Source organism: Garra rufa, chromosome 2 (assembly GCF_049309525.1).
Source record: "Garra rufa chromosome 2, GarRuf1.0, whole genome shotgun sequence".
In the NCBI taxonomy this organism is placed as follows: domain Eukaryota; kingdom Metazoa; phylum Chordata; class Actinopteri; order Cypriniformes; family Cyprinidae; genus Garra; species Garra rufa.
The window spans coordinates 49153979-49226067 of NC_133362.1; positions in this window are offsets into that span (position 1 = coordinate 49153979).

Consider the following 72089-nt stretch of genomic DNA (forward strand, 5'->3'; position numbering starts at 1 on the left):
GTAAAACAAGTTCCTTGACCACTGCTGATGAGTTCTGCAAGCACTTAAATTTCTTAAGTTTCACTTGTTTAACAGAGTTCAGAAATTAGTTTTCAGAAATGACACCAATTCTGTTCACATCTCTGTAGATCACGTAATGTGTATTTTGTTTTATGAAGATTTTAATACTGTGTTGTAAATAAAATACAACTAATCTAAAACTCCATTGTTTGACTCTTTTCACATTTTCTTACCTGACATTTTCAATAATGGGACATTAGAGAGGGCTCTTTGTCTCTCAGGTATGAATTGCTAAATATTCATGGGTCATTGCCACTCCTTCGAATATTCCCTTTCGATCACAAAACATGTTTTAGAAAATTTACATCAATATATTGTTTTCTCTGAACGATTGAATGAGATGATTTTCACATCATTTGGTTGAAAAATCCTAGCCTAGCCTACAAAAACACAAACATGTACATTCATGTTGCTTGCATATTATTGTAGCCCAATGTATTGATTACAATGTAATTAGACTTTAGTCATTAATACGTTTTTAAGATACTGAAAAAAACACAAATGTCAGGGCATGTCAAAACTTCTTCAGGGCCCCAAAACATCCTCAGACCCCAGAGGGTTAAGGCCAGACAAAAGATAATTAGTGAATTCTTTGTCTGGATGGAGTCAGTTCGGTGGTCAGGTGGGAAATATTCACAATAGTCGATAAATAATTTAAATTTTTATTCACAGCTTTGCGAACTGGGCAGACAATGCAGGCATGGGCTCCGCCACAAAAGCTACAGATGTGGAAGTAGCGGCAGCGTTGTCTGAAGCATCCCCCTGATTAACGGAGTTGCACGGCTGCCTGCTATCATCTGCAGATGGCGCCGTTGTGCAATTGGAGTTTGTGGAGGTTGCAGATCTCGGGACATAGCTGGTTGTTTTCATGAAGGATGGCTCTGGGCATGGGGGAATAGAGGGAAGGATTTGAGGGCAGGTCATGGTGGAGTGGGCGACTGACCGACAAACTGCGCATGAAATGCTCTTGCAGCCCAAGAACACTGCTGTGGAGATCCGAATCGAGAGTGCCCCAGTAGGGGTTCACTGGGCTCCACTGGGCTATTCGAACAGTGCATTTTGCCAAGAAAAGTTTGTGGTAAGTATAGAAGTGCATCCTGCCATAGGACAACGCTCGGCTATGATTGACAAGTTGTCATTGAGCTCGCGTCACCCATGGGGGAAGACAGAGCAGATGATCTCAGTGTAGCGGCTGAAAGCAATGGAGAACTCTGAGAAAGAAAGCAGACGTGATGACAGGGGGTTAGGGTTTTTTAAAGTGACTGAGAAGTCCCTACAGTCTATCTGGTGGTTTGTGTCAGTATTAGGCGGAAGGGAAAGCAGAGAGGAGAGATCAACATCTGCACCTGCTAAAACCTGTGCTCAGATGCTGTGGGCAACTTGAGGAGGTTCCATAGCGATGGCATTTGAAGGACGGGCATCGGAACGGCGGTGAAGAGCGAGTTTGGTGACTTTGATTGGGGGAAAGAGTTTGAGGGAACTGGGGCCGGAGCTGTATTTGACAGCGAGTGCGGCTACACGTTTGCTTGGGCTATGCGCCCCGTCGTTGCTGCAGGAGGAGCCGCGGTGAAAAGCTGTGTTGCTGCTGACGTTGCGTGAGGCAATGCGCCGACAGGATCTGGGACACGACCCAGGCTTGCTGATGGCCTGTCGCTGTGGCTTGATGGTCGTGGAGAGCCGTCAGCTGTATTTATACCTGGCGTAGATTAACTTGAGTGCTTTCCTCTTGTGTTAATATGGCTAAGTATCTGACGTGCTCCTCCCAAACTTTGTTAATAAAACATCATTAAAAAAATAATAATAAAATAAAATAGTGTTTTAACAACACAACGTTACTATTTTGTACTATGTATTTAAAGGTCACATACTGTAAACATTTCTGGCGGTTTATTTTAGCTGTTGATGTCCTTAAGAATATATATTTGTGGTATAAGTGCCAAAATCCATCTCAATATATTTTTACAGCTTCTTTCTTAGGAGCTCTGTCAAGAGCAGGTCGATTTTGGCCCGTCTAATTAATATTCATGAGCCTCTCTTCTGATTGGCCTGTTGTTTTCTGAGTGACACACGGTCAGGCCAACCACAGGTAACTAGGATCATGTATGCTATTGTAGCCTGCTATGGCTTGGTGATACTCAACAGGATGTTTCAAAATGGTAATTCATGTTTTTTTTTTCAAACACCGAATGCAGTAAGCTACATACAGTAACTGTTGCTTTAGTAAAGCCCCTTTTACACTGCACGCTGATTACGGATAATTTCAGGAACGAGCACTGTGTGAACAAAAGCCAGAACCAAATGCCATAAAAGCGGTGGTGTAGTGATGATGCTCGTTATCGTGCGACTCCTCACAATGAAAAAATAATATGTGGGTCTGGGAGCTCCTCACTATCAGCGCTGAAGCACAGATCGTTCGCCAGTTTAGTTTAGTGAAACGTACGCATCGCATTACACCTCACGTCCAAATGTTACATGTCTTTACGGGATCGTTACTAGTTGTGTGTAAAGCATGCACAGATTCCGGAAAATCACTGTGTGAATGAACCAAATCAAACAATTCCGGAACAAATCATGCGACACATTATCCATGTATTTTCCGGAATCGCTGTGTGAAAGAGGCTGAAGTTGACGTGCCACTGGTCTCTTATGTTAATGTTGTTCGGAAGCCTGTGCAATGATGTAGTTTCCTGGGGTTTTGTAAAAGGAGGGTGGGACGGTGGTTTGTGCTCGGGGTGGTGACTTAAGGTGGTGAGTAGATCGGACGTCACATTTTTCCTCAGTAAGAATACACATTGTTGTTGAAATCATTTGTTTAATGAGTAAAACAAGATTGTTTTTTTTGTTGTTTACCTGCAATTAAATTTTTTTTTTTTATTTCAGACAAAAATAAAAACAAGATTAGCCAGTTATATGTAAAGATTTCTTAATAAAGAGAGAAAAAAAAAAAAACATTTTATGGGGTTTCCTAAATTTTCACATGAGTGTAGATCCTTAGCACCAGACAAAAGATTATAGGGCATATAAGCAAAATAATGTCAATGTATGAATGACACACAGGCATCCTATGCACTTAGATTGTCACAAAAGCACCACAACAAAAGTTTATGGGGCATATAAGCACAGTATTTCAATGAAAGACTGTCACCCTTATTACAATACAGTTTATCGTTTACATATTACTAGATTATATAAACAAAAATGACTTCTATGACAGCTCATGGCATTACTACACATTATGACAGAGTTCGCGTGTATGTTGTTTTTTTGTGTGTTTAAAAATTTGGGAGGGTTGTGACAGGTCTCCCCTCACAGCTGACCACATTACTTCAGAGTAAGAATGGAAAGAAAACTTACTCGTGATGAGATTTTGGACATTCTTTTTGACTCGGACGCTGAATCCGGCAGCGACAGTGACAGACAGCTGTCAGACAGTGACGAGGAAGCCCATCTCCCGGGAAAACCTTGCGGGCTGTGATCGTTCCGAAGCACTGGCGATCCCTGACAATGCCGGCCCTGCCAGTGAGGGCGCTGTTGTGAAGGACTTTCTTCCAACCTGGACAACCAATCCATTCTCTTCACCAGACATGGACTTTGACAACACTACCACATGTGTTCAAGGTAGTCTGACAAATCCTTCTGAGGCAGAATGTTTCAGATTGTTTATGAATGAGCAACTTGTGGAGCAAGTGGTGGAGGAGACCAACAGGTATGCTCATCAGTTGAAAGAGTCAGCTACTATCCCTGGGAAGCTGGCAAAGTGGTCTGGAATAACTGTAAATTAAATTTACACATTTACACACAGCAGTCATTCTTATGAGCCTGGTAAGAAAAAGGTCCTTAAAAGATTACTGGACCACCGATCCAGTAATACAGACCCCATTTTTCTTCACTCTCTTCTCTCTGGATCACTTTCAACTGCTACTGAGGGCCCTCCACTTTGCTAATAATGCCACAGCAAACCTCAGAGCTCCTCTGAATAAAATTAGAAGTGTTTGCTCTCTGATGGGTGCTTTTGGACAGGTGTTCGTTCCTCACAGGGACATGTGCATCGACAAGTCACTGCTGCTGTAGAAAGGTCAGCTTAGATTTTGGCAGTACATTCCATCAAAGAGGAAGAGTTTCGGGATCAAGCTCTTCATGCTGTGCGATGGTCTGATTGGGCGCAGTCGTGTTGACACTACTGAAGACATATCTGGGGAGAGGGCATACACTGTACGTGGACAACTGGTACACAAGTCCTTTTCTCCTCCATCACCTGCTGAGAGCCAAAACTGGGGCTAGTTGAACGGTGAGGGCAAACAGAAAGGGCATGCCATACTTCCGAGACAAGATGTCCAGTGGGGAGACAGACTTCAAAAGTTGTGAAGAATTGCTGGCAGTGAAGTGTCATGACAAACGAGATGTCCACATGCTGACAATGTCCACATGCTCCACATGCTGCAACATCCCACTCACCCTAAAAAAAAAAAAAAGGCCGCACCACTGGAGATGAGAAAATAAAACCCCAATGCGTGCTGGACTACAATAAAAAAAAATGGGTGCTGTGGATAAGTTCGATATGATGGACAGTTTTGTTGGCTGTATTCACAAGATCCTAAAATGGTACAAGAAATGGTACATTTTCAGAATGAGCTTTATTGCCAGGTATGTTAACACATGCTAGGAATTTTTTGTAGTGACTAGCTCCACAGTGCTACAGAATGACAGTGACAAGACAACACAGATTATAAAAAGAACGATATACAAGTATACAAGACAGACAATGTGCAATAATAACAAAGACACAATATACAACATATTCAAAATACTCAATTTACTACGTAAGACACAATATTTTTGTGGACCTTGCAGTATAAAATTCATTTATTGTTGTGGAAGAACGTCACACTCCCCTGGAAGCCATCTGCTGGTGGACGCCCTCGTGCTAACAACCCACTTTGTCTCACTTTCCGGCATTTTCCCTCTGAGATCCCTGCAATTGTTCAACAGGGGAAGAACACCCGGTTATTTAATAATGTCATGGCTATTTAATAATCATGACAGGCCTAGGCTGACATACCAAAAGTTCAGTCAAAATCTTGTTCGCCAACTTGTGGAAGAACACCACACTCCCTGGGAAGCCATCTGCTGGTGGACACCCTCCTACTTACAACCCACTTCGTCTCACTGCCTGGCATTTTCCCTCTGAGATCCCTGCAACTGTCCAACAGGGGAAGAGCAAACACAGGCACTGCAAAGTCTGCCTGACCACCAAAAAGTGCCCACAGAAAGGACAGAAGATGAGGTTCATGTGCACATTTAAAAGCCTGTGTTGGATTTCGTTGTGGAACATCGCTGGGGCTGGCGGATGTACCGTGAGAGCTGGATGGACTAAGGAGCATCGCATGAGGACGCAGTTGTTTCTTCATTCACGGACTGCACATGCAGCGGAATATCAAGGTATGAGATGTGACATTTTTAAAGCTCGAGCTACCATCAACTGAAGAGCCGCTCTTGTTGCTTATGCAGAATCTTTAAAAAAGAGACATGATACTGAGGAGTAAGTGGAAAAATTGAGGAACGAAAGGAACAAATGGAGCTTGATGCTGAAATAGCAGCCTCCACTGCAAAGTTATCAGTCCTCAAAATGTTTGAGCAACACCCCACTGAAAGTTTGGCTTCATTCAACGGCTTCATTTCACAGTTCTGATAAACCACCAGTGGCTATAACAAGCACCTATGATGACTTACCTTTACCACCAACCTTCCAGAGCACACAGCAGCAACCTGTACCAGTGCGCAGAATAGCTGCAACATAAAGTACACAGCCCAGTGGACCCAACTTAGGAGCTCAGCTTTCTTCAAATGCTGGGGAACAGTCTCATTCAGTGTTAAATGTACTTCAAAAACCGCAGCAAATAACAGGTATATAATACAGGCTAGCCATCTTCCTCCACGTGAAATTCCAATATTCGAAGGAGACCCTTTGCAATTCAACTCATTTATGAAAGATTTTCAGTATTGTGTTGAAGACAAGACAAACAACAAAGGAGATTGCTTGTATTTTTTTTAGAAAGATATACCATGGGTCGTCCAAAGGAAAATGTTTGTAGCTGCATGAACATGAGACCGGAAAGAGGATATGTATCAGCTAAAGTTATGCTTAAGTAGCATTTTGGAAATGATCATGTGGTATCTGTTAGCTACATGGAGAAAGTGCTTCAGTGGCCAATGATTAATAGAGAAGGCGTGACCGCTCTTCAAGATTATGCAGTCTTTCTGCGAGGTTGCTGTAATGCGATGTCGGAGGTACAGTACTTGAAAGAACTGGATATGCCAGCCAATATGAGAACAGTAGTTTCAAAACTTCCATTTAAACTAAGAGAGAAATGGAGAACTGTAGCATGTGATCTTAAGGATCAGAGCTGCCTTTGATGATCTTATCATCTTTATTAAATGTCAAGTTAAAATCTCTGATCCAATATTTGGGTACATCCAGTATGTGGATGTGGACAAACGGAACCCACAGTTCCTATCAAAGTCTAAATTTATAGGTAACAGCTTTGCTACTTGGTTACTGATGTTAACAGACACACAGATAGGGAAATTAAGGTAAAGACTGAAGATTCACCTCACCAAGTAAAGAGCAGACTGAGTAACCCTGAGTAACCATCACTTGTCTGTTTTGTTCTCAAAATCACTGTCTAGAACAATGTAAGCAGTTTGAGAAGACAAAGCACAGGGAAAAGGTTAACTTTTTTAAGGGAAATGCTGTTTGCTTTGGCTGCTTGCACACTGGACATTGGAGCAAGGATTGCGCAAGGCATTTAACTTGCAAAACCTGCCACCAAAGCATCCTAGTGTTATGCACATACACTTCAAACAGAAAGTTAATACAGCTGTTAACACTGATGGTTGTCATAATGTAGAAACAACTGCACCAACCGTAAACAACACACTTGTGTCTGCACAGGCATGTAATCATACAGCAGTGGAATTCTTCCTATTCTTCCAGTACAAGTTAAGTCTCCATTAGGCAACAAGGTCATCCAGACTTATGCCTTTTTGGATACAGGCAGTACTTCTACATTTTGCTCAGAGAGTTTAATGCTAAGGTTGAATCTAAGGACGAAAGACAAAAATCTCACTGCTCACAATGAGTCCAAATCAAGAGACACAAAATATGTTGTTAATAATTTGGAGATTTCAAGCCTCACTGGCAAACACTTTTATAGGCTACCAGGAGTTTACACACAAAGCAAGATGCCTGTGAGCTCAGCTAACATTGTCAAGAAAGAGGACTTGGCAGAGTGGCCATACCTTGATGCTGTTCACGTTCCACACATTCAAACGGACGTAGAGATGTTGATTGGTACCAACGCCTCAAAGTTACTTGAGCCCTGGGAAGTTGTGAACATTCATGGAGATGGGCTGTATGCCATTTGAACCCTACTGGGGTGGGTTATAAATGGTTCCATTGGCAGCAGTCAAAGTAAATGTACTGCTACAGTGAACAGAATTGATGCCAAAACATTGGAATATCAACATGATTTCAATGAGAATATGTTCAAAGACAAAGAGAAATATGTCTAGAGAAGATGCTAAATTCATGGAGATTTTAAGAGTCTGTAAATCTCAAAGAAGGACACTACAGTTTGAAGCTTCTATTCAAGGTTAAGGATGTTACTATGCATAACAATCAGAGCCTCCTTTGAATAAGGAAAAAAATCTAAAAGAACAAGAAATTACGGCAGGAATACACAGACTTCATCAATAACATGGTAGACCAGGGGCCTCATTTATAAAGACTTGCATAGAAACCATCCTTGATTTTATCTAAGAACTTTTCTGATTTGATCGTAAGAGCGATTCAGAGAAAACGAACGTACCACGAAATCCATGCGTATGCCAGTCATTCGGTTATAAATCACAAATGATCGTGGAATTGTGTGTAGCTGAATGTTCCGCCGTCGAAACGCCCCTGCTTAATTAATTAACATATAAAATGAGCTCATTCCTAAAGCAAAAACTCTGACAATGGCAAGTAAAAAGGAGCGCAAGAAATCAAATTATAGTGAGGCTGAACTATCTGCAATACCAGGCATTACCACAAGGAAACGGTCGTACGCCAAGCTGGAATCTGACGTGGAGATAAGTACTTTTCCACGTCAAAGACGGTTTTTATAAATCTGTACTTTGACGTGGATTTGATCGTACGAACACTCTAAGATCAAATCAGTGCGTAAGAAAGTTTTATAAATGAGGCCCCTGGGCTATGCTGAAGAAGTGCAAAAACTAGAGCTTGAGCGGCATGATGGTAAGGTTTGGTACATTCCGCACCATGGAGTGTACCACCCCCATAAAGGCAAGGTTGTTTTTGACTGTGGAGCAGAATTAAAGGGAACTTCTTTAAACAGTCAGTTATTGCAAAACTCACTAGCTCATTGATTGGAGTTCTTTTAAGGTTTAGGCAGGAACACAGGACATCATTGAACTTCAAATAACTGTTCATTTGTTTGGATCAGTTGTGGATTAGAGTGGATTACTTCGGTCCGATTGAAGTAAGGGAACCTAGGTGGTTCGTGGTACTTTTTCAATTCAAATAAGTTGCCATTGGACGCATAGTCGGTACGTGGGCTCACATGCACTTTGTGGATGCCACGAGCAGCTTATTTGGATGGCGAGTGGGATGCTTGCCCAAAATTCGGGTTAGGACGCCTAAACAGCCATAGGCTGTGTATGGACACCTCCAGGGGCGCCAACGCACTGCGTGGCCACGAAGAGCCTATTTTGACCCCTAACCACCTAAACTTGACCATAGTCTTCCTCAGTGCCACGGAACGCCTATTTTGACCCCTAACCACCTAAACTTGACCATAGTCTTCCTCAGTGTCACGGAATGCTTATTTTGACCCTAAATGCCTATGGTCCTCCTCGTAAACTCTGAAATGTCTCTCCTGACAGCGTCCACCCAGAATTCACAGGGACCTCAAGTTTGGGGCCCCTCAGACCCCCTTGACTTCAAAACGCCCGTGAAGTCTCCATTGCATAAGTTGCAAGTGGGATGCTGGGTATACAGGGGTCAACAGGTCACAGGACCTCACAATTTGGTACAGCGGTAGCCTAGGGGCCCCTGACTTGGGGGCCAAAGTTTCAGAATTGTAGATCCCTTCTAAGCATGTGTTTCTGCAGCGGAACAGAAAGGTCCGATCGCCCCGAAATCGGCACACGGGTCACGCCGAAGTTCTGTATGTTTTGCATAATAAAATAATTAAAAACTTAAATACTGGCCTATTAATGTCCACGGAAAGCCTGTGGATGTCCCATCAAATAAGTTACACATAGGAGTTCACCATATGTGGTTAAATTACCGAAATTCCACCATCAGAAATTGACAGCTGTAACTTATTCGATGGGGCCTCCGCAGGCTTTCCGTGGACAGACCTTTTGTAAATAGGAATAATGATGAGTTGTAATGTATATGAACTTGTCATATGTTGTTTCCTGAGTGAAGTACTGTATGTTTTGCATAATAAAATCATTGCAAACTTAAATACTTGCCTATTAATGCATTGTCCACGGAAAGCCTGTGGAGGTCCAGTCAAATAAGTTACGTGTGGGCAACTGACAGCTGTAACTTATTCGACGGGGCCTCTGCAGGAATGACAGACAAGAAGTTTGTGTTGAAAACAAAAACAAATTTACTGAAAATTTAGCAAAATGTCACACAAGAACACAAACAATATTAAAGATTGTGGAAAATACTTCCCTCACCCCAGACACAAAAAACACAATATACTACTATGTACTATATACAACTATAACACTACATACAACACTATATACAACTATATACATATAGTCTATTTTCCTTTGCGGCGCCTCTCCATAGCTTTTTTAACAATGCGACTGGCCTTCTTTTGATGGTAGATCCCCATCAGAGTGGTCGAGCGCGGCGAAAACACTGATTTTTTTGAGTTTCAGAGGGGAGACGGTCAGGTGGTGACACCTTCAGCTGGCCCCTTCTTTTTGGGTACTTCTTGCGAGGGGTGGATGGCTTGCTCAGTTTCTCTGCTCCTCCTTCCACCCCACCTTCTGCTCCTCCTTCTTTCGCTCCTTCCACCTCACTGCTTTTTTCAGTCTCTTCTGCTTCAAGCTGTCAAAAGACAGAAAAAATACATGGTGAGGAATCGAGCACGCAAATCTAACACGGCATCCTCAATCTGGTTACAGGATGTCAATTTACCTCGACGGACTCGGGACTGGACGTCTCAGACTCCTGATAAACGACCTGCGTCTCCTCCGGAGTGGTGCTGCCCGAAGTCATTTGCGGGGATGACAGGGGACGCTTTTTGGGGCCTTCGGAGGGACCCTTTTCTGCAGGTCGCTTACATTTCTGAGGCGTTTGCTTCTCCGGTGGGCTCCTCTCAGGACCCTCCAAGGTGGACTCGAACAGCCTCCATTGCCTGCTGGGCGCACAAGTTGGTAACATAAAACTTGTCGGCCGTTCTGATGTCGTGGCACATGAATTTAGAAATTTTAAGGCTGTCCTCGCTGGAGTGCGTGAACTTGGCCCGGAAAGACAGGGAAAGAGAGTATATTCAATATTCATAATTGGCTTAAAAAAAGGTCTGTCCATGGAAAGCCTGTGGATGTCTTGTCAAATAAGTTACGAGTAGTCGAGTGACAGCTGTAACTTATTTGATGGGGCCTACACAGGCTTTCCGTGGACAGACCTTTTTTAAGGGGAATGTGAATATTGAGAAGTGGTAATGTCTATGAACTTGTCAGACGGTGTTTCCTGAGTCAAGTACTGAGTGTTTTGCAAAATGAAATAATTCTCAACTTAAATTATGACTTACTAATGCATCGTCCATTGGGCAATGTGTGACCGTAATGATTTTATCACTGGTTACTACTTACGTGGCTGGCGATGGAGGTGCGGATGTCGGTGAAAGTGGGGCAGCCGGGCAGGTCCATGGCCTTCCAGGCCTCCTGAAAATAGTAATTCAGGTTTTTGCAGGGGTTCGGCTTTGATGTGAAGAATAGAAATGTGGCGTTGGCCCCGCCTGGCAGCCTGTCCTTCATTCGAAGGAATCTTTGGATCCAACCGTACTCCTCCGTCAGCACGATCTGGGCTGGCCCAAAAGCCTGATTGGTTTTATGGCTGGTCACCTACGGACACAACCGGAAAAAAAAAACACAAGCCACTGAGAAAAGACGACAAAGTAATCAAGCAGAGGTATGACAAGCAAGTCAGATGCTCCCATTAATGAGATTTGCCTTTTGAGCGGTGGACCTCTGGGCTGTCAGGACCTCTTGAATCGTCATATTTTGATACACGCCCCCCCTGTGGCCATAGATCGATGACAGCAGAGCCGCAAAGTGGCCGTAAAACTGCCACAGCACCTTCTGTGAGGGGTCGTTTTCCAGGGAGGCTGCAGACAGGAAAGAGCGCAATGTCAAGGTTCCTGTCTACAGTCTACAGGAGGTTAGTACGCTGAGTCAAAGCAAAGGTATGACTACTCACTCAACAGCCCCGGGATGGCCTTCACCGCCTGGCTCCTGCACTTCAGGAGGGTGGCCTTGGAGATGACGCAGACCTCCTTCTCGGCCCTCATCGAAGTCCGGTGTAGGGCCACACCCCGCTTCAGTGACCTGCGCAGGCTCAGCATCTCACGGCGTAGGCCAATGAGGGCATTCTTTGTCAGCCGGCATGACGTCGGAGGGGCTTCTACGGTGCCCGCCAGGGGACACCTTCGGTTCACTTATGTTTGTCGTGGCCACGACATAATATGACGTTCCCACGAGTTAATATGACGTTCCCACGAATTAATATATCGTGGCCACAACATAATATCACGTTCCCACGAGTTTATATGTCGTGGCCACGACAAACATAAGTGAACCGAAGGTGTCCCCTGGCGGGCACCGTAGGCTTCAGCGATGTAGGTGAAAAAGCTTCCCACATTCATGACATAGTGCTGAAGTGTGGTCACCGTCATGCGGGCCTTTCTTAGGGTGCTGACCCAGCTGAAAGGAGACAAACGATAATTGCAAACGAGCAATTCCACGCAAATGTCAACCTTACCATTAAAAAAAAAAAAAGTTTATGCAAAAAGAACAAAACCCTGTTTACACCGCGTTCCAAATTATTATGCAAATGATATCTTTCTCTGGTTTTCATAATTAGTCAATGCAAATGACAGTCAGTATAATTTTTAAGTCATCAACCATTAGGGTATAATTTGAATTTTATTGAACAAACCTCCTAATGATAACAGTATTTATTTCAAAAATAAAAAACTGAAAATGCACTGTTCCACATTATTATGCACAACAGAGTTAAAACATTTTATAGGTTGTAAAGAACTGAAAATGGGCATTTGCTGAATTTGCAGCATTAGGTGGTCATATTTACTGAAATCAAAAGCTATTTCAATCAAAAACATCCTAACTGGGCAAGTTACATCTTACCATAGGACCCCTTCTTTGATATCGCTATCACAATTCTTGCATCCATTGAATTTGTGAGTTTTTGGAGAGTTTCTGATTGAATTTGTTTGCAGGATGCCAGAATAGCCTCCCAGAGCTGCTGTTTTGATGTGAACTGCCTCCCACCCTCATAGATCTTTTGTTTGAGGATGCCCCAAAGGTTCTCAATCTGGTTGAGGTCAGGGGAGGATGGTGGCCACACCATGAGTTTCTCATCTTTTATGCAGATAGCAGCCAATGACACAGAGGTATTATTTGCAGCATGAGATGGTGCATTGTCATGCATGAAGATGATTTTGCTACGGAAGGCACAGTTCTTCTTTTTGTACCATGAAAGAAAGTGGTCAGTCAAAAACTCTACATACTTTGCCGAGGTCATTTTCATACCTTTAGGGACCCTAAAGGGGCCAACCAGCTCTCTCCCTATGATTCCGGCCAAAAACGCCACCTCCTTGTGGTCGCAGCCTTGTTGGGACATGTTGGTTCCATCCACTACTCCATCCATCTGGACCATCCAAAGATGCACAACACTCATCAGTAAACAAGACTGTTTGAAAATGAGTCTTCATGTATGTCTGGGCCCACTGCAACCGTTTCTGCTTGTGAGCATTGGTTAGGAGTGGCCAAATAGTAGGTTTATGCACAACTGCAAGCCTCTGGAGGATCCTACACCTTGATGTTCGCAGGACTCCAGAGGCACCAGCAGCTTCAAAAACCTGTTTGCTACTTTGTAATGGCATTTTAGTAGCTGCTCTCTTAATCTGATGAATTTGTCTGGCAGAAACCTTCCTCATTCTGCCTTTACCTGCACGAACCTGTCTGTGCTCTGAATCAGCCTCAAATCTCTTCACAGTACAATGATCACGCTTACGTTTTCGTGAAATATCTAATGTTTTCATACCTTGTCCAAAGCATTGCACTATTTGACGCTTTTCGGCAGCAGAGAGACCTTTTTCTTTCCCATATTGCTTGAAACCTGTGGCCTGCTTAATAATGTGGAACATCCTTCTTAAGTACTTTTCTTTTAATTGGGCTCATTTGGCAAACTATTTATCACAGGTGTCTGAGATGCATTTCAGTGATCCAAAGAGCCATGAGACACAATACCATCCATGAGTTTAATTGAAAAACAAAAAACTGTGTTTATGACACTTACATCCAATTTGCATAATAATTTGGAACGCGGTGTAGTTGTGCATTTAGGTCTGTATTTAGCTGCATCAACGTGCTTTAAAAGAAATTTGAAGGAAATCACTATGTTTTTCCATCACATATGAGGGGTGCACCTATTGCAAAATTACATTTTCATTTGACAGTATTTCATGGTTTCAAATGAGAGATTAAAGACTGCCTATTTTTTTTATTTTACGTCAACAGTAAGTATTTTGTTGAAAGGTGGAGGCCTGTATGAAAAGTAAATTAACTCACTTTGTCTAAAGAGCAATGATTTTTGGATTTATAGGGGCTAGATTTAGGACGTCAGGACACTTCAGCGCTGTGTCACATCCGTAATGTTTTAAAGATGAAGTTTATTTCATTTAGTAATTACTAATGCAATTAGCTTGAAACTTTCTGTACAAAGTCAACTTATGGCCAATCTTATTATGAGCAACAGCCCATCTCAATTCTTTGCTCTTATCAGCCATAATAATGCGTTACGGACGTTTCATATTAATTCATATGCATACTGGCACACAAGTTGATGACCGATAGCCTGTGTATTTCTGCTGAGTGAACAAGAGATGTGCTGAGGATTTGTATTAATATTCTTTTCGTCATTACAAATCTTGTTTGGTTTTATTTTGTATCATTGCATGTTAAAAATAATTCACTATGCTGGATTGCGAAATAAGATTAGGCTATCGCATTTTATAAATATTTGTACAAAATATATTCAGCATATTTAACAACATTTATTATTTAATGCATAAGCAATTTATTAAAAAATATTACATTTATGCTGCGACATCTGCGCAATCTAGATCAACAGCAACTAATGACCAACGAATTGGAGCGGCATCGGCCCGTTAGATCATTTTAAAACGTCAAATCTATCCTTCAATTTGCAGGTTATAACTGCGTTTGTCTCGGATGTAGACTGGTGAAGATTTATTGTAATGCGGATCCCACACATCTAGCATTAATCTAATTTAAATAATGCTATTTTAGATATTCAAGTGTTTGTGCGGAAAACTAATGCGCATGCATGACAGAGAGATGTCTGCACGATCACTTTTTTCTGATAAAGCATTTTTTTCTGATAATGAAACAACTTAATAAAAAAAAATAAACCACTTAAATTGTGGTGCATCTGCCTCATATACATGAGAAAAGAAAGTAAAGTTTAATTATTAAAAACATAAATGAAAATTTAATTAAAATTGCTTTTTTATGCTTTGTGAATGGCCAACTCTTCTCTCTTCGGCAGATGTGGTCGTTTGCGCATCTATTGATTCATATCGGCGTGTAAGTTTACTTTGTTGCTGATGACTGATCTGCTATTACTAGTTTCAGGCTTACCATACAACATTTTAGAAATAAATTAATTCTAATAACATTTTAAAAATTACATTCTCAGCGAGAACTTTGCGGAGTGTAACTATTTATTTACTTTTTTAAGTCACTTTATTAACTTTTGTGTGTTTCAAATAACTCGTCGCTATCTAGGCAGCATTTATGCTGAGGCTACTAGATTTTGATTTTGCGTGCTGTGCAAGCATGCTGCTTTATTTATTAGTTTTTCACAACACATTTTGTTTGGATTAATTTCGTATCATTGCATATGAAATATTTTTTGTTATTTGCAGATGCAAAATGTGAATCTCATGTAAAGAACGAAATTTCGCATCTAGCAGGACCACGGTACATAAATAAACATATATAAACAATAATAGACGTAAGAGCAAATTTTAAACCTGTACTACTAACTTGCTTATGCATTAACACTTTTAGTAAGTCATTAAAACATTTTTTGAGCGGCATCCGTTTAATCCTGATCAGCAATGATCAATGAATCCGAGCAGCATTGTTCTGTTAGATCATTTTAAAATGTCAAATAGTCTTCAATTTATGGGTTATAACTTTCTTGGATGTAGACTGGTTATGATTTATTTTAATGCAGATTTCAAACTCTATATACGCACATGTAGCCTACGTTTTTTTCCTAATAATGAAACAACTTAAAATCAGTTTGAACCTGATTTAACGTAAATTCATAATAAAAAGCGTGCTTTTTATTTATTTATTTATTTTTTTTTAGAAATAGCCTATAAAGAAAGACAGGATGCGCTTTCTGCCATCTCTGTCTGTCTCTGGCTGGAACTCAGCGTGTGTCTCACATAGGCTACAAGAGATATGTCTATAGAAAGCTTAAAATGTCTACTTTTAAACAAACCAATTAAAAACAAAATTAAATACTACCCGTTTATGTAATATGAAGGCTTTATTTCTCTCTAAAGCCACATCCAGCATAGGTCTGTGGAGATGCGAAGAAAACATTAGCCTAGTTTATTAATAAAAAAAAATAAAACATTAAAATGTCTTTGTATACATTAATTAGTTAAATAATGGCCTAAACGAATGTTTTTACTATTAGTTACAGTTAGACGTCTCTGTTCAAGGTTTTAAAGCATTTTATACGCATTTCCAGAGTCGGATAAATTCCGCTTTCAGAACGGTCACGTCCGTAAGGCTTGTAGAGAATTTTGGTTAGCTCAAAGAATTTAAGATGATCAATATATGTGTGTATATGCATGAGACTGTTCCTCTCATCACATATACACTGCAAACTCCACCAGGTCTTACGACCAATGAATAGGATGAAATGAGTTATTTAAAACATACATTTCAGTCAGGGAAAGTAGTTTAACTCACAGGAAATCGTGTATAATAATCGTCATTAAATATACGCAATTTCCAGTTTCTGATCAGTAACAGTAATAACGATATCGACTGGTTTCTTTGTCCAGCAAATTATTCAGCGATACCCATTACTCTGACGTTGGCCCGTCGTCACGGCAACGCGTTTTTACTAACCAGAACGGAGTTAAAACAATTGAACAGAATAGGGCTTAAGGTAGCAATATGAGATCGAAACAGTTTAAGTGACTTTGTAATGTAAGCATTCAGCACCGAGAATCATTATATGTGAATATATGGTTGTTTATTAAACTATTCTACTTACAAACGATCGCACATAGACAAACGTACATAAAACACAAATAGACAGAGAACGCGTGAGAGAGAGAGAGTAAGAGAGAGAGAGAGAGAGAGAGAGAGAGAGTAAGAGAGAGAGAGAGAGACAGACAGTGAGTTTGCAAAGGGACAGGAGTGAAACGGTTCTGAACATCCTGAAACCGTTTCTTTTATAAAACGCCTTAAACGCAGCTATCTACGTTTGTAGAAAGGACGGATACTTGCAAGCTTGTTGTTGTTGTGCATTGTTCCGTTTGTGTTCAGTTCAGAAAGTCCCTTCCAGTTCCTTGAGAGTATCGCAGGCCTCATCATCTCCTCCGCTAGGTGAGACCCCCCCCCCCCCATGGATCTGGGGGGAGGTGCGGGTGACGTGTCTTTGTGTCCCGAAGGCAAGAGCAAGCAAGTGAGAGAGATGAGGGAAGGTTTATAAACCTGTAGGTCGTTCACGCCCACAGTTGGACCTTGACCAATCCGGTTGATCTGAGTTTTGGAGGGAAGATTGAAAGTCTTTGTCTCTCACAATGGGGTTTCGCATGTGGAAGCTGATTGGTTGTTTGGCCACAAAACTTTCAAAAGTTCAATAATACATATAAAGCAATGAGTTATTAAGATGCCACAAACATTAACATTTAGGGAATAATAAATGCTGCTCATAGACACCAAACATGATCTATGTATCTTCTCGTTTGACTGAGTGATTCTAAGTGTGAGAGTCTTAGCATGCACAATAATTCACCTATTGCGGATTAATGTTTGAGGCCGACATACATAACAGAAACAACAATATAAGAAAAGGTAACACATTGATACGTGTACATTTCTATATAACTGTATGTGGGACTGCATGTCTGAATAAGGAAAGTCTATCTTTCCCTGCATTTCTGGTAGGAGTCTTATCTTGATGGTGGGGGGATGAGCTGGATAGTGAACAAAGGACTGGCTCATAGCACATAGGTGTTAATCATGGGGGAGAAGTCATTTAAGGAATATAACTAGTTATTTCATGTCTGATTGGCTCCATGCACTACAGGCTGATTAATCAGCTGAGACATAAAAGGTAAAATTTAAACAAAATTGATATTTTAGGTTTTGTAAATAGCCAGCCCTTGTCAATTCGGCAGATATTGTTACTTCTGCTTTGTGCACTGTAAATCGCAGAAATTTATCAAAAGATGTGTCCCAAAAACTCCTGTCTTTTTTTGTCACGTCCGTAACGCATGTGTATTTCCCACATTTAAAATATAAAACAGGGTTTTAGACTGAAACTTTTCTGATGTCTGGACTCTATTTTTAGGGGTTTCGAAAAATATAAAGAGATGGTTCAATATATTGGTAAAGAATAAAATTTATGAGAATTTATATTTCAGGTTTTGACCTTGAATGTCACGTCTGTAACGCTGGAATTGCTCAATTTACAAAAATCTTTGATAACACCGAGCTAAAAACAGGGAATGCTACTCACGCGTGTATTTTCGCCGTGTCATTTAGGAAGCAGAGGTCCGAAAGCTTGCCCTTCCCCTCCGACATGTAGGCGATAAATTTTTTAATCCGGTAAATTTGACCGACCTACATTTTCCCTCAGCTTGGGGGTGGGATCCGGGCCCAACAGGTACCGCCTGTATCCCTCCATTAATTCGTCTGCACGCAAAAGGCAAAAGAGCAAAGGCACAGTTAGCACAGTAATAAAAAAATAGTAATAACATAGTAGTTACATAGTAATGACAAGAACAAGAGAAGCGTCAGACTCACTTAGAACCGTCACGTGGTCAGGATACTGCGGAGGGCTTTTTTCCCGCGCGGTGCTGGGCTTGTCTGCGCTGACCGAGGGCTCCTCGCATGGGGTTTCTCTGGGCTGCTCACTGGCGGAGGGCTCACCAGGACCGGAGGCCTGTTCCGGAGGCTGCGCGGCCTCTTCTCCGGGGGCGATGTCCTCTTCTTCGTGCCCAAAAGAAGAGAGGAGTTTCCGTACCACCTGACCGACACGGATAGCGCCCGACGGGGTCGACTTCCTTGACAGGGTGCGGTAGCGCCTGGTGACATTCTTCAAACTGTCAGTCAGAATGTCGACCTGTTTGTTCAGGTCTGCCACCTGGGATCTGAGAAACTCTTTTTGTTTCTTACACCCCACGTTGCCGCACTCCTCTTCCTCCTGATCTTCATGGTCAGATGGCACGTCAGCCTCCTCTGACTGCTGGCACTCCTCCAGGTCCAGGGTGGACACCATCGGTATGTCTGGGTTGGAGGCCCTCAAGGCGGTCAAGTTGTTGATTACCACCCTCCTTTTGCATTAGAGGATTGCGTCTTCCTGCTCCACCACCGATATTTCGCTGTGTGTTCGAATATGGCGGTTGGAAGACTTGCCGCATCCAGGAATCGTGCAGTTGCCCGCCCGGGCGTTGATGTGGCCTGACTCGATGGCCAGCAGAAGTTTCCTCTCCTCCTTGTTGTGCACATTGTGCGTAATGAGGAGGTGCTGGCTGGGACGGCCATACATTCTAAAACAGAGTGGACACGTTTCCACGGGCATCTTGTCAATGCAAAACGCAGCACAGGAAAGTAGATGTGAATACTTCGTGGATTGGCGTTGAATGAATAGGCTCTCAGGCTTTAGAAAGAACTTTATTCCACATTTAACCAGGAAACTGATTGAACTTTAAAGCAATTGACTCCACACTTAATCTGAAAATAGACTGAGTTTTAAAGCAATTAACTACACACAGAATTATTGCAAACTTAAATAATGGCCTAATAATGCATTGTCCATAGAAAGCCTGCAGGTCCCCGAAATTCCAACATCAGAAAGTGACAGCTGTAACTTCTTCGACGGGGTCTCCACAGGCTTTCCGTGGACAGACCTTTTTCAAGCTAAATAGGAATATTGATGAGTTGTAATGTATATGAACTTGTCATACGTTGTTTCCAGAGTGAAGTACTGTATGTTTTGCATAATAAAATCATTGCAAACTTAAATACTTGCCTATTAATGCATTGTCCACGGAAAGTCTGCAGGCTTTTCGTGGTCATATAGGTGGTTATGGGGACGAATAGGCTTTTCGTGGTCACATAGGTGGTTAGGGGGATGAATAGGCTTTTCGTGGTCACATAGGTGGTTAGGGGGAAGAATAGGTTTTTCGTGGACACATAGGTGGTTAGGGGGATGAATAGGCTTTTCGTGGTCACATAGGTGGTTAGGGGGGCGAATAGGCTTTTCGTGGTCATAACTCTGCCATCCTGTGGACTAGGGCCAGATTACACCTAAAGCCATTGAAACTTTGTCAACGTTCCGTGGGGTCCCCGGGGGCCCCAGGTCCGAGGCGTCAGTTTTGACGCGGCCTGGCAGGCCTCACCTCAACGCCCGGGTGGTTTTCGGGGCCGGGAAAAATCATCTAGGGGGTGCTGCGCAGTGTCCCACGAACAGCCTGGACACGAGCAACCTATTAAGCGCTCCGTGGATTTTGATGCCCTAACCCCTTAAAGGGAATTGGAGTATATTAATATATTCAGTTTTTTTTTAATTCGCACTGTGCTCGTGGAGTTGAGTTGCGGACCCAGGTTTCAGTTCGATATCACTTCGAGAAGCCGAGATATGGAGCGTCCCATGTGCAATCTATGCCATTATAAAAAAAGCCAGTCAAGTAAGTTACGAGTGGGCAAGTGACAGCTGTAACTTATTCGACGGGGCCTCCACAGGCTTTCCGTGGACAGTGCCTTTTTATGCAAATTAAGGTGTTTTACGAGCCGTAAGCTGCACGAAACCGCCGGACGCCGTTTCCTGAGCATCGTACCGTAGGTTTTACACCCCTAGGACCCCCGGAGGCCGAACGGGGGCCGCTGACGCGCGCAACTTATACCATTGTTTTCGTAGGCGTTTCGCGGACAGCGGGACAGGAAGGTCCGATCGCCCCAAAATGGGCATGCGGGTCACGCCGCAGCCTCCAGGTACGGCGTCCGGAGTTCTGTGTCCGTGTCTGCCTCATTGGCCGAAACCCACGCCCCCCGACCACGAACCGCCTGTGAAATTTCCGTTGAATAAGTTGCAAGTGGGACGTTGGCTATACAGGGGTCAAAAGGTCACAGGACCTCAAAATTTGGTACGGTGGTAGCCTAGGGGCCCCTGACTAGGGGACCAGAGTTTCATAATTCTAGATCCATTCTAAGCATGTGTTTCTACATTTAAGCGGAACAGAAAGGTCAGATCGGCCCAAAATCAACACGTACGACGCGTTGCGGAACCCCGAGAGGGCTCCTGGTGTTCCGCATCCGTATCTGCCCGGTCGGCCGAAAAAAAACCCCTTGACCGCGAACCGCCTGTGAAATTTCCATTGTATAAGTTGCAAGTGGGACGTTGGGTATACAGGGGTCAAAAGGTCACAGGACCTCACAATTTGCAACGGTGGTAGCCTAGGGGCCCCTGACTTGGGGGCCAGAGTTTCAGGATTGTAGATCCCTTCTAAGCATGTGTATCTGTAGTTCAGCAGAACAGAACGGTCCGATCGGCCTGAAATCGACACGTACGTCGCGTCACAGACCCCCGAGAGGGCTCCCGGCGTTCCGTGTCCGTATATGCCCGGTCGGCTGTAATAGTCCCACTTGACCGCGAACCGCCTGTAAAATATCCATTGTATAAGTTGCGAGTGGGACGGGAGGGGTGAAAAGGTCACGATATATGCAACGTCCCACGTGCAATCTAAAAAAAGCCAGTCATATAAGTTACATGTGGGCAAGTGACAGCTGTAACTTATTTGACAGGGCCTCCGCAGGCTTTCCGTGGACAGTGCATTTGTATGCAAATTAAGCCTTTTTAGGTGCTGTAATGTACATACAACTGTTGGGTAGTGTTCCCTGAGCACTGTACTGTAGAAATGTGTCCATAAAACCACTGTAGTCATGAAATATGACTTATTACAGTATCGTCCACGGAACGCCTATGGAGGCCCAGTCAAATAAGTTACAGATGGGACTTTCCCACCTGTGCGGTCCGTTTTTGAGGTCAGACATCAAATAATCCACTAAGAAAGCTATCAGGTGGCTCCTAGCCTCCTCCTGAAGCAACCGGAGGTGTTAAATCCTCAGAATTCTACTGACCACGAACAGCCTGTTTTTTATAATGGGTTAGATTGTACGTGGGATGTCCAGATCTCAGCTTCTGGACGTGCTATCAAGCTGAAACCTGCGTTCCTGCGCTGGCCTGGACATGCCCTGATGACGGTGAGAATTTGAAGAAGATCTGAGAAACTTGAAAATGTTGCTAAAAAAAACTTCTTGAAATTCACCACAGGAGCTGGGAATGTCCAGACTAGCGCAGGAACGCAGGTTTGAGCTTGATAGCACGTCTAGAAGCTGAGATCTGGACGTCCCACGTACAATCTATCCCATTATAAAAAAAGGCTGTTCGTGGTCAGTGGAATTCTGAGGGTTTAACACCTCAGGGTCCTTCAGGAGGATGCGGGGAGCCACCTCAATAAGTTCTTTGGTATATTAATTGATGTTTGACCACAGAAGTGGACCACACAAGAGGGAACGTCCCACCTGTAACTTATTTAACAGGGCCTCCACAGGCTTTCCGTGGACAGTGCATTTTTCTGCATATTAAGCCATTTTATGTGATCTAATGTACATAGAACTGCTGGGTAGTCTTCTCTGAGCCATGCACTGTAGATATTTGTCCATAAAACCACTGTAGTTATGAAATATGACTTATTACAGTATCGTCCACAGAACGCCTATGGAGGCCCAGTCAAATAAGTTACAGGTGGTCAAGTGACACCCGTAACTTATTTGACGGGGCCTCTGCAGGCTTTCTGTGGACATTCCTTTTTCAAGGTAAATAGGAATAGTGATGAGTTTTAATGTATATGAACTTGTCATACGTTGTTTCCGGAGTGAAGTACATTGCATTGTCCACTGAAAGCCTGCGGAGGTCCCGTCAAACAAGTTACGTGTGGGCAAATGACAGCTGTAACTTATTCGACGGGGCCTCCGCAGGCTTTCTGTGGACATTCCTTTTTCAAGGTAAATAGGAATAGTGATGAGTTTTAATGTATATGAACTTGTCATACGTTGTTTCCGGAGTGAAGTACATTGCATTGTCCACTGAAAGCCTGCGGAGGTCCCGTCAAACAAGTTACGTGTGGGCAAATGACAACTGTAACTTATTCGACGGGGCCTCCGCAGGCTTTCCGTAGACAGACCTTTTTCAAGGTAAATAGAAATATTGATGAGTTGAAATGTATATGAACTTGTCAGATCGTGTTTCCTGATTTAAGTTCTGTACGTTTTGGGATTACTACTGTTGGTATTGCACAATAAAACCATCACATTTATGAATAATAACCTATTAATGCATTGTCCACAGAAAGCCTGCAGAGGTCCGGTCAAATAAGTTACAGATGGGCGTGCACCATATGTGGTGAAATTACAGAAATTCCAACATCAGAAAGTGACAGCTGCAACTTATTCGACGGGCCTCCACTGGCTTTCCATGGATAGACCTTTTTCAAGGTAAATAGAAATATTGATGAGTTGAAATGTATATGAACTTGTCAGATTGTGTTTCCTGAGTTAAGTTCTGTACATTTTGGTACTACTACTGTTAGTATTGCGCAATAAAACCATCACATTTATGAATAATAACCTTTTAACGCACTGTCCACTGAAAACCTGTGGAGGTCCCATTGAATAAATTACCGGTGTCAAGTAAATATGAACATTTATGTTTATTTATATTTCTATATTTATGAGTTGTAATGCATATGACCTTGGCCCCAGAGTTGGGCTTTTCATGTTTTAAAGGGGATTGAATTGGCTTTTTGTGGTCACATAGATGGTTAGGGGGACGAATAGGCTTTTTGTGGTCACATAGGTGGTTGGGGGACGAATAGGCTTTTCGTGGACACATGCATTAGATTGCTGGTGGACAAATAGGGTTTTCGTGGTCACATAGGTGGTTAGTGGGATGAATAGGCTTTTCGTGGCCACATAGGCGGTTAGGGGGACGAATAGGCTTTTCGTGGACACATCCATTAGATTGCCGGTGGACAAATAGGCTTTTCGTGGTCACATAGGTGGTTAGAGGGACGAATAGGCTTTTCGTGGACACATCCATTAGATTGCTGGTGTACAAATAGGCTTTTCGTGGTCACATAGGTGTTTAGGGGGACGAATAGGCTTTTCGTGGACACGTTCATTAAATTGCCGGTGGACAAGAAGGCTGTTTGTGGTCACATAAATGGATAGTGGGATTAATAGGCTTTTCGTGGTCACATAGGTGGTTAGTGGGATGAATAGGCTTTTCGTGGTCACATAGGCGGTTAGGGGGACGAATAGGCTTTTCGTGGACACGTTCATTAGATTGCCGGTGGACAAGTAGGCTGTTTGTGGTCACATAAGTGGATAGTGGGATGAATAGGCTTTTCTTGAACACATAGGTGGTTAGTGGGATGAATAGGCTTTTCGTGGTCACATAGGCAGTTAGGGGGATGAATAGGCTGCCCGTGGTCGGTGGGCGGGGCCCGTGATCGGCCAATCGGGAGCCGACGGCCACGTAGGCTCCCTGTGGGACCTTTAGGCTGTCCGTGGATGCCCCCCCCCCGTAGGCATTCTGTGGCCAGTAGTCTGCCACCCGGTGGCCAACCTCTCCCTCCTTTAGTGGACTTTGCTATCCTAGGTACTACCAAAAGTCCAGAGTTTTGCGACCTTAGGGAGCGTGATGGATTGTAGCGTGGTAGGAGACTGGTTATATATGCAGGAACTAAACCATAAAGGGCCTTATAGGTAAGAAGTAATATTTTGTAAATGATACGGAACCTAATAGGTAGCCAGTGCAGAGACTGTAAAATTGGTGTAATATGATCATATTTTCTTGACCTGGCAAGGACTCTAGCAGCTGCATTTTGGACTACCTGTGGCTTGTTTGTTGAAAATGCAGGACAGCCACCTAGTAGTGCATTACAGTAGTCCAGTCTAGACCTCATGAATGCATGAACTAACTTTTCTGCATCAGAAACAGGTAACATGTTCCGTAGCTTGGCAATGTTTCTAAGATGGAAGAATGCTGTTTTTGTAACATGAGAAATATGATTTTCAAAAGACAGGTTGCTGTCTAATATAACACCCAGATTTTTGACTGTAGAGGAAATAACAGTACATCCGTCTAGTTGCAAATTGCAGTTTAATTGATTCTGTGTACTGTTTTTTGGTCCAATAAGTAATATCTCTGTCTTATTTAAATTTAATAGTAGAAAATTATTGGTCATCCAGTCTTTCACATTTTTAACACACTGTGTTAACTTTGCTAAGTTAGAAGTTTCATCTGGTCTTGTTGAAATATATATTTGAGTATCATCAGCATAACAATGGAAAATAATCCCATATTTCCTAATAATATTACCAAGGGGTAACATGTAAATTGAAAATAGCAGAGGACCAAGGACAGATCCTTGTGGCACTCCCCATTTAAATAAACAAAGTGGTAGCGATCGGACAGGTATGATCTGAACCATCTTAAAGCCTGCCCTTGAATACCTGTATAGCTTCGTAATCGATCTATGAGTATGTCATGATCTATAGTGTCACAGCACTAAGATCACGTAAAACTAGCAATGAGACGCAGCCTTGATCTGACACAAGTAGCAAGTCATTTGTGATTTTTACAATTACAGTTTCTGTGCTGTGGTGGGGCCTGAAATTCTTGCAAGAAGGAGCACAATTGGGCAGACACAACTTTTTCTAAAATTTTAGACATAAATAGAAGATTAGAAATGGGTCTGTAATTTGCCAATTCACTAGGGTCTAGCTGTGGTTTCTTAATAAGAGGCTTAATCGCCAGTTTGAATGGTTTTGGGGCATGACCTAAAGATAACAATGAGTTAACAATATAAAGAAGCGGTACTTCTGCTACAGGTAACAACTCTTTTAGCAATTTAGTGGGTACAGGATCTAATAGGCATGTTGTTGGTTTATATGCGGTGATAAGTTTATTTAATTCTTCCTGTTCTATAGTTGTAAAGCACTGCAGTTTTTCTTCGGGTGCAATGATTAATGCTGAATTATCAGTTGCTGTAGTATCTATATTTGTTATTGTATTTCTGATGTTGTCTATTTTATCAGTAAAGAAATTCATAAAGTCATTACTATTAAACTGTGCAGGAATATTTAGGTCAGTTGCCATTTGGTTATTTGTTAATCTAGCCACTGTGCTAAATAAAAACCTTGGATTGTTTTTGTTTTTTGGGGTATTACCATGGCACAGTACGTTTTTCTCTAACCTTTTTTAGCTTGATGGAGACAACAGCTTCTAATGTATTAGAGAAGATAGTGCCCATGTTACTAGTCATTTTTTCTAGTTCATGTGTATTCATAGGTACACAGAGTAGTTGAGATAAATCAGGCAGGTTATTTGTGAACCTATCTTTGGTAGCAGGTACAATAGTTCTGTCCAGACAATAGCGTGGAGCTATATACTTAATATCAGTAATATGCAGCATGCACGCTAAATGCTTTATCAAAATTAACCAATAGGTCCGAAAGGAAATCTGCAAATTCTATTAAGAAATCTGTATACGGCCCTGGCGGTCTACACACAGTAGCCAGAGCAAGAGATAGGAGAGATTTCTTTTGCATATCTGACAGAGTAACATTAAGTAGAAGTACTTCAAATTAATTAAACCTGTAACCTGTTTTCTGAGTGACATTGAAAATATCACTATATATCGTTATATAGTAGTTTGGTGGAGTAGACTTTTGCAGATGGACGAATAGGCTTTTCAGGGTCACATGGGTGGTTAGGCGGATAAATAGGCTTTTCATGGTCACATTCTTTAGATTGCTGGTGGACGAATAAGCTTTTCAAGGTCACATGGGTGGTTAGGGGAACAAATAAGCTTTTCATAGTCACATTCTTTAGATTGCAGGTGGATGAATAGGCTTTTCGTGGTCACATGGGTGGTTAGACGGATAAATAGGCTTTTCTTGGTCACATTTTTTAGATTGCTGGTGGATGAATAGGCTTTTCTTGGTCACATGAGTGGTGTGGGGGATGAATAGGCTTTTCGTGGTCACATGGGTGGTTAGGGGGGCGAATAGGCTTTTCGTGGTGTCATTCTTTAGATTGCAGGTGGATGAATAGGCTTTTCGAGGTCACATGAGTGGTGTGGGGGATGAATAGGCTTTTCGTGGTCACATGGGTGGTTGGGGGGGTGAATAGGCTTTTTCATGGTCACATTCTTTCGATTGCCGGTGGACGAATAGGCTTTTCGTGGTCACATGGGTGGTTAGGGGGGCGAATAGGCTTTTCGTGGTGTCATTCTTTAGATTGCAGATGGATGAATAGGCTTTTCGTGGTCACATGGGTGGTTAGGGGGGCGAATAGGCTTTTCGTGGTGTCATTCTTTAGATTGCAGATGGATGAATAGGCTTTTCGTGGTCACATGGGTGGTTAGAGGGAAGAACAGGCTTTTCGTGGTCACATGGGTGGTTTGGGGAACGAATAGGCTTTTTCATGGTCACATTCTTTCGATTGTCGGTGGACAAATAGGCTTTTCGTGGTGTCATTCTTTAGATTGCAGGTGGATGAATAGGCTTTTCGTGGTCAAATTCTTTTGATTGCCGGTGAAAGAATAGAATTTTCGTGGTCACATGGGTGGTTAAGGGGACGAATAGGCTTTTTGTGGTCACATGGGTGGTTAAAGGGACGCATAGGCTTTTCATGGTCACATTCTTTTGATTGCTGGTGGAAGAATAGACTTTCCGTGGTGACATGGGTGGTTAGGCGGATAAATAGGCTTTTCGTGGTGACATGGGTGGTTAAGGGGACGAATAGGCTTTTCGTGGTCACATTCTTTTGATTGCCGGTGAAAGAATAGAATTTTCGTGGTCACATGGGTGGTTAAGGGGACGAATAGGCTTTTTGTGGTCACATGGGTGGTTAAAGGGACGCATAGGCTTTTCATGGTCACATTCTTTTGATTGCTGGTGGAAGAATAGACTTTTCGTGGTGACGGGTGGTTAGGCGGATAAATAGGCTTTTCGTGGTCACGTTTTTTAGATTGCTGGTGGATGAATAGGTTTTTCGTGGTCACATGAGTGGTGTGGGGGATGAATAGGCTTTTCGTGGTCACATGGTTGGTTAGGGGGACAAATAGGCTTTTCATGGTCACATGAGTGGTGTGGGGGACGAATAGGCTTTTCGTGGTCACATTCTTGACATTGCTGGTGGACGAATAGGCTTTTTGCGGTCACATGGGTGTTTAGGGGGACAAATAGGCTTTTCGTGGTCACATTCTTTACATTGCCGGTGGACGAATAGGCTTTTCGTGGTCACATTCTTTACATTGCCGGTGGACGAATAGGCTTTTCGTGGTCACTTTCCTTACATTGCCGGTAAACGTATAGGCTTTTCGTGGTCACATGGGTGGTTAGACGACCGAATAGGCTTTTCGTGGTCACATGGGTGGTTAGACGACCGAATAGGCTTTTCGTGGTCACATGGGTGGTTAGAGGAACGAATAGGCTTTTCGTGGTCACATTCTTTAGATTGACGGTGGAAAAATAGACTTTTTGTGATGACATGGGTGGTTAAGGGGACGAATAGGCTTGCCGGTGGATGAATATGCTTATCGTGGTGACATGGGTAGTTAAGGGGACGAATAGGCTTTTCGTGGTCACATGAGTGGTGTGGGGGAGGAATAGGCTTTTCGTGGTCACATGGGTGGTTAGGGGGACAAATAGGCTTTTCGTGGTGTCATTCTTTAAATTGCATTTGGATGAATAGGCTTTTTGTGGTCACATGGGTGGTTAGAGGGACAAACAGGCTTTTCGTGGTCACATTCTTTTGATTGCCGGTGGACGAATATGCTTTTCATGGTCACATGGGTGGTTAGGGGGACGAATAAGCTTTTCGTGGTCACATAGGCGGTTAAGGGGATGAAAAGGCTTTTCATGGTCACATGGGTGGTTAGAGGAACAAATAGGCTTTTCGTGTTCACATTCTTTAGATTGCCGGTGGAAGAATAGAGTTTTCGTGGTGACATGGGTGGTTAAGAGGACGAATAGACTTTTCGCGTTCACATGGTTGGTTAATTGGACTAATAAGGTTTTTGTGGCCACATGGGTGGTTAGAGGAACGAATAGGCTTTTCGTGGTCACATGGGTGGTTAGGGGGGCGAATAGGCTTTTCGTGGTGTCATTCTTTAGATTGCAGGTGGATGAATAGGCTTTTCATGGTCACATGGGTGGTTAGAGGGAAGAACAGGCTTTTCGTGGTCACATGGGTGGTTAGGGGAACGAATAGGCTTTTTCATGGTCACATTCTTTCGATTGTCGGTGGACGAATAGGCTTTTCGTGGTGTCATTCTTTAGACTGCCGGTGGAAGAATAGGCTTTTCGTGGTCACATGGGTGGTTAGAGGGACAAATAGGCTTTTCGTGGTCACATGAGTGGTGTGGGGGACAAATAGGCTTTTCGTGGTCACATGAGTGGTGTGGGGGACGAATAGGCTTTTCGTGGTCACATGGTTGGTTAGGGGGACAAATAGGCTTTTCATGGTCACATGAGTGGTGTGGGGGACGAATAGGCTTTTTGTGGTCACATGAGTGGTGTGGGGGACGAATAGGCTTTTTGTGGTCACATGAGTGGTGTGGGGGACAAATAGGCTTTTGATGGTCACATTCTTGACATTTTTGTGGTCACATGGGTGGTTAGACGGACGAATAGGCTTTTCTTGGTCACATGAGTGGTGTGGGGGACAAATAGGCTTTTCGTGGTCACATAGGTGGTTAGTGGGATGAATAGGCTTTTCGTGGTCACATAGGCGGTTAGGGGGACGAATAGGCTTTTCATGGTCACATGAGTGGTGTGGGGGACGAATAGGCTTTTTGTGGTCACATGAGTGGTGTGGGGGATGAATAGGCTTTTCGTGGTCACATTATTTACATTGCCAGTGGACGAATTGGCTTTTTGTGGTCACATGGGTGGTTAGAGGGACGAATAGGCTTTTCGTGGTCACATTCTTTTGATTGCCGGTGGACGAATAGACTTTTCGTGGTCACATTCTTTTGTTTGCCGGTGGACGAATATGCTTTTCATGGTGTCATTCTTTACATTGCTGTTGAACGAATAGGCTTTTCGTGGTCACATGGGTGGTTAGGGGAACGAATAGGCTTTTTCATGGTCACATTATTTCGATTGTCGGTGGACGAATAGGCTTTTCGTGGTGTCATTCTTTAGATTGCAGGTGGATGAATAGGCTTTTCATGGTCACATGGGTGGTTAGGGGGGCGAATAGGCTTTTCGTGGTGTCATTCTTTAGATTGCCCGTGGACGAATAGGCTTTTCGTGGTCACATGGGTGGTTAGAGGGACAAATAGGCTTTTCGTGGTCACATGAGTGGTGTGGGGGACAAATAGGCTTTTCGTGGTCACATGAGTGGTGTGGGGGACGAATAGGCTTTTCATGGTCACATGAGTGGTGTGGGGGATGAATAGGCTTTTCGTGGTCACATGGTTGGTTAGGGGGACAAATAGGCTTTTCATGGTCACATGAGTGGTGTGGGGGACGAATAGGCTTTTCGTGGTCACATTCTTGACATTGCTGGTGGACGAATAGGCTTTTTGCGGTCACATGGGTGGTTAGGGGGACAAATAGGCTTTTCGTGGTCACATGGGTGGTTAAGGGGACGAATAGGCTTTTCGTGGTCACATGGGTGGTTAGAGGAACGAATAGGCTTTTCGTGGTCACATTCTTTAGATTGCCGGTGGAAAAATAGACTTTTTGTGATGACATGGGTGGTTAAGGGGACGAATAGGCTTGCCGGTGGACGAATATGCTTATCGTGGTAACATGGGTAGTTAAGGGGACGAATAGGCTTTTCGTGGTCACATGAGTGGTGTGGGGGAGGAATAGGCTTTTCGTGGTCACATGGGTGGTTAGGGGGACGAATAGACTTTTCGTGGTCACATTCTTTTGTTTGCCGGTGGACGAATATGCTTTTCATGGTGTCATTCTTTACATTGCTGTTGAACGAATAGGCTTTTCGTGGTCACATGGGTGGTTAGGGGAACGAATAGGCTTTTTCATGGTCACATTATTTCGATTGTCGGTGGACGAATAGGCTTTTCGTGGTGTCATTCTTTAGATTGCAGGTGGATGAATAGGCTTTTCATGGTCACATGGGTGGTTAGATGGACGAATAGGCTTTTCGTGGTGTCATTCTTTAGATTGCCCGTGGACGAATAGGCTTTTCGTGGTCACATGGGTGGTTAGAGGGACAAATAGGCTTTTCGTGGTCACATGAGTGGTGTGGGGGACAAATAGGCTTTTCGTGGTCACATGAGTGGTGTGGGGGACGAATAGGCTTTTCATGGTCACATGAGTGGTGTGGGGGATGAATAGGCTTTTCGTGGTCACATGGTTGGTTAGGGGGACAAATAGGCTTTTCATGGTCACATGAGTGGTGTGGGGGACGAATAGGCTTTTCGTGGTCACATTCTTGACATTGCTGGTGGACGAATAGGCTTTTTGCGGTCACATGGGTGGTTAGGGGGACAAATAGGCTTTTCGTGGTCACATGGGTGGTTAAGGGGACGAATAGGCTTTTCGTGGTCACATGGGTGGTTAGAGGAACGAATAGGCTTTTCGTGGTCACATTCTTTAGATTGCCGGTGGAAAAATAGACTTTTTGTGATGACATGGGTGGTTAAGGGGACGAATAGGCTTGCCGGTGGACGAATATGCTTATCGTGGTAACATGGGTAGTTAAGGGGACGAATAGGCTTTTCGTGGTCACATGAGTGGTGTGGGGGAGGAATAGGCTTTTCGTGGTCACATGGGTGGTTAGGGGGACAAATAGGCTTTTCGTGGTGTCATTCTTTAAATTGCAGTTGGATGAATAGGCTTTTTGTGGTCACATGGGTGGTTAGAGGGACAAACAGGCTTTTCGTGGTCACATTCTTTTGATTGCCGGTGGACGAATATGCTTTTCATGGTCACATGGGTGGTTAGGGGGACGAATAAGCTTTTCGTGGTCACATAGGCGGTTAAGGGGATGAAAAGGCTTTTCATGGTCACATGGGTGGTTAGAGGAACAAATAGGCTTTTCGTGGTCACATTCTTTAGATTGCCGGTGGAAGAATAGAGTTTTCGTGGTGACATGGGTGGTTAAGAGGACGAATAGACTTTTCGTGTTCACATGGTTGGTTAATTGAACTAATAAGCTTTTTGTGGCCACATGGGTGGTTAGAAGAACGAATAGGCTTTTCGTGGTCACATGGGTGGTTAGGGGGGCGAATAGGCTTTTCGTGGTGTCATTCTTTAGATTGCAGGTGGATGAATAGGCTTTTCATGGTCACATGGGTGGTTAGAGGGAAGAACAGGCTTTTCGTGGTCACATGGGTGGTTAGGGGAACGAATAGGCTTTTTCATGGTCACATTCTTTCGATTGTCGGTGGACGAATAGGCTTTTCGTGGTGTCATTCTTTAGACTGCCGGTGGAAGAATAGGCTTTTCGTGGTCACATGGGTGGTTAGAGGGACAAATAGGCTTTTCGTGGTCACATGAGTGGTGTGGGGACAAATAGGCTTTTCGTGGTCACATGAGTGGTGTGGGGGATGAATAGGCTTTTCGTGGGCACATGAGTGGTGTGGGGGACGAATAGGCTTTTCGTGGTCACATGAGTGGTTAGAGGGACAAATAGGCTTTTCGTGGTCACATTCTTTAGATTGCAGGTGGATGAATAGGCTTTTCATGGTCACATGGGTGGTTAGAGGGACAAATAGGCTTTTCGTGGTCACATGAGTGGTGTGGGGAACAAATAGGCTTTTCGTGGTCACATGAGTGGTGTGGGGGACGAATAGGCTTTTCGTGGTCACTCGGTTGGTTAGGAGGACAAATAGGCTTTTCATGGTCACATGAGTGGTGTGGGGGACGAATAGGCTTTTTGTGGTCACATGAGTGGTGTGGGGGACGAATAGGCTTTTCGTGGTCACATTCTTGACATTTTTGCGGTCACATGGGTGGTTAGACGGACGAATAGGCTTTTCGTGGTCACATGAGTGGTGTGGGGGACAAATAGGCTTTTCGTGGTCACATGAGTGGTGTGGGGGACGAATAGGCTTTTCGTGGTCACATGGTTGGTTAGGGGGACAAATAGGCTTTTCATGGTCACATGAGTGGTGTGGGGGACGAATAGGCTTTTTGTGGTCACATGAGTGGTGTGGGGGATGAATAGGCTTTTCGTGGTCACATTATTTACATTGCCAGTGGACGAATAGGCTTTTCGTGGTCACATGGGTGGTTAGAGGGACGAATAGGCTTTTCGTGGTCACATTCTTTTGATTGCCGGTGGACGAATAGACTTTTCGTGGTCACATTCTTTTGTTTGCCGGTGGACGAATATGCTTTTCATGGTGTCATTCTTTAGATTGCAGGTGGATGAATAGGCTTTTCGTGGTCACATTCTTTACATTGCTGTTGGACGAATAGGCTTTTCGTGGTCACATGGGTGGTTAGGGGGACGAATAGGCTTTTCGTGGTCACATGGGTGGTTAGAGGGACGAATAGGCTTTTTGTGGTCACATGAGTGGTGTGGGGGACGAATAGGCTTTTCGTGGTCACATGGGTGGTTAGAGGGACGAATAGGCTTTTCGTGGTCACATTCTTGACATTGCCGGTGGACGAATAGGCTTTTTGCGGTCACATGGGTGGTTAGACAGACGAATAGGCTTTTCGTGGTGTCATTCTTTAGATTGCCGGTGGACGAATAGGCTTTTCGTGGTCACATGGGTGGTTAGAGGGATGAATAGGCTTTTCGTGGTCACATTATTTACATTGCCGGTGGACGAATAGGCTTTTCGTGGTCACATAGGTGGTTAGAGGGACGAATAGGCTTTTCGTGGCCACATAGGCGGTTAGGGGGACGAATAGGCTTTTCGTGGTCACATTATTTACATTGCCGGTGGACGAATAGGCTTTTCGTGGTCACATAGGTGGTTAGAGGGACGAATAGGCTTTTCGTGGCCACATAGGCGGTTAGGGGGACGAATAGGCTTTTCGTGGACACATCCATTAGATTGCCGGTGGACAAATAGGCTTTTCGTGGTCACATAGGTGTTTACGGGGACGAATAGGCTTTTCGTGGACACGTTCATTAAATTGCCGGTGGACAAGAAGGCTGTTTGTGGTCACATAAATGGATAGTGGGATTAATAGGCTTTTCGTGGTCACATAGTTGGTTAGTGGGATGAATAGGCTTTTCGTGGTCACATAGGCAGTTAGGGGGACGAATAGGCTTTTCGTGGTCACATAGGCAGTTAGGGGGATGAATAGGCTGCCCGTGGTCGGTGGGCGGGGCCCGTGATCGGCCAATCGGGAGCCGACGGCCACGTAGGCTCCCTGTGGGACCTTTAGGCTGTCCGTGGATGCCCCCCCCCCCCCGTAGGCATTCTGTGGCCAGTAGTCTGCCACCCGGTGGCCAACCTCGAGATTGGAACAAAAGGCGTGAAAAAGGGGGGCCGTCCCGAGGGGCCCCTGGGAGTCCCAGGCCCCGGCTGACGCCTCAGACGGACCCGCAAAAATCCTCTAGGGGGTGCCGTGCAGCGTCCACGAACAGCCTGCCACGGAGCGCCTATTAAGCGCTACGTGGACCCCACTCCTCTGGCCATGGCCTTAGGCAAGTAACTGAAGTACAACGTTATGAGATACTTTATGTGAATGCTTGGCTAAAGAGATGAGTCTTTAATCTAGATTTAAACATAGATAGTGTGTCTGAACCCCGAACGTTATCAGGGTGGCTATTCCAGAGTTTGGCAGCCAAATGTGAAATGGCTCTCCCTCCTTTAGTGGACTTTGCTATCCTAGGTACTACCAAAAGTCCAGAGTTTTGCGACCTTAGGGAGCGTGATGGATTGTAGCGTGGTAGGAGACTTGTTATATATGCAGGAACTAAACCATAAAGGGCCTTATAGGTAAGAAGTAATATTTTGTAAATGATACGGAACCTAATAGGTAGCCAGTGCAGAGACTGTAAAATTGGTGTAATATGATCATATTTTCTTGACCTGGCAAGGACTCTAGCAGCTGCATTTTGGACTACCTGTGGCTTGTTTGTTGAAAATGCAGGACAGCCACCTAGTAGTGCATTACAGTAGTCCAGTCTAGACCTCATGAATGCATGAACTAACTTTTCTGCATCAGAAACAGGTAACATGTTCCGTAGCTTGGCAATGTTTCTAAGATGGAAGAATGCTGTTTTTGTAACATGAGAAATATGATTTTCAAAAGACAGGTTGCTGTCTAATATAACACCCAGATTTTTGACTGTAGAGGAAATAACAGTACATCCGTCTAGTTGCAAATTGCAGTTTAAGAGATTCTGTGTACTGTTTTTTGGTCCAATAAGTAATATCTCTGTCTTATTTAAATTTAATAGTAGAAAATTATTGGTCATCCAGTCTTTCACATTTTTAACACACTGTGTTAACTTTGCTAAGTTAGAAGTTTCATCTGGTCTTATTGAAATATATATTTGAGTATCATCAGCATAACAATGGAAAATAATCCCATATTTCCTAATAATATTACCAAGGGGTAACATGTAAATTGAAAATAGCAGAGGACCAAGGACAGATCCTTGTGGCACTCCCCATTTAAATAAACAAAGTGGTAGCGATCGGACAGGTATGATCTGAACCATCTTAAAGCCTGCCCTTGAATACCTGTATAGCTTCGTAATCGATCTATGAGTATGTCATGATCTATAGTGTCACAGCACTAAGATCACGTAAAACTAGCAATGAGACGCAGCCTTGATCTGACACAAGTAGCAAGTCATTTGTGATTTTTACAATTACAGTTTCTGTGCTGTGGTGGGGCCTGAAATTCTTGCAAGAAGGAGCACAATTGGGCAGACACAACTTTTTCTAAAATTTTAGACATAAATAGAAGATTAGAAATGGGTCTGTAATTTGCCAATTCACTAGGGTCTAGCTGTGGTTTCTTAATAAGAGGCTTAATCGCCAGTTTGAATGGTTTTGGGGCATGACCTAAAGATAACAATGAGTTAACAATATAAAGAAGCGGTACTTCTGCTACAGGTAACAACTCTTTTAGCAATTTAGTGGGTACAGGATCTAATAGGCATGTTGTTGGTTTATATGCGGTGATAAGTTTATTTAATTCTTCCTGTTCTATAGTTGTAAAGCACTGCAGTTTTTCTTCGGGTGCAATGATTAATGCTGAATTATCAGTTGCTGTAGTATCTATATTTGTTATTGTATTTCTGATGTTGTCTATTTTATCAGTAAAGAAATTCATAAAGTCATTACTATTAAACTGTGCAGGAATATTTTGGTCAGTTGCCATTTGGTTATTTGTTAATCTAGCCACTGTGCTAAATAAAAACCTTGGATTGTTTTTGTTTTTTGGGGTATTACCATGGCACAGTACGTTTTTCTCTAACCTTTTTTAGCTTGATGGAGACAACAGCTTCTAATGTATTAGAGAAGATAGTGCCCATGTGTTACGAACCCCGTTACAAAAGTGCTCGTTAAAAGGGGTAAGCAACATAAAGACACGCGATAACAAGATAACACTTTGAAATAATTTATTATGGGATCAAAACTCACGTATCAGTAGGCAACTGATAGAGGACAGAGATAGACAGACATAGACCAACGTGACATAGAAACAAACATTCAAACACAGCTGAACAGCGGATGGCGGAAACCTCATGACGCCCACAGGACTCCTCGTCAATCCTCTCAAGCCCTTCTCCCTCAGTGGACGTCAAGCTCTTCACAGAGCTTAAAAATAGTGATCGCTACGATCACGCCGCTGTGGGAAACAAACGTATCCCTTACGTTCCGCCCTCTTCTCTCTTTACTCTGATGTTATATAGGCTATCCAGCCTAAATACTAGACCAGCTGCAGGTGTACAGGGGCGGAGCCTATTATGAAAGAGAGAACCGGATCAATGAAAGAGATATACACAAATAACATAACTCTGGCCGTAACACTTCCCCCCCTGAAAGCAGAAACAGTTTTTTCGTTCTCCCCTCTTCTCATACTGAGAAAATAAAGTGAAAAACTGATTCTGAAAATCAGAGAAAAGTATATAGACCTAAACCCTCGAAAAATGCATCGGCCACTACATTCGCAGATCCTTTCTTATAACGGATCTCTAAGTTATATGGTTGCACAATTAATGCCCATCGCATCAGACGTTGATTGTGATTATACATCTTACTCAAGAAAATTAACGGATTGTGGTCCATATAAACAATCACAGGAAACATACTGGCCCCCACATAAACGTCAAAATGCTGTAGTGCCAGCAACAAAGCTAACGTTTCCTTCTCTATTGTAGAGTAATTAAACTGATGACGGTTGAACTTAGCAGAGAAGTAGGACACAGGATGAGGTATTCCGTCAGCACCCTCCTGTAGAAGAACAGCTCCTGCTCCCACAGCACTGGCATCTACCTCCATCTGAAACGGAGAGAAAACGTCCGGGGCAGACAACACTGGAGCACTGCAAAGAAGAGACTTGGCCGACAAAAATGCCTGTTGGCACTCATTAGTCCAAACAAAATCAACTTTCGGACTACATAATCGAGTTAAGGGAGCTACAACACTCGAAAAATTTCTACAAAAACACCGGTAGTACCCTACCATTCCGAGAAATCTACGCAGCTCTCGCCTTGTAGAAGGTACTGGATATTCTAGTACGACAGACACTTTCCCCTCTAATGGCCAAACATGACCATTTCCTACCTGCTTTCCCAGGTATATAACAGAGGCCTTAGCGAATTCACATTTCCTCAAAATCAATGTTAAAGACGCAGCAGCTAAACGACAGAACACATCATATAGCGTTGACAGATGTTCAGCCCATGTAGATGAGTAAATAACTACATCATCCAAATAGACGTTACAATTAGAAACATCACCTAAAACCATGGACATCAATCTCTGAAACGTCGCTGGGGCGTTTCGGAGGCCAAACGCCATACGTGTATACTGAAGAAAAGAATCAGGAGTTACAAATGCAGAAATCTCAGAGGCGCGTTCGGTTAAAGGCACCTGCCAGTAACCCTTCAGCAGATCCAACTTCGTAATGTATTTCGCTGCCCCAAGAGTGTCAATACAGTCATCGATACGCGGGAGAGGAAAAGCGTCGGGTACAGTAATGGAATTAACTTTCCTAAAATCAGTACAAAAACGAGAAGATCCATCTGCCTTTGGCACTAAAATGCACGGTGAGCTCCATGGGCTAGCACTCGGAACAGCAAATCGGTTTTTCAGTAGATACTCTACTTCAAGTTTCATTGCCTCTCTTCTACTCACCGGGCAGCGATATGCATGCTGCTTTATGGGCCGCGCATTACCGACATCAATGTCATGTCGAATGACAGAAGTACCAGGAGGGACATCGCTGAAAAGACTCGGGAAACTGTCTAACATTTTCCTTATATCCTTCAGCTGTTCACTAGACAAATATGACAGTTGAGAGGAAAGAGTTGACAACACCTCAGAGTTCTTCAAACAACCGCCATTCAAGACCTCCATAGATACTTTTAACCCATCATCCACATCGATAGGAAAATCGGTAGGTAAAGTATACGTAAGCAATGAAACTCGCTCTTCCACCGGCACCACTGTTTCAGGAACGCTAACGATCTCGTCTATATGATCACGACCCAAATATGACTTTAACATATTTACGTGACATAAACGAGTTTTTCGCCTCCGTTCCGGAGTATGTATGATGTAGTCCGTGTCACTCACCTTATTTTTGACTAAATAAGGACCTGAAAAACGTGCAGACAGAGCAGATCCAGGGTTAGGAATCAATACTAAAACCTTTTCCCCAGGTAAAAAATTACGCATAACTGCCTTCTTATCAAAACAGCGTTTCATTTTATCCTGTGAAAGAGAAAGAGCTTCTCTTGCTACTGCGCAAGCATTCTGTAAACGTTCACGAGAGCGAGAAATGAAATCAAGAGTGTTGGTCTTCTCAGAAGGACCTGAATCAAGAAATTCCTCCTTCAGCATTTTTAAAGGTCCTCGAACATTGTGACCAAACACCAACTCTGAAGGGCTAAAACCAAGCGACTCCTGTCGCGCCTCACGCAACGCGAATAAAACTAGAGGAACTCCTTCATCCCACTCGTTCGCAGTCTCAACACAGTACTTGCGCAGTGAAGATTTTAAAGTCTGGTGCCAGCGTTCCAATGCTCCTTGAGACTGTGGATGAAAAGCACTTGACACTACATGTGAAACTTTAAGAGCCTTCAATGAATTACGAAATACCCGAGATAAAAAATTTGATCCCTGATCTGTTTGGACCGTTTTTGGTAATCCGAAAGTCGTAAAAAATTTCGTAAGCGCTTTTGTCACAGTTTTAGCAGTTATATTCCTTACTGGAATAGCTTCTGGATATCGAGTAGCTACGCACATTATCGTCAGTAAATACTGACAACCAGATTTTGTGCGAGGAAGTGGACCCACACAATCCACGAGTACACGTTCAAATGGTTCACCTACCGCAGGTATCGGGCAAAGCGGAGCAGGCGGCACAAGCTGGTTAGGTTTTCCACCCACCTGACAGAGGTGGCATGTTTTACAGTACCTAGAGACATCAGTTTTTAACCCTGGCCAGAAAAAATGCTGGAGTACCCGGTCATAAGTCTTATTTATCCCAAGGTGTCCAGACCAAGAATGGTCATGGGCTAAACTCAAAACATGTTGTCGGAATTTTAAAGGCACCACTATCTGCTGCACCACATTCCAATCATCTGCCTGCTCAACATTTATAGTTCTACTCCACCTGCGCATCAAAACATTGTCATTCCAGTAAAACTGTTGATTACGCAAAGACGGCAAACCATTCTTAGCACTCACACGACATTTTCCTAGCGTCTGGTCATTCTTCTGAGCGTCAATTAAAGTCTCCCGTGAAATGAATACATCTGAAACGAGATCAAAACAAACAGGTGAACTTGCAGTCCTTTCAGTATCATTCAAAGACTCTGAAAGCACATTGTCTCTCAAGATCTCTGAAAAAACAGAATCACTGAGGTTATTCTCTTGCATATCACGTTTTTCTTGTGCTCGTGTAGTAATAGCACTAGCTGAAAACACATTTGGAAAACTTTTAATTAGTACATCAGAATGCGGCTCAATCTGCGGATCATTGGTCACGTGCACAACCGGCATTACCTTACCACCAGCAATATCGTTTCCCATTATAAAATCAATACCCATCACTGGTAGAGAAGGACGAACTGCTACTTCAAAACACCCAGATGCCAGATCAGACGCAACCCATACGTGATGAAGAGGAACGGTTAAAAACCCCATCTCAATACCTTGTACAATCGTACTAGTGCTACTCGCAGAATCAGCGCAAAAGTCTAAAGTGTCTGACAAAATAAAGGACTGAGATCCTCCAGTGTCACGCAAAATTCGTACTGGTTTGCGATTTTCAATACCTTCATTCAAAGACACAAATCCGTCAAAAACGAACGGTTGGAAACATACATCAGGTGCTGCAGAAGAAATAGAAAGTGGCGAAGACAAAGTTTTAACCAAAACAGTCCCTCGAGGCTGAATAGAAGACTCCTGTCGCTCTTTCTTTCGTTTAATTATACGACACTCAGTCACTATATGCCCCAATTTATGACAATAACTACATTCCTTGCGAGTTTTTGAGCTAAAAGAAACCCATTGGTTCTTAACATCAGAGATATTCTCATTATCTTTCCATACGGGACCTCCAAGATCACTGGAAGGTTTAACAAACACTGTTTTGTGCATCAAAGCATACTCGTCTGCTAATACCGCAGCCTGCTGCACTGCACTGACTTTTTGTTCGTTTAAATACAGAGCAGTACGCTCAGGAACACAATTCTTAAACTCCTCAATCAACATAAGCTCACGCAAAGAATTATAATCTGTCACTTTACACGCTTTAATCCATCGATCAAACAGTATGCCTTTCTCACGAGCAAACTCGACATAGGTTTGAGACGCAGGTTTTTTCGTAGTACGAAACCGCTGTCTGTAATGCTCAGGGACTAATTCATACGCTCGAAGAATCGCAATTTTCACAGCATCATACTGTACACTTTCTTCCAACGAAAGCGATGCACACACTTCTTGCGCCTTGCCGACTAATTTACACTGCAACATTAATGCCCAAACTTCAGTTGGCCATCTTAAAGCACTCGCGATTCGTTCAAATGCTTGAAAATATGCCTCTACTTCTCTTTCACGAAAAGGTGGAACTATCGCAATATTTTTAGCCATGTCAAAATGTATAGATGACGACACAGCTACAGACTCAGATTCAGCACCAGCTGAACCAGGACTAGCAGACACAGTACTCGAATTTAACAACCCAGGAGCTGTCTGAGAACCATCATCCGAACTAATTGCTGTTTGAACAATCGTTCGTGAATCTGAAACGGCCTGCAACTCCAACTCCCGTAGTCGTACTTTTGTATCAGCATCAATTCGATACATTTCTAACTCGCGTGTTAAATCATTCTGTCTTGCCTGAGCACGATCTTGAGTCTCCAACTGTAAACGAGCGAGCCGAATCTTTAACCGTACATCAGAACGAAAATCGGGTGATGCTTCAGTAGACAGTGAAATCGGTTCAAATTTAGGAATTGAAAAAGGTGGTCCTACCTCAGCAGTAACTATGCCTGGAGTAGCCTGCAAACCAACCGGCCCTCGTGACGGAGAACTTCCTGCAGCACCTGTCGTCACTGGATCAGGTCCTTGTCGAGAAACAAAAGGAAATACCCCCTGATCAGTCAAATGAGACAATACACAACGTTTTATTTCCTCTTTGCGCTGCGTTTTAGAGACTGAAATCTCGTAGTGCTGAGCTATCAAAAACAAGTCATTTTTTCGACATGCATCTAATCCCTCAACACTCGGTTGATCTATAAAACTGTCCAAATCAAAAGTTGCCATTCTACAATTTTGCTTTTATTTAAGCGGAGTAATTTAAGAAAAATCCATACGCAAAACCCGGACCTCCCTACCTAACCAGAAAACTAGCTACAACCTAGCTAGTCTTCAGAGGGTACCGATTAAGAGACTTCTCTCTCCCCCGGAGTACCTCCAAAAACAACAAACTAACATAAAAAAACAAAAAACAAACAGTAAACCGTAGCCAGAACTGGCGCTAAGCACAGCCCTGTTGGCTTACTCTAACTAACCGGAAAATGCGTAGGATAAACCTGATCCACACAAAGCAAATCAAGTTAATTACTCACAGCTCAATTCTCAGAATAAAGTAGTCTATTTACAGCTATCAACGATCCCGGACGAGCCCCCATTTATGTTACGAACCCCGTTACAAAAGTGCTCGTTAAAAGGGGTAAGCAACATAAAGACATGCGATAACAAGATAACACTTTGAAATAATTTATTATGGGATCAAAACTCACGTATCAGTAGGCAACTGATAGAGGACAGAGATAGACAGACATAGACCAACGTGACATAGAAACAAACATTCAAACACAGCTGAACAGCGGATGGCGGAAACCTCATGACGCCCACAGGACTCCTCGTCAATCCTCTCAAGCCCTTCTCCCTCAGTGGACGTCAAGCTCTTCACAGAGCTTAAAAATAGTGATCGCTACGATCACGCCGCTGTGGGAAACAAACGTATCCCTTACGTTCCGCCCTCTTCTCTCTTTACTCTGATGTTATATAGGCTATCCAGCCTAAATACTAGACCAGCTGCAGGTGTACAGGGGCGGAGCCTATTATGAAAGAGAGAACCGGATCAATGAAAGAGATATACACAAATAACATAACTCTGGCCGTAACACATGTTACTAGTCATTTTTTCTAGTTCATGTGTATTCATAGGTACACAGAGTAGTTGAGATAAATCAGGCAGGTTATTTGTGAACCTATCTTTGGTAGCAGGTACAATAGTTCTGTCCAGACAATAGCGTGGAGCTATATACTTAATATCAGTAATATGCAGCATGCACGCTAAATGCTTTATCAAAATTAACCAATAGGTCCGAAAGGAAATCTGCAAGTTCTATTAAGAAATCTGTATACGGCCCTGGCGGTCTACACACAGTAGCCAGAGCAAGAGATAGGAGAGATTTCTTTTGCATATCTGACAGAGTAACATTAAGTAGAAGTACTTCAAATTAATTAAACCTGTAACCTGTTTTCTGAGTAACATTGAAAATATCACTATATATCGTTATATAGTAGTTTGGTGGAGTAGACTTTTGCAGATGGACGAATAGGCTTTTCAGGGTCACATGGGTGGTTAGGCGGATAAATAGGCTTTTCATGGTCACATTCTTTAGATTGCTGGTGGACGAATAAGCTTTTCAAGGTCACATGGGTGGTTAGGGGAACAAATAAGCTTTTCATAGTCACATTCTTTAGATTGCAGGTGGATGAATAGGCTTTTCGTGGTCACATGGGTGGTTAGACGGATAAATAGGCTTTTCTTGGTCACATTTTTTAGATTGCTGGTGGATGAATAGGCTTTTCTTGGTCACATGAGTGGTGTGGGGGATGAATAGGCTTTTCGTGGTCACATGGGTGGTTAGGGGGGCGAATAGGCTTTTCGTGGTGTCATTCTTTAGATTGCAGGTGGATGAATAGGCTTTTCGTGGTCACATGAGTGGTGTGGGGGATGAATAGGCTTTTCGTGGTCACATGGGTGGTTTGGGGAACGAATAGGCTTTTTCATGGTCACATTCTTTCGATTGTCGGTGGACAAATAGGCTTTTCGTGGTGTCATTCTTTAGATTGCAGGTGGATGAATAGGCTTTTCGTGGTCAAATTCTTTTGATTGCCGGTGAAAGAATAGAATTTTCGTGGTCACATGGGTGGTTAAGGGGACGAATAGGCTTTTTGTGGTCACATGGGTGGTTAAAGGGACGCATAGGCTTTTCATGGTCACATTCTTTTGATTGCTGGTGGAAGAATAGACTTTTCGTGGTGACATGGGTGGTTAGGCGGATAAATAGGCTTTTCGTGGTCACATGGGTGGTTAAGAGGACGAATAGGCTTTTCGTGGTCACATTCTTTTGATTGCCGGTGAAAGAATAGAATTTTCGTGGTCACATGGGTGGTTAAGGGGACGAATAGGCTTTTTGTGGTCACATGGGTGGTTAAAGGGACGCATAGGCTTTTCATGGTCACATTCTTTTGATTGCTGGTGGAAGAATAGACTTTTCGTGGTGACATGGGTGGTTAGGCGGATAAATAGGCTTTTCGTGGTCACTTTTTTTAGATTGCTGGTGGATGAATAGGCTTTTCATGGTCACATGAGTGGTGTGGGGGACGAATAGGCTTTTCGTGGTCACATTCTTGACATTGCTGGTGGACGAATAGGCTTTTTGCGGTCACATGGGTGTTGAGGGGGACAAATAGGCTTTTCGTGGTCACATTCTTTACATTGCCGGTGGACGAATAGGCTTTTCGTGGTCACATTCTTTACATTGCCGGTGGACGAATAGGCTTTTCGTGGACACTTTCCTTACATTGCTGGTAAACGTATAGGCTTTTCGTGGTCACATGGGTGGTTAGACGACCGAATAGGCTTTTCGTGGTCACATGGGTGGTTAGACGACCGAATAGGCTTTTCGTGGTCACATGGGTGGTTAGAGGAACGAATAGGCTTTTCGTGGTCACATTCTTTAGATTGCCGGTGGAAAAATAGACTTTTTGTGATGACATGGGTGGTTAAGGGGACGAATAGGCTTGCCGGTGGACGAATATGCTTATCGTGGTGACATGGGTAGTTAAGGGGACGAATAGGCTTTTCGTGGTCACATGAGTGGTGTGGGGGAGGAATAGGCTTTTCGTGGTCACATGGGTGGTTAGGGGGACAAATAGGCTTTTCGTGGTGTCATTCTTTAAATTGCATTTGGATGAATAGGCTTTTTGTGGTCACATGGGTGGTTAGAGGGACAAACAGGCTTTTCGTGGTCACATTCTTTTGATTGCCGGTGGACGAATATGCTTTTCATGGTCACATGGGTGGTTAGGGGGATGAAAAGGCTTTTCATGGTCACATGGGTGGTTAGAGGAACAAATAGGCTTTTCGTGGTCACATTCTTTAGATTGCCGGTGGAAGAATAGAGTTTTCGTGGTGACATGGGTGGTTAAGAGGACGAATAGACTTTTCGAGTTCACATGGTTGGTTAATTGGACTAATAAGCTTTTTGTGGCCACATGGGTGGTTAGAGGAACGAATAGGCTTTTCGTGGTCACATGGGTGGTTAGGGGGGCGAATAGGCTTTTCGTGGTGTCATTCTTTAGATTGCAGGTGGATGAATAGGCTTTTCATGGTCACATGGGTGGTTAGAGGGAAGAACAGGCTTTTCGTGGTCACATGGGTGGTTAGGGGAACGAATAGGCTTTTTCATGGTCACATTCTTTCGATTGTCGGTGGACGAATAGGCTTTTCGTGGTGTCATTCTTTAGACTGCCGGTGGAAGAATAGGCTTTTCGTGGTCACATGGGTGGTTAGAGGGACAAATAGGCTTTTCGTGGTCACATGAGTGTTGTGGGGGACAAATAGGCTTTTCGTGGTCACATGAGTGGTGTGGGGGACGAATAGGCTTTTCGTGGTCACATGGTTGGTTAGGGGGACAAATAGGCTTTTCATGGTCACATGAGTGGTGTGGGGGACGAATAGGCTTTTTGTGGTCACATGAGTGGTGTGGGGGACAAATAGGCTTTTCGTGGTCACATTCTTGACATTTTTGCGGTCACATGGGTGGTTAGACGGACGAATAGGCTTTTCGTGGTCACATGAGTGGTGTGGGGGACAAATAGGCTTTTCGTGGTCACATGAGTGGTGTGGGGGACGAATAGGCTTTTCGTGGTCACATGGTTGGTTAGGGGGACAAATAGGCTTTTCATGGTCACATGAGTGGTGTGGGGGACGAATAGGCTTTTTGTGGTCACATGAGTGGTGTGGGGGATGAATAGGCTTTTCGTGGTCACATTATTTACATTGCCAGTGGACGAATTGGCTTTTCGTGGTCACATGGGTGGTTAGAGGGACGAATAGGCTTTTCGTGGTCACATTCTTTTGATTGCCGGTGGACGAATAGACTTTTCGTGGTCACATTCTTTTGTTTGCCGGTGGACGAATATGCTTTTCATGGTGTCATTCTTTAGATTGCAGGTGGATGAATAGGCTTTTCGTGGTCACATTCTTTACATTGCTGTTGGACGAATAGGCTTTTCGTGGTCACATGGGTGGTTAGGGGAACGAATAGGCTTTTTCATGGTCACATTATTTCGATTGTCGGTGGACGAATAGGCTTTTCGTGGTGTCATTCTTTAGATTGCAGGTGGATGAATAGGCTTTTCATGGTCACATGGGTGGTTAGATGGACGAATAGGCTTTTCGTGGTGTCATTCTTTAGATTGCCCGTGGACGAATAGGCTTTTCGTGGTCACATGGGTGGTTAGAGGGACAAATAGGCTTTTCGTGGTCACATGAGTGGTGTGGGGGACAAATAGGCTTTTCGTGGTCACATGAGTGGTGTGGGGGACGAATAGGCTTTTCATGGTCACATGAGTGGTGTGGGGGATGAATAGGCTTTTCGTGGTCACATGGTTGGTTAGGGGGACAAATAGGCTTTTCATGGTCACATGAGTGGTGTGGGGGACGAATAGGCTTTTCGTGGTCACATTCTTGACATTGCTGGTGGACGAATAGGCTTTTTGCGGTCACATGGGTGGTTAGGGGGACAAATAGGCTTTTCGTGGTCACATTCTTTACATTGCCAGTGGACAAATAGGCTTTTCGTGGTCACATGGGTGGTTAAGGGGACGAATAGGCTTTTCGTGGTCACATGGGTGGTTAGAGGAACGAATAGGCTTTTCGTGGTCACATTCTTTAGATTGCCGGTGGAAAAATAGACTTTTTGTGATGACATGGGTGGTTAAGGGGACGAATAGGCTTGCCGGTGGACGAATATGCTTATCGTGGTAACATGGGTAGTTAAGGGGACGAATAGGCTTTTCGTGGTCACATGAGTGGTGTGGGGGAGGAATAGGCTTTTCGTGGTCACATGGGTGGTTAGGGGGACAAATAGGCTTTTCGTGGTGTCATTCTTTAAATTGCAGTTGGATGAATAGGCTTTTTGTGGTCACATGGGTGGTTAGAGGGACAAACAGGCTTTTCGTGGTCACATTCTTTTGATTGCCGGTGGACGAATATGCTTTTCATGGTCACATGGGTGGTTAGGGGGACGAATAAGCTTTTCGTGGTCACATAGGCGGTTAAGGGGATGAAAAGGCTTTTCATGGTCACATGGGTGGTTAGAGGAACAAATAGGCTTTTCGTGGTCACATTCTTTAGATTGCCGGTGGAAGAATAGAGTTTTCGTGGTGACATGGGTGGTTAAGAGGACGAATAAACTTTTCGCGTTCACATGGTTGGTTAATTGGACTAATAAGCTTTTTGTGGCCACATGGGTGGTTAGAAGAACGAATAGGCTTTTCGTGGTCACATGGGTGGTTAGGGGGGCGAATAGGCTTTTCGTGGTGTCATTCTTTAGATTGCAGGTGGATGAATAGGCTTTTCATGGTCACATGGGTGGTTAGAGGGAAGAACAGGCTTTTCGTGGTCACATGGGTGGTTAGGGGAACGAATAGGCTTTTCATGGTCACATTCTTTCGATTGTCGGTGGACGAATAGGCTTTTCGTGGTGTCATTCTTTAGACTGCCGGTGGAAGAATAGGCTTTTCGTGGTCACATGGGTGGTTAGAGGGACAAATAGGCTTTTCGTGGTCACATGAGTGGTGTGGGGACAAATAGGCTTTTCGTGGTCACATGAGTGGTGTGGGGGACGAATAGGCTTTTCGTGGGCACATGAGTGGTGTGGGGGACGAATAGGCTTTTCGTGGTCACATGAGTGGTTAGAGGGACAAATAGGCTTTTCGTGGTCACATTCTTTAGATTGCAGGTGGATGAATAGGCTTTTCATGGTCACATGGGTGGTTAGAGGGACAAATAGGCTTTTCGTGGTCACATGAGTGGTGTGGGGGACGAATAGGCTTTTCGTGGTCACATTCTTGACATTGCTGGTGGACGAATAGGCTTTTTGCGGTCACATGGGTGGTTAGGGGGACAAATAGGCTTTTCGTGGTCACATTCTTTACATTGCCAGTGGACAAATAGGCTTTTCGTGGTCACATGGGTGGTTAAGGGGACGAATAGGCTTTTCGTGGTCACATGGGTGGTTAGAGGAACGAATAGGCTTTTCGTGGTCACATTCTTTAGATTGCCGGTGGAAAAATAGACTTTTTGTGATGACATGGGTGGTTAAGGGGACGAATAGGCTTGCCGGTGGACGAATATGCTTATCGTGGTAACATGGGTAGTTAAGGGGACGAATAGGCTTTTCGTGGTCACATGAGTGGTGTGGGGGAGGAATAGGCTTTTCGTGGTCACATGGGTGGTTAGGGGGACAAATAGGCTTTTCGTGGTGTCATTCTTTAAATTGCAGTTGGATGAATAGGCTTTTTGTGGTCACATGGGTGGTTAGAGGGACAAACAGGCTTTTCGTGGTCACATTCTTTTGATTGCCGGTGGACGAATATGCTTTTCATGGTCACATGGGTGGTTAGGGGGACGAATAAGCTTTTCGTGGTCACATAGGCGGTTAAGGGGATGAAAAGGCTTTTCATGGTCACATGGGTGGTTAGAGGAACAAATAGGCTTTTCGTGGTCACATTCTTTAGATTGCCGGTGGAAGAATAGAGTTTTCGTGGTGACATGGGTGGTTAAGAGGACGAATAAACTTTTCGCGTTCACATGGTTGGTTAATTGGACTAATAAGCTTTTTGTGGCCACATGGGTGGTTAGAAGAACGAATAGGCTTTTCGTGGTCACATGGGTGGTTAGGGGGGCGAATAGGCTTTTCGTGGTGTCATTCTTTAGATTGCAGGTGGATGAATAGGCTTTTCATGGTCACATGGGTGGTTAGAGGGAAGAACAGGCTTTTCGTGGTCACATGGGTGGTTAGGGGAACGAATAGGCTTTTCATGGTCACATTCTTTCGATTGTCGGTGGACGAATAGGCTTTTCGTGGTGTCATTCTTTAGACTGCCGGTGGAAGAATAGGCTTTTCGTGGTCACATGGGTGGTTAGAGGGACAAATAGGCTTTTCGTGGTCACATGAGTGGTGTGGGGACAAATAGGCTTTTCGTGGTCACATGAGTGGTGTGGGGGACGAATAGGCTTTTCGTGGGCACATGAGTGGTGTGGGGGACGAATAGGCTTTTCGTGGTCACATGAGTGGTTAGAGGGACAAATAGGCTTTTCGTGGTCACATTCTTTAGATTGCAGGTGGATGAATAGGCTTTTCATGGTCACATGGGTGGTTAGAGGGACAAATAGGCTTTTCGTGGTCACATGAGTGGTGTGGGGAACAAATAGGCTTTTCGTGGTCACATGAGTGGTGTGGGGGACGAATAGGCTTTTCGTGGTCACTCGGTTGGTTAGGAGGACAAATAGGCTTTTCATGGTCACATGAGTGGTGTGGGGGACGAATAGGCTTTTTGTGGTCACATGAGTGGTGTGGGGGACGAATAGGCTTTTCGTGGTCACATTCTTGACATTTTTGCGGTCACATGGGTGGTTAGACGGACGAATAGGCTTTTCGTGGTCACATGAGTGGTGTGGGGGACAAATAGGCTTTTCGTGGTCACATGAGTGGTGTGGGGGACGAGTAGGCTTTTCGTGGTCACATGGTTGGTTAGGGGGACAAATAGGCTTTTCATGGTCACATGAGTGGTGTGGGGGACGAATAGGCTTTTTGTGGTCACATGAGTGGTGTGGGGGATGAATAGGCTTTTCGTGGTCACATGGGTGGTTAGAGGGACGAATAGGCTTTTCGTGGTCACATTCTTTTGATTGCCGGTGGACGAATAGACTTTTCGTGGTCACATTCTTTTGTTTGCCGGTGGACGAATATGCTTTTCATGGTGTCATTCTTTAGATTGCAGGTGGATGAATAGGCTTTTCGTGGTCACATGGGTGGTTAGGGGAACGAATAGGCTTTTTCATGGTCACATTATTTCGATTGTCGGTGGACGAATAGGCTTTTCGTGGTGTCATTCTTTAGATTGCAGGTGGATGAATAGGCTTTTCATGGTCACATGGGTGGGTAGATGGACGAATAGGCTTTTTGTGGTGTCATTCTTTAGATTGCCCATGGACGAATAGGCTTTTCGTGGTCACATGGGTGGTTAGAGGGACAAATAGGCTTTTCGTGGTCACATGAGTGGTGTGGGGGACAAATAGGCTTTTCGTGGTCACATGAATGGTGTGGGGGACGAATAGGCTTTTCATGGTCACATGAGTGGTGTCGGGGACGAATAGGCTTTTTGTGGTCACATGAGTGGTGTGGGGGACGAATAGGCTTTTCGTGGTCACATGAGTGGTGTGGGGGATGAATAGGCTTTTCGTGGTCACATGGTTGGTTAGGGGGACAAATAGGCTTTTCATGGTCACATGAGTGGTGTGGGTGACGAATAGGCTTTTCGTGGTCACATGAGTTGTGTGGGGGACGAATAGGCTTTTCGTGGTCACATGGGTGGTTAGAGGGACGAATAGGCTTTTTGTGGTCACATGAGTGGTGTGGGGGACGAATAGGCTTTTCGTGGTCACATGGGTGGTTAGAGGGACGAATAGGCTTTTCGTGGTCACATTCTTGACATTGCCGGTGGACGAATAGGCTTTTTGCCGTCACATGGGTGGTTAGACAGACGAATAGGCTTTTCGTGTTGTTATTCTTTAGATTGCAGGTGGATGAATAGGCTTTTCGTGGTCACATTCTTTACATTGCCGGTGGACGAATAGGCTTTTCGTGGTCACATGGGTGGTTAGAGGGATGAATAGGCTTTTCGTGGTCACATTATTTACATTGCCGGTGGACGAATAGGCTTTTCGTGGTCACATGGGTGGTTAGAGGGACGAATAGGCTTTTCGTGGTCACATTATTTACTTTGCCATTGGATGAATAGGCTTTTCTTGGTCACATGGGTGGTTAGGGGGACGAATAGGCTTTTCGTGGTGTCATTCTTTAGATTGCAGGTGGATGAATAGGCTTTTCGTGGTCACATTCTTTACATTGCTGTTGGACGAATAGGCTTTTCGTGGTCACATTCTTTACATTGCTGTTGGACGAATAGGCTTTTCGTGGTCACATTCTTTAGATTGCCGGTGGACGAATAGGCTTTTCGTGGTCACATTCTTTAGATTGCCGGTAGACATATAAGCTTTTCGTAGTCACATAGACGGCTAGCGGGACGAATAAAGAAGACAACAGAAGAAGAGCACATTGTCTCCTGCACACACTGACCGTACACTTGCGTGTCATATAACGGTTACGGAAACTTGGGACAATGTCAAATAAGAGTTCTGCCTGGAGCTTCTTTAATACAGTTAATGAGAATATAGTGCAGTGCAAACTGACGTGCGAGGCTTTTTCATTATAGGTCAACCAGCGGCGAGGGGTGACTTTTTTAGTGCTTCGTGGACAGCTTACCTCGCACATGAAATCACTCGCATGCCAGCAAAACAGAGAACGTGCATCAATCCTGACGAGTCATAGCAATATAGCGGAGGCGAGAAAGCTGCAGAAAATTTGCTTACCCGGAAGCTTCTGTAGCTGACGTATATTTACAGAAAATTGTCATTGTTTGCCAAATAAATAAAATTTGACGTACTATTCCCAACTCTTTTTTAAGCTTTAAGTTACATCTCAAATGACAAGGGATCAGCTTATAATCATGTTTGTATTAGTTAACCTGTGAACTTATTCTCTCAGACGACCTGGGTATGCAAAGCATTCACCACTGAGGTCAACCTGCAATGCACAACCATTTGAGGGCGAAGCACCCAGCAGATTCATTCACAGGTCAGCAGCAATCAGTGGCTAGTTTTGCTAAAGATATGCTTCCGATCAACTTTGTAGAAGGAGAGGGTTTTAGAAATCTTATGGAGTTTGTAGACCCAGAGTTTACTGTCCCATCTAGAAAAACAATCACTGCCAAACTGGAGATACTTTTTGATGACAAAGTAAGAGAGCTGCGCAGTCAGTTAGCAAGTGTTGAAAAAATGTAACTGTCATTATACATATATTTGATTGGGAAATTCACAGTGCTGTTCTGCAGACCAAAGTCATGCCAGAGCTGCATATGGCTGAAAATTTGTCAAATACGCTTTCCAATGGACCAGTGGGGACTAGTGTTGGGCAATATGCTCAATTTTCATATCGTCCTATCGTCAGCGTGAGAGATCGCCGATCCACGATACTATCATGCTAATTTATTTAATTATCTATGTACTAAATTCCTTATTCGTTTTGTAAGGGTAGTCTTGTAATTGGGCATGTGCCTTAATTGTGCGTGTACAGAGTGCTGACTGTAGTTCTGCCGGAGAGGTTCAAGTTTGCTTTCGGTTTCATTCTCTACTATCCGCTATCTTCAATGAGTGGGAAATGTGCGTGCATGAATGTAAATGAATGAATCTTTCTTTACTCGTCATATTGCGATGATTTTACCACTGTATGTCTGTTCGTTGTCATCAGTTCATGTTGTAGTTCAGTTCATATAGAATGTGGAGAAGTGATGCCCCTGTAATTCACGTGCATATGTTTAGCGCCATTTTATCGCATCGTAATTCTAATGAACGCAGATGTTACTGAGGTGAATGTTTATGTTTACTATATACAGACGGATTCTGAAATATCGTATTTAATTCCGCCTAAACCATATTTTACTACCTGTTATCATAATGACAAATGCTGTAATGACAAATGCTGCAATGCTGGATAACATAATGCTTACATTTCCTCAAAAGCAGCTGCAAATAACAAGCAAAGATCATGTACATTATTAAAGTACTTCATCACTAACTAGTGTAGCCTAGTCTAATACGAGTTGCACTTTAAAAAAACACCCCGATTATACTCAGTTAATCTATCTACACTGCAGGGCCGGATTTAGCCAGCCCCAGTAGGGGGTGCATGTAGAAAATTGGGGGGGCGAGTGTGGGTGAGCTTCTCTGATTATCTATGCAAAGAAAACTATACTAACTATGCTGTCATCATATTAGTCCACCTATCCATATTTCTATCTTCTCCTTTGATCCATTTGATCAAAGGTTTTATGTTTTATGTCTTATAGGTTTTATGTTTGATGCCCTACCCTCTGCATTTACCCGGGCTTGGGACCGGCACAAATAGGACACTGGCTTGTGCCCTTTTGAGGCTGCATTTATGTTTTTTTTTTTATTTTTTTTTTTAATTTTTACTTTTTAAATGTGTCTATCTATCTATCTATCTATCTATCTATCTATCTATCTATCTATCTATCTATCTATCTATCTATCTATCTATCCATCTATCTATCTATCTATCTATCCTTTAATTTTTTTGTCTTTTATTTTATTTATATATTTTTTCATTTATTTTTTTGTGTATTTTTTTGTCGTTTTTATTTCTTAGTTCTGTACACAGCATGGCTTATAACAATCATTAAAGCATCAGTTGTCTGCTTTTCTGTGCAAAAAGACTAACAAATGCATCCATATCTAGGCCTGTGGTTATGCCCTTCTCCTGAGCCAGAATAACTAAATTTATTTTTCTTTCATGTAGCAATAGTGCGGCGGAAGGGAATAAGAACACGAGACAAAGTGGAGAAAGAGCTCTCGCATGATGCAGATGATATTCCAATCACAAGCTGAGGAAAGGCATTCTTATACCCGTGTAGATATTTGCAAATGGTGGAGAGGTCTACAAACTCTACATTGCCATCATCATCAGTCTTTTTAAATTCTTTTTCCAGTCTTTTTGCATTTCAGTTTTCACAGACACTAGTCCATATCGCAATTTGAATTAAGTGACAGACCAACTTTTGATTTATTAATCCAAAAATCGACGAATTCCGTGGTATTCCGCGCTATAGTAAAGTCGTTTTTTATGAATGGAGTCCGCGATCCTGTCCGTGTTTTCGCTGAGGAGACATTGTAAACGCGCGATCATGTAGAGACAGAAATGACATGCCTTTGTGTAAATAAGATAAATAACATAAGGCTATTTAGTTTGTTTGTTTTATGAAATTCTGAATTTTGCATGCCTTTACGTTTGGGGGGGCAGTCACAGCATTTAGGGGGGCATTGCCCCACCTTTCCCATGCCTATGTCCGGGCCCGCTACACTGCATGATGAATAAATCTCTTACCCTTTTTCATTGCTCACGTTTGCTTCGCGTTAAGGCGCCATGGCCACTCTATGCGTGTGTTTATACGGCGGCAAGTTTCTGAAGCATCCTAGAACCGACTCTCTGCACTGCATCGCTAAAGAGGCGCCTTTTTGACGGATAATAATAATCGTCTTACTATCGTCAAAGGCATCCGCAAGAGGCGATACCTCTGACTATCGTCGATACACGATATTATCGTCTATCGGCACATCCCTAGTGGGGACTGAGCGGAAAAATCACTGCATGACATGGCTACCCCGGACGTGAGTGGCGTGGCACAACAAAATACAATAGAACCTATGATGCTGTCTACACTGGTGCTCAGACAAAGTTAAAATGATTTGTAACGGTCACTTTGTCACATCCAGTGTAGCAGACTTTAGCTTTTGCGGCACGGTGCGACAACTGTTGCGTCCTGTAGACAGGAGTGATTTGCAAGCAAGACTGGAGAATACTTCAACTAGTTAGCACAGACTACCATGGACGCACGCAATTTGCCTATGTAAGCGAACCGTGCACACCTCTATGTTGTACAGTGGGCCCACAGCTGAACAACATGGCTATAGAAGCGTGAGTTAGCCGGTTAGCAAGACACAACATAACATACACAACTACGTATTTTGAACTATCGCTAAAAAAGCCTCTGATAAACTGGGCACTGATCCATCTTTTTAGAGCAAGCTTTGGTGAATCCCGTGTTGTACTCCTCAGTAAAAGTGGTCATCATTAACAATAAGATAGAGAATCCAACAAAAAAAAGAAGCTGCAGGGAGCAACAAACACAGACCACTCTGCAGCAAGGCAAGGCAAACAGGAAGCAGGGAAAACAGCGAAACAGCGACACCCACAGGAGAGGAGTGGGAAATGGAGACCTAGGGTCCGGAATGAAAACCAATGACGCGTTGGATCGCTAGTTGGTTCGTTTTGGTAAAATTGTTAGTTCGTTTAAAACGATCTCTCTGGGGTGTAAACATCCAGCTTTAAAACATGTGATGTCTTTCTGCAGGCAAGTAAACATGATACTGGATTCTCCGGAGCAAACACTGGATATATATTTTCGTGTTAAACATGAAGGGAGAACATATATGGTTTACGCCACAACTGGTAGCATGAAGTGCTTTGAATGCGGTGATGTTGGCCATAAACGGCATGCTTGTCCGTATAAAAAACGTGGAATCGAAACCAATGTTGTCAGAGAGGAGATCTGTGTTTTTCCTGCTTTGGTGCCTACACAAGGGTTTCGGGATGAGTTTGAGGGCCCTCCTGAGGTGAGAGTTTCGGATACTAGTGTATTTGTTCTCGAAAATACTCAAATAAGTAACGAAGCGAAAACAACAGTGATAGATTCTGATTTTAGAAACAATGCGGTTAATGATATGAACGGAGGAATCGCTGGCTCTTCTAATGCTGAAAGTGTCGATGTCCATAGTGTGCACTCTGTACCAGGTACTAGTGGTATTCAATCTAGAAGTTATAGTGTAGAGTGTGTGGTGGAGAAAGAGCAGCATATGGAGTTGAAGTGTAACAAAGAATGTAATGAGGGTGGCATGGATGAAACACTATCAAATGAGACTGCATCCACACATGACTTTGACTCGTGTTCACAGGGAGATTCTCTGTGTAGTGGGGAGGTGAACTCGCAAGAGTTCCTACAGTATGAATCCTCATTGTACACTTTAGAAGAGATTAATACTTTTCTGGGTGATACTTTTGGTAAACAAGTTAACGTAAGGGAACCTAGGTGGTTCGTGGTCTTTTTGCAATTCAAATAAGTTGCCATTGGACGCATAGTTGGTGCGAGGGATCGCGTTCACTTTGTGGAAGACACGAGCCACTTATTTCAATGGTGGCGTGGACGTTTTGCGAAAAAGCCGGTAAGTGCCTCAGATTGGCCATAGGCTCCGGACGGACACCACCCTGACACCACGAGGAAGGCCACGAAAGGCCTTTGGGTGCCCCTAACCACCTATTCTTCACCACAGTCTTCCTCAGTGACACGGAACGCCTATTTCGCCCACTAACCACCTAAACTTGACCAAAGTCTTCTTCAGTGCCACGAAATGCCTATTTCGCCCACTAACCACCTATTCTTCACCACAGCCTCCCCCAGTGACACGGAACGCCTATTTCGCCCACTAACCACCTATTCTTCACCACAGTCTTCCTCAGTGGCACGGAACGCCTATTTTGACCCCTAACCACCTAAACTTGACCAAAGTCTTCCTCAGTGCCACGAAATGCCTATTTTGACCCCTAACCACCTAAACTTGACCAAAGTCTTCCTAAGTGCCACGAAATGCCTATTTTGACCCCTAACCACCTAAACGTGACCAAGGTCTTCCTCAGTGCCACGGAATGCCTATTTTGACCCCTAACCACCTAAACTTGACCAAAGTCTTCCTCAGTGACACGGAACGCCTATTTTGACCCCTAACCACCTAAACTTGACCAAAGTCTTCCTCAGTGCCACGAAATGGCTATTTTGACCCCTAACCACCTAAACTTGACCAAAGTCTTCCTAAGTGCCACGAAATGCCTATTTTGACCCCTAACCACCTAAACTTGACCAAAGTCTTCCTCAGTGCCACGGAATGCCTATTTTGACCCCTAACCACCTAAACTTCACCAAGGTCTTCCTCTGTGCCGCGGAGTGCCTATTTTGACCCCTAATCCGACCCAACCGTATGGGCATGGCCGCGAGGTGTCTTTCGTACCCGCTAAACACCTATTTTTGTCCCAGGGCGAAGTCAGTCCAAATCGGTCCCGAAAGGTCGCAGGACCTCGAAATTCGATACGAGGGTAGCCGAGGGCGCCCCGAGTTGCGATCCAGAGTTTGAAATTTCAGTCTCCTCCCTAAGTGCGCGTTTCGGCGGTTCGTCACGATCCGTATGCGATTCGGCTTTATCCATCCCCGAGGGTCTTTCTGTACCCCAGGGACTACCGGCAGGCCAAGTTTGGGGCAGAAACGGCCCCCGGGGGCCAAACGGCAGAGCATCCCACGTACCACTTATCCCATGCGTTTTCACAGGTGTTTGGTGGACAGCAGAGCACGAGGGCCGTTTTGCGTAGCGAGAAATTGCCGACCCGGTACGTCGTCGAGGGCCACGTGACGCCGCGTTCCGTGAAATTCGGGGCCCCTCAGCCACCCAGGGGCCGAAGGGGGGGCGGCGACATGCGCAACTTATTCTATTGACTTTTTATAGGCGCTTCGTGGACGGTGGCCGATCGCCCCGAATTCGACATATACGCCCCGTCACGGGGCCCCGGGTCAGCGCCCGAAGTTCCGTGTCCGTATCGGCCCGAACGGGCGAGAAAGACCCCTACGACCACGAACCACCTGTGAAAATTTCCATTGAAATAAGCTGCACGTGGGATGTCGGGTACCCAGGGGTCAAAAGGTCGCGTGGCCCCGAAATTTGGCACGGTGGTAGTCCAGGGGCCCCCGATTCAGGATCCAGAGTTTCAGAGTTCTAGATGACTTCCAAGCGCATGTTTCAGCACTACGAAATTCTTTTACTTCAGAGCACTTTTGTGTATTCAAAAGGGTCTTAGAGTCTATGTGAGCAAGAGGCCTGCGTGACAGATTTCTTTCGAAATGACAAAAACAACTTTACATTTGAGCTAGCCACTCGCGTACTCAGTATGGGGTGGCCCCTAACGTACCAGCACGTGAAGTTTGGGGCCCCTCTGACCCTCGGGGGCCGAACGGGAGCCGCTGACACGTGCAACTTATTCCATTCGTTTTTACAAGTGTTTCGCGGTCGGCGGATGGAAAGGTCCGATCGCCCCGAATCTGACATATACACCCCGTCATGGTGCCCCGGGTCAGCGCCCGAAGTTCCGTGTCCGTAACGGCCCGAACGGCCGAAAAAGACCCCTATGACCGCGAACCACCTGTGAAATTTCCATTGAAATAAGCTGCACGTGGGACGCGGCGCAGGCAGGGGTCAAAAGGTCGCAGGGCCCCGAAATTCGCCACAGAGCACCGTCAGGGCCCCCCGAATCGGGTCCCAGGTTTTCGTGGCCCTAGCCATTTCCTAGACCACCACAACAGGAAACGGCCCTGTGTCACTTGTCCGATCGCCCCCAAATTGACATATACTCTACGTCACGGTCCCCCCCCCGGATAATCACCTCCACGCCCAATCCCTGCAAAAACCTGAACAGTTACTTCCAGGAGGCGTGGAAGTCCATGGGCCTGCCCGGCTGCCCCACCTTCACCGACGTGAGGACGTCGATTGCCAGCCACGTAAGTAACCGATCATTAGAAACCGCTGGGATCGCGAATGACGACTTATTGACGCGCTGTCCAAGGAACGCCCGGATAGGCCCCGTCAAATAAGTTACGGGTGTCACTTGCCCACATGTAACTTATTTGACTGGGCCTCCATAGGCGTTCCGTGTACAGTACTGTAATAAGTCATATGTCGTGACTCGCTTATAAGTCCTAAGGTTCTAACTTATAAGTCACCGTTTGTCTAAGCTCTTTCTCTGTCTTTCCAGGCAAAGTTCACGCACTCCAGCGGACGACCGGCTCAAAATCGCCAAGTTCATGTGCCACGACGTCAGGACGGCAGACAAGTTCTATGTCAGCAACTTGTCAGCCCAGCAGGCCATGGACCACCGCAAGCTCTTCGAGTCTGCCTTGGAGGGTCCCGAGAGGAGCCCGCCAAGGCAGGCCACGACCCAGAAGAGAAAGCGGTCTGCCGTCAAAACCAGGGCGTCTAAGAGGCCGGCGCCGGAGTCGCCGGAGCTGACGTCTGGCAGCACCTCTCCGGAGGAGACCGAGGTCCGCTACCAGGAGTCTGGGACGTCCCACTCCTGAGTCCATCGAGGTAAATTGTCATCCTGTAACCAAACCGAACCTACCGCGTTAGACAGATTTGCATGATCGTGATCAATTCCTCACCGTGTTTGTTTGTTTGTTTGTTTTTCCTTTGACAGACTGAAGGAGAGGACCGAGGGCAGACCGGCCAAGGAGCAGCACCGGCCCCGGCAGCGGCAGCGAAAGACGGAGGGCAGGAAAGTGCGGCAGAAGGAGGTTGCTGAGGGCGAGTCGGGATTCTCAACCCCCCGGAAGAAGTACCCGACCAGGAGGAGAAGCCTCAAGGTGGTGCTGACACCCGTAAAGTCAGCACTTTTGGGCAAAGTCAGCCACAAAAAACGTTTCCCCGCTCAAAATAAAGAAGGCACTATTGTCCTCCACATCAACCACCTTGATGGGGATGCACCGCCAGAAAAGAGCGTCGAATATTGTAAAAAAAGCCATAGAAAGGCGCCGCAAAAAGTTGTAGACTTTGATCTCATGTAAATAGTTCTGATTGTTATTTTGTGGGTTTGTTTGTTCAGTTTTCAAAAGAAGTGCCCGTTTTGGCTTACCTTTTTTGTTTGACGATCTTTTCTCTGTACCTTGTTCTTGTGTGACAAATTTTTTAAGTAAACTTGTTTGTATATTTCAATATATAAACTTCTTGTCTGTCATTTTTTTACACTCTTATTAGTGGTAATAAACAGTCGATTTAAAAATGAAAAGATTGTATTAAAATTAAAAAGATTCAAAAATAGTTTTATAATATTAATAATTGATAATTACTTTAAGTCTAAGCTATTTCGCTGGAAGACTACCCAGCAGTTCTACGAACATTAGATCACTTAAAATGTCTTAGTTTGCATACAAATGCACTGTCCACGGAGAGCCTGTGGAGGCCCTGTCAAATAAGTTATGGGTGTCACTTGTCCGCCTCCATAGGCGTTTCGTGGACAGTACTGTAATAAGTCATATTTCATAACTACAGTGGTTTTATGGACAAATATCTACAGTACAGGGCTCAGGGAACACTAACCAGCAGTTCTATGTAAATTACAGCACCTAAAATGGCTTAATTTGCATAAAAATGCACTGTCCACGAAGAGCCTGTGGAGGCCCTGTCAAATAAGTTACGGGTGTCACTTTCTGATGGTGGATTTTCGGTAATTTCACCACATATGGTGAATGCCCATGTGTAACTTATTTGACTGGGCCTCCATAGGCGTTCCGTGGACGATGCTGTAATAAGTCAAATTTCATAATTACAGTGGTTTTATGAACACATTTCTACAGTACAGTGCTCAGGGAACACTACCCAGCAGAAATATGTACATTACAGCACCTGAAATGGCTTAATTTGCATACAAATGCACTGTCCACGGAATGCCTGTGTAGGCCCCGTCAAATAAGTTACAGCTGTCACTTGCCCACCAGCAACTTATTTGACAGGGCATCCATAGGCGTTCCGTGGACGACAAGATAATAAGTCATATTTCATAACTACAGTGGTTTTATGGACAAATTTCTAAAGTACACTGCTCAGGGAACACTACCCAGCAGATATAAGTACATTACAGCACCTAAAATGGCTTAATTTGCATACAAATGCAGTGTCCACGGAAAGCCTGTGTAGGCCTGGTCAAATAAGTTACAGCTGTCACTTGCCCACCAGCAACTTATTTGACAGGGCATCCATAGGCGTTCCGTGGACAATAAGATAATAAGTCATATTTAATAACTACAGTGGTTTTATGGACAAATATCTACAGTACACTGCTCAGGGAACACTACCCAGCAGATATAAGTACATTACAGCACCTAAAATGGCTTAATTTGCATAAAAATGCACTGTCCACGAAGAGCCTGTGGAGGCCCTGTCAAATAAGTTGCACGTGGGCACTTCCTGTATGACTCGGCAAAATCCCACCTGTAACTTATTTCATGGGTGCCTGCACAATGCAATAAGTTGCAAGTGTCAGGCGCTCCCGTTCGGACCCATATATCACTAGAAGTTGCGTCACTCGGCCCTCGACGACATACCGAGAGGATTAGGTCGGTAGTCGCTAACGATATTTTATACTATTTTTCATACAACTCTCTGTCTCCCATTGAGCTCTGTGGGGGGATGGGCACACGGAGCCGTTTCTTTCGCGGTGGTTCGTTGGCTTAGGAAGCATTTAAGGGCGTGGAACCTTGGGACCCGATTCGGGGGACCCTGACGGTACTCTGTGGTGAATCTCGGGGCCCCGTGACCTTTTGACCCCCGCGTACCCGAGGTCCCACGTGCAGCTTATTTCAATGGAAATTTCACAGGTGGTTCGCGGTCATTGGGGTCTTTCTCGGCCGTTCGGGCCGATACGGACACGGAACTTCGGGCGCTGACCCGGGGCCCCGCGACGGGCGGATATGTCGGATTCGGGGCGATCGGACAAGTGACACAGGGCCGTTTCCTGTTGTGGTGGTCTAGGAAATGGCTAGGGCCACGAAAACCTGGGACCCGATTCGGGGGCCCCTGACGGTGCTCTGTGGCGAATTCGGGGCCCTGCGACCTTTTGACCCCTGCCTGCGCCGCGTCCCACGTGCAGCTTATTTCAATGGAAATTTCACAGGTGGTTCGCGGTCATAGGGGTCTTTTTCGGCCGTTCGGGCCGTTACGGACACGGAACTTCGGGCGCTGACCCGGGGCACCATGACGGGGCGTATATGTCAGATTCGGGGCGATCGGACCTTTCCATCCGCCGACCGCGAAACACCTGTAAAACGAATGGAATAAGTTGCACGTGTCAGCGGCTCCCGTTCGGCCCCCGAGGGGCCCCAAACTTCACGTGCTGGTACGTTAGGGGCCACCCAATACCATACTGAGTACGCGAGTGGCTAGCTCAAATGTAAAGTTGTTTTTGTCATTTCGGAAGAAATCTGTCACGCAGGCCTCTTGCTCACATAGACTCTAAGACCCTTTTGAATACACAAAAGTGCTCTGAAGTAAAAGATTTTCGTAGTGCTGAAACATGCACTTGGAAGTCATCTAGAACTCTGAAACTCTGGATCCTGAATCGGGGGCCCCTGGACTACCACCGTGCCAAATTTCGGGGCCACGCGACCTTTTGACCCCTGGGTACCCGACATCCCACGTGCAGCTTATTTCAATGGAAATTTCACAGGTGGTTCGTGGTCGTAGGGGTCTTTCTCGCCCGTTCGGGCCGATACGGACACGGAACTTCGGGTGCTGACCCGGTACCCCGTGACGGGGCGTATATGTCGAATTCGGGGCGATCGGCCACCGTCCACGAAGCGCCTATAAAAAGTCAATAGAATAAGTTGCGCATGTCGCCGCCCCCCCTTCGGCCCCTGGGAGGCTGAGGGGCCCCGAATTTCACGGAACGCGGCATCACGTGGCCCTCGACGACGTACCGGGTCGGCAATTTCTCGCTACGCAAAACGGCCCTCGTGCTCCGCTGTCCACCAAACACCTGTGAAAACGCATGGGATAAGTGGTACGTGGGATTCTCTGCCGTTTGGCCCCCGGGGGCCGTTTCTGCCCCAAACTTGGCCTGCCGGTAGTCCCTGGGGTACAGAAAGACCCTCGGGGAGGGTTAAAGCCGAATCGCATACGGATCGTGACGAACCGCCGAAACGCGCACTTAGGGAGGAGACTGAAATTTCAAACTCTGGATCGCAACTCGGGGCGCCCTCGGCTACCCTTGTATCGAATTTCGAGGTCCTGCGAACTTTCGGGACCGATTTAGACTGACTTCGCCCTGGGACAAAACTAGGTGTTTAGCGGGCACGAAAGACACCTCGCGGCCATGCCCGTACGGTTGGGTCGGGTTAGGGGTCAAAATAGGCACTCCGTGGCACAGTGGAAGACCTTGGTGAAGAATAGGTGGTTAGGGGTCAAAATAGGCATTTCGTGGCACTTAGGAAGACTTTGGTCAAGTTTAGGTGGTTAGGGGTCAAAATAGGCGTTCCGTGTCACTGAGGAAGACTTTGGTCAAGTTTAGGTGGTTAGGGGTCAAAATAGGCGTTCCGTGTCACTGAGGAAGACTTTGGTCAAGTTTAGGTGGTTAGGGGTCAAAATAGGCGTTCCGTGTCACTGAGGAAGACTTTGGTCAAGTTTAGGTGGTTAGGGGTCAAAATAGGCATTTCGTGGCACTTAGGAAGACTTTGGTCAAGTTTAGGTGGTTAGGGGTCAAAATAGGCATTTCGTGGCACTGAAGAAGACTTTGGTCAAGTTTAGGTGGTTAGGGGTCAAAATAGGCATTTCGTGGCACTGAGGAAGACTTTGGTCAAGTTTAGGTGGTTAGGGGTCAAAATAGGCATTTCGTGGCACTGAGGAAGACTTTGGTCAAGTTTAGGTGGTTAGGGGTCAAAATAGGCGTTCCGTGTCACTGAGGAAGACTGTGGTGAAGAATAGGTGGTTAGTGGGCGAAATAGGCGTTCCATGTCACTGGGGGAGGCTGTGGTGAAGAATAGGTGGTTAGTGGGCGAAATAGGCGTTCCGTGTCACTGGGGGAGGCTGTGGTGAAGAATAGGTGGTTAGTGGGCGAAATAGGCATTTCGTGGCACTGAAGAAGACTTTGGTCAAGTTTAGGTGGTTAGGGGTCAAAATAGGCGTTCCGTGTCACTGAGGAAGACTGTGAAGAATAGGTGGTTAGTGGGCGAAATAGGCGTTCCGTGTCACTGAGGAAGACTGTGGTGAAGAATAGGTGGTTAGGGGCACCCAAAGGCCTTTCGTGGCCTTCCTCGTGGTGTCAGGGTGGTGTCCGTCCGGAGCCTATGGCCAATCTGAGGCACTTACCGGCTTTTTCGCAAAACGTCCACGCCACCATTGAAATAAGTGGCTCGTGTCGTCCACAAAGTGAACGCGATCCCTCGCACCAACTATGCGTCCAATGGCAACTTATTTGAATTGCAAAAAGACCACGAACCACCTAGGTTCCCTTACGTTAACTTGTTTACCAAAAGTATCACCCAGAAAAGTATTAATCTCTTCTAAAGTGTACAATGAGGATTCATACTGTAGGAACTCTTGCGAGTTCACCTCCCCACTACACAGAGAATCTCCCTGTGAACACGAGTCAAAGTCATGTGTGGATGCAGTCTCATTTGATAGTGTTTCATCCATGCCACCCTCATTACATTCTTTGTTACACTTCAACTCCATATGCTGCTCTTTCTCCACCACACACTCTACACTATAACTTCTAGATTGAATACCACTAGTACCTGGTACAGAGTGCACACTATGGACATCGACACTTTCAGCATTAGAAGAGCCAGCGATTCCTCCGTTCATATCATTAACCGCATTGTTTCTAAAATCAGAATCTATCACTGTTGTTTTCGCTTCGTTACTTATTTGAGTATTTTCGAGAACAAATACACTAGTATCCGAAACTCTCACCTCAGGAGGGCCCTCAAACTCATCCCGAAACCCTTGTGTAGGCACCAAAGCAGGAAAAACACCGATCTCCTCTCTGACAACGTTGGTTTCGATTCCACGATTTTATTCGGACAAGCATGCCGTTTATGGCCAACATCACCGCATTCAAAGCACTTCATGCTACCAGTTGTTGCGTAAACCATATATGTTCTCCCTTCATGTTTAACACGAAAATATATATCCAGCGTTTGCTCCGGAGAATCCAGTATCATGTTTACTTGCCTGCAGAAAGACATCACATGTTTTAAAGCTGGATGTTTACACCCCAGAGAGATCGTTTTAAACGAACTAACAATTTTACCAAAACGAACCAACTAGCGATCCAACGCGTCATTGGTTTTCATTCCGGACCCTAGGTCTCCATTTCCCACTCCTCTCCTGTGGGTGTCGCTGTTTCGCTGTTTTCCCTGCTTCCTGTTTGCCTTGCCTTGCTGCAGAGTGGTCTGTGTTTGTTGCTCCCTGCAGCTTCGTTTTTTTGTTGGATTCTCTATCTTATTGTTAAAATAAGGAGAACACAAGTTTGAAATTGTACTGCTGAGGTTTTGTTGAAAAACCACTGTGTTGTTAACCACTGATTCTTTGTAGATTCATCTTTTGGAAGTGATTATAAAAAGAATTTACTCTCACAGCGTAGAATACAGCGTCTTCTCGACATGATGTTAACCACATGGAAATGTATACTGTGTTTGTGGGCGGGCAAGTTGTTCTTTGCAGGTAGTTTATGTTCACCTACAGCTACATGACACACCGCATGAAAGGTCGTTTTTGAAAAAGCATAATAGTAGCACTTTTAAATGTGTGACCACTACATTGTGCGGAGAATCTGGAGTGTCCATCTCCACGGTTTACCCAGTGACAGCAACTCTTTTGTCAAAACACCTCCAAGTAATCCCAGGAGAGTTAACCAAAGTCTCTCAGTTCAAGCAAACAGTGTCTACTTCACTGGAGCGTTGACTTGCACCTGCAGATGTCAGCAGCGCTTGCAAGGTCGCATGCATCACGTCCTTCCTCGATCCTTGGCACAAAACCTGCGGTTCACAACTGAAGAAGTTAAACGTGCAGTGGAGGCCAAGGTGTGTGATCTCATCTCAAAAAGCTCAGGGAGTGAGGAAGAGATAGGCCTAACACCGTGTCCTAACTACATGCGACAAGATTCCAGCGACAAGCAATTTGGCTGTCCACACTAGATGCGATGCGACAGCACCATCTGTGCCATCAGAAAGGGTGTTCTCTGCGGCTGGACTAATTGTGAACAGACTGCCCTCCCGTGTTCATCCCGAACATGTGGACATGCTCATTTCTTTTGAAAAAAATACTATATAGGTTATTATTATGAAGATGGACGTTAAAATGAATGTTCACATAAGTACCGTCATTCATGATGTTCACAATATGTTTTAGTGTGCACTATGTTTTAAACCTAATATTCATGAATTAACTAATCAAATGTTTTTTTTTTTTTTTTTTTTAAATGCTATGAATGCTCATGCTCATTTTTTAAATAGAAATGTCCTAGCCTTATGAGTAGTTGATAAATGCTAACCGACGGACTGTTATAGTAATAAGTGCCATCATTCGGTTGTATTTATCATATTAATGTTTCAGCAATCATACGTTACAACAATTAAATGGCTTGGGTTAAGACAGATTCTCTAATGAATTAAACAGTTTATAATCATACAGATTCAAAGCGTGAATGGTCTCTCTTCCTCTCTCTCTCTGTGTATGGGTGTGTAGCCTATACATGCGTGCGTGCGTTGGTGCATGCGCTGGAGGGGTGCGATTTACTAATAATAATCGAATAATACCCAGAGATTATTGAATATTATTTTTGCTTAAAATGCCCATTCCTAGTCAAAACCAATGATCCAGCAACGCACACCAACACACACTTTTATATCAACCTTGCAAATAATACTATACAGTAATTTAAGAATGATTTAGCAATGTCATACTGTAGTATGACAACAGTATATTTATAGTTACAATTAATTATTATAAAACTAAGTACACTGCACCAAACCAACTTTGATTTAAAAAAAAATGGTTCAAAACTAACTTTGGCTTTGTGTTTTCAACAGTTTCTGGATATTTTGCCACTCTCATATAAAGGATGCATTCACATTGTTTTATTAACATGCCATCATGGTTGATATTGTTTCTAAATAAAATTAACGAGATTAAATTTGAAATAATAAAATACAGGAGAATAATAAATAAAATTAAGCAGCAAAAACTGGTTTAGGACTGATAATAATTTTTGTTAACTGTGCTCAATGTAAGAATAATCCAGCACATTAGAATTTCTAAAGGATCATGTGACACTGAAGACTGCAGTAATGATGCTTAAACATTTACAGATATAAATTACATTTTAAAATGTATTAAAATAGAAATCAGTTATTTCACATTCTAATAATATTACACAATATTAATTTTTATAAGCTGTTTTTAATCAAATAAATACAACCTTGAGGGATCTGCGAGATGCTTTAGGGTTATTCCATGTCAACTCCAGAGGTCCCCGGCTCAAATTTTGCTAATATTTATTCTGAGGAAAGATAGACATGTATAGTGATGAAAGCCAAAATATTAAATGTCGTAGGTGAATAATTACTGAGTAATCCACTATTTTGTAGAGGGAGGTCAAAATGGCAATTTTCACTTTAGATTCAGAGTCAAGTTACAGGGGGGTAAAAATTACTACAGAAAGATGGCAGCATCATTATCTCATTTTTGCATAGAGATTGGTAGCTCTATTAGTAAAATCTGTTGACCAGTGTGCCAATGGTGACCATTTAAAATGGGGAAACAGCACAAGTTTTTCTCCAAAGTTTGCATGACTGTAACTCAAGCAGTATTAAATATATTTAAATGCCCTTTTAGATATTGGGTCTTAACTTTCCTTTTGGCATCTTTTTAATGCCCTATAAGTTTCGGTTCCAGAGATTGGCCAGGGAGCAAAAGAAAAATTTAAACTATCACATTCAAGATGTCGTGAGTGTGGAAAAAGCCCATCTCACCCAAAAGCACACTGTCCCGCAAATACAGTACTGTGTCATGCCTGTGGAAAAAAATCCAAAGATCCAAGAACAGGACCCTGCCATATTTTTAGGCACGGTGATTGCCGAGGATGACCCCTAGATAATTGATATTAAAATAATGGATTGTGATGTGCAATTCAAAATTGAATTTTATGCCAGACCATGTGTACCATGAGATTTCTAAGGATGGCAAGAAACCTGCACTCCAGAAGGTGACTAAGCCCTTCCTTGGTCCGGGATGCTCACCACTCAATGTGATTGGAGTGTCAAACATACTACTTCAGAAAGGCGACAAGCACACATTGGAGAAAGTGTATGTTGTTAGAAGTCTGCATTCGGCACTGTTAGGCAGACCTGCCATCACCAAACTTGGTCTTGTCACACGTGTTGATGACATAAACATGCACACTTTGCAGGAACGCTATCCTAAGTTGTGCAGTGGGCTAGCACTGATACAGAGACTTTAGTGAGCGACAACGGGCCACAATTCTCATTCAGTACATTCTCAGAATTCGCAGCTACTTAAGGATTCAGACATGTTACCAGCAGCCCAAAGCATCCACACAGCAACGGAGAGGCGGAGCGGGCTGTACAAACTGTAAAAAACCTCCTCAAAAAAGCGCAAGATCCTTACCTTGCATTACTGTCGTACACAGGCACGTGCACAGGTGGGGCTCAACCTGTGCAGAGCACATGCCCTTTTTGTGATTACACTCGGAAGTGCCCTTTTTGGGGAGTTTTTTTTTTTTTAAATAAATCAATGCTATTGGTAACCTTTTACGTCTGTTTGTCTTTTTAACATATATTTAACCAATTAAAGGCATTAAAAAGCACATCTCATAGAACGGCTCAAACTGTCAGTCAAACTTCACAACTCTGCCCCCTGAGCGCCGCGAACTTACGTTACAGCACATCAGTCAGAGTCATAGAGCAGAAGCAGATGAACGTCTTCGTCTTGTAACGGTAAAATATCTTGTTTAAATAAATGCAATGTTGTCTTTATGAAATAATCACTAGTATGTCTATAAAGGTTCATATACTGCATCACCACACCGGTGTGATGTTGACGTAATGTGATGTCGTTGTTTTAATGATGGACAAATTGCACACATTCGCTGGTCAAAAACCCACGGTGTAACTGCATTTGAGTTTGACACAAAGCGACCGAGTGATCCTTGTCAGCTAGGTAAAATATATTATAAGAAATTTTATTTTGATTTTATGGCTATCTGCTGAATGTGCATCTGATGTATGTATATATTATCTGTATAAAAGTTATCAATACTAATTAAATATAATATAAGAATATTATTGTGTGTTATTTTTTGGTGGTGGAGGGGTTCGTGGAGAGGTTGGGGGGCAGAGGTGGGTAGTAACGAATTACATTTACTTCGTTACATTTACTTGAGTAAATTTTGGGGTAACTAGTACTTTTAGAGTATATTTAAAGATAGGTACTTTTACTGTTACTCAAGTACATTTATAGTGGAAAAACTTTACTTTTACTTCGCTACATTTGATGGCGTTCCTCCGTTAAGGGGGTCGCACACCGAACGAGAAGCGCAGCGTCGCGTCGCGCTGAGGACAGCTGGAGGTATCGCACACCGGACGCGCACATTCTATACGCGCCAGCTCATTTTTAGGCTAGATTCCCATTCATAAATTAGTAGCATTTTGTATTATTACAAGCAATTTCAACATTCCTTATGCTGTAGCTAGTAATATGATTTGTTTGCTCAATAAAAAACTACATGCTATTTTGTTGTGTAAGGTATACTTATTTCTTTGTAAACTTCAATTATAATCGTATTGTTGTTGAGGCAGTTTATTGGAGTCTTAATTCAACATGAGGGTTTGTATTTAAAATAAAATAATTGTCATATTGTGGTCAACAGTTTTGATATTTTTAAGGACATGAAATGACAATGCCTGTACTGTACATTATTTTATGATTGTACTGTACAATTACATACAGGTATAAATACGGTAGAACCATTACTTCTACCACAAGAGACTGCTTTGTAAGTAATCTTCCTGATTTATCTGAATTCCTCAGCATATCCAATAGCTCAGAAAAACTTGATGATGCAACAGAAACTATTGACTCTCTTTTTTCTAGCACTTTAGATATAGTTGCTCCTCTGCGTTTAAGAAAGATTAAGGAAAACAGTCCGACGCCGTGGTATACTGAACACACTCGCGCACTGAAGAGAGCACGACGAAAAATGGAACGCAGCTGGAAGAAAACAAAACTAGAGGTTTTCCGTACAGCCTGGCGTGAATGTAACATATCCTATAGAAAAGCACTAAAATCTGCTAGATCAGACTATTTCATCTTTCTTAGAAGAAAACAAACATAACCCTAGGTATTTATTCAATACAGTGGCTAAATTAACGAAGAATAAAGCACCAACAGACGTTGAATTTTCCCAACAGCACAGCAGTAACGACTTTATGAACTACTTTACTACCAAGATAGATAGTATTAGAGATAAAATTGTAACTATGCAGCCATCCGCTACAGTATCAAATCAGATATGCTATAGATCTCCTGAGGAAAAATTCCATGCATTTTCAACTATAGGAGAGGAAGAGCTGTGTAAACTTATTAAATCATCTAAACCGACAACATGTATGTTAGACCCTATTCCATCTAAGTTACTAAAAGAGGTGCTTTCAGAAGTCATGGATCCTCTTCTGAATATTATTAATTCGTCATTATCATTAGGATATGTCCCCAAAACCTTCAAACTGGCTGTTATTAAGCCTTTAATTAAAAAACCTCAACTTGATCCCAATGAATTAAACAATTACAGACCAATTTCCAATCTCCCTTTTCTGTCAAAGATACTAGAAAAGGTAGTGTCCTCACAATTGTGTTCTTTCTTAGAGAAAAATGGTATCTGTGAGGATTTCCAGTCAGGTTTTAGACCGTATCATAGCACTGAGACTGCTCTTATTAGAGTTACTAATGACCTTCTCCTGTCTTCTGATCGTGGATGCATCTCTCTATTAGTGCTACTAGATCTAAGTGCTGCATTTGATACTATTGACCACAATATTCTTTTAAATAGACTTGAAAATTATGTTGGCGTTAGTGGTAGTGCACTGGCTTGGTTCAAATCGTACTTATCTGGCCGGCATCAATTCGTAGCAGTAAATGACGAGGTATCATATCAGTCACAAGTGCAGTATGGAGTACCTCAAGGCTCAGTATTAGGGCCATTACTTTTTACACTTTATATGTTACCCTTGGGAGATATCATCAGGAAACATGGTGTTAGCTTTCATTGTTACGCTGATGATACGCAGCTCTATATTTCTTCGCGGCCCGGTGAAACATACCAATTTGGAAAACTAACAGAATGCATAGTTGAAATAAAAAATTGGATGGCGAGAAATTTCTTACTGCTAAATTCTGAAAAAACAGAGGTGTTAATTATTGGACCTAAAACCTCTACAAGTAATAACCTAAAACACAGTCTAATACTAGATGGCTGCTCTGTAAATTCTTCATCATCAGTCAGGAACTTAGGTGTCCTATTCGATAGCAATCTCTCCTTCGAAAGCCACATTTCTAGCATTTGCAAAACCGCATTTTTTCATCTAAAAAATATATCTAAATTACGACCTATGCTCTCTATGTCAAATGCAGAAACGTTAATTCATGCGTTCATGACCTCAAGATTAGATTATTGTAATGCTTTATTGGGTGGTTGTTCTGCACGCTTAATAAACAAACTCCAGCTGGTCCAAAATGCAGCAGCTAGAGTTCTTACTAGAACCAGAAAGTATGACCATATTAGCCCGGTTCTGTCAACACTGCACTGGCTCCCTATTAAACATCGTATAGACTTTAAAATCTTGCTAATTACTTATAAAGCCCTGAATGGTTTAGCTCCTAAGTACTTGAGCGAGCTCTTATCATATTATAGTCCCTCACGTCCGCTGCGTTCTCAAAACTCCGGCAATTTGATAATACCTAGAATATCAAAATCAACTGCGGGCGGCAGGTCCTTTTCACATTTAGCGCCCAAACTCTGGAACAATTTACCTAACACTGTTCGGGAGGCAGACACAATCTGTCAGTTTAAATCTAGATTAAAGACCCATCTCATTAACCTGGCCTACACTTAATACATTTTTCAATCCAAATCCGTTAAAGGATTGTTAGGCTGCATTATTTTAGGTCAACCGGAACCAGGGACACTTCCCAAAACACCTGATGTACTCGTTGCATCAGAAGAAGAATGCCATCTACGCTAATACTAGTATCTTTCCTTCTTATTCCGAGGTCACCGTAGCCACCGATCATGTATCCAGATCAGAGGTTCACTGCAGTCCCCCGGATCCAGTCTGTACCCATCAGCACCTAGAGATATCCTTTACAGCCCTGAATGTCAGCAGAGACCACATCAACTAGATGAGCCCCAGAGACAGATCATCAGTGAAGACCCCATCACCTAGACGGCCACCGACGCAAGACTGCGAAAACCGGATGAGTCCTCTCCAATCTGATTTTGTGGCAACTTGGAACTCTTGCATCTACATTAATATTAGTCTGTTTGTTTCTTATTCCCAGGTCACCATAGCCACCAGATCCAGTCCGTATCCAGATCAGATGGTCACTGCAGTCCCCCGGATCCAGTCGGTACCAAGAGGTGGATAAACACCTACAGCCGAATGTCAGCGGATACCGTGTCAACTAGAGGAGCCCCAGGGACAGATCATCAGAAAGAACTCCTACCCTAAACAGCCACCGGCACAAGGCCATGGGAACCA